A 71,409-nucleotide genomic window follows, 5' to 3' on the forward strand; every position below is an offset into this window, starting at 1 on the left:
TGATAATAGCTTTATTATATCAGCCCAGCTAATATTTTAGCCGTTGACCGGGGAAGTCCAAAGGTTGAGTGCTGGGAGATCTGCTTCGGTGATTCTGCTCTGCTGTGGAAATTCCCATACTTGTGCGACTAACTTTGAATGATAGAATTCAAAGATATAGCCGTGTTAGTCTGCAGAATCCATGCATAGAGACTCAGTGAAAGAAAGAAATGGGCAGCTTGAGCTTTTGTAGACTTCCATCTACTTCCTTGGATGCATTGCAAAGTTTGCTTCGTCTCATCTGGACCACTCTGCAAAGACCTTCCTGGAGTTATATTGCAAACTATAAATGCTTAATCTGCATACATTTACAGAATCAGTTTTTCCCTCTGCATCATATAGTGGTTTCAGCACTGGACTACAACTCTGGAAATCAGGGTTCAAATCCTGGTTTGGAAATCTAAACCCTCCGGGTGACATTGAGCAAGTTGCACTCTCTCAGCCGCAGGGAATGGCAACTGCAAACCGCCTCTGAACAAATTTGCTGAGAAAGGGCCATCTAATCCACTCTTCTGCCATGCAAGGACTCATAGAATCCTAGAGTTGGAAGAGACCCCAAGAAGGGCCATCCAGTCCAACCACATTCTGCCATGCAGGAACTCTCAATCAAAGCATCCCCATTGACAGATGGCCATCCAGCCTCCATTTAAAGACCTCCAAGGAGGGAGACTCTACCACTCTCCAAAGGAGTGTCTTCCACTATTGAACAGCTCTTACTGTCAGGAAATTCATTTGGGATTTATAGTCTGGTAAGGCAGCAAGAATTCCTAGTGGGAAGACTCTGATGCGCCAATGAGTGCGCTAGAGAACTTGAAGCACCGTGCCAAACTACAAATCCCAGGATCCCATGCTAGTTAATGTGGAAGGATAGCACTATACTTGGAGAGGACACAGTATCAATCCTCCTAGGAGAGGAAAAATGTTCAGGAAATGTGCAAACCACACAACCCACCACAGGTTTCGCCGTCCCTCCATCCTTGCCAGCACTTATGTTTTCTAGAGACCTCATCGTTTCCTGGCAGAGAAGAAAACCAAAGCCGTGTGGTAAGCACATCATCATCATCTTGATCAAGCGCACCACTGCATGTGGGGGGAAATATAATATGCATGGCCAGGAAAGTAAGATTCACATCAGCCGGATGTCAAAAGGAGTCGCAAGGTCCAATGAAATGTCACTAAGGTTTTAAAGTTGGCTGTTGTTCTCACCGCCTGCGACGTGGGAAGGAGATCGGAGACCATGTTCTTTCAGAAGACGGGTGAGAAAGGAGTGCCATTTTGGAAAGCTAACACTCCCCATGGCATTTAAAATGTCAATATACCAAGACCTTGGTATCTGCTCGGGTTTGGTCCCAGCGGACCCACCATAGATACCATAGGTCCACTTGACATGGATGCTCAAGTCCCATTAGATACAATGGTGCGGTAAAATGGTGTCCCTGATATAAAACTGCAAAACCAAGGTTTGCTTTGAGAATAAACTCTTCTAGAACATGGCCACATAGCCCCAAAAACCCACACCAAACTATGGACGTCGGCCATGAAAGCCTTCGACTTCAAATTAGCAAAACGCTGTAAATGGAACAATGGGGCAAACTTGGGAACTAAATAAAGAAAAGCGTATGCCTTTCAATGTAAGGACCTGGGATTGGAAAGCAATGAGGAGCATTTGCTGAAACGAACGCTAAGGGCAGGTCATGCAACCAGTTCTAGCCTCCGGATGGAAAGACGAACAAAAATTGGAGGTAGATATATGGCAATATTGTATTTCAGAATATACAATGTTGGATTTGATATTAGAAAGGAGAATGGGGTGCATGGCTCCAGAGAAAGGGGGATAGATGGAATAAACGGATAGAAATAGCGAAAGAACAGGAACGGTACGAAAGTCTAAAAGACACAATTAATATGATTCTCTGCTTCAAAGGAAAGGGATTTTGAACAAATGATCATCTTGTTCCCTAAGGGAGTGGGAAGGAGATAGGAGAAGGAGGATTAATATATGGGTTATTGGGATAATTAACTCAATACACGTTAGTACTAATGGTTTTCTATTAAATCTTGGGTGTATCAATTTTGTATGTGTGTAGTTTTATACACATAGAGAGATATATCCTTATATCTGTATGTGTGTGTATAAAATCATACATACACACACATACAAAACTGATGCACCCAAGATTTAATAGAGAACCATTAGTACTAACATATAATTATCAAGTTAATTATCCCAATAACCCACATATATTAATGCACCGTCTATGCTCTCCTTCCCACTCCGACTCCTCGAGGGAACAAGATTATCATATACAAATAATGGCTGCCAACTATCCCAAAAAGGGAAATTGAATTTAATCTTTCTTTCCGCATCCATGACCCGGATTACTTGTTGTCGGTTTCGATGTACCCAGGTGCACCAGCGGCATCCTTTTTCTGCCAATCATTATACCCTTTTGTTAATGCCAGGGCAGTATAAAGGCATGCTGACCAAGGCCTGATTCCCACTACCTTTTAAACCGGGTCACAAATCGGTTCAAATGACCCTGGTTCCCACTTGAACAGGAATCGCTCAAGCGACACGGAGAGGGGGGACATGCGCTAGACCCATTTAACCCACATCTTTTTGATGCCGATTTCCCCCCCCACGTCTTTTTGGATAAACCGATTCTGCGCAAGTGTGAACCAGATGCAGATTGGAATCAATTTAAATTTGCCCTTCGACCAGGTCCATTTAGAATCAATTCATTCATGGAAGTGAACCACAAGTGGGTTATTTTACAGGGGGAAAGTGCCATCGCAGCAAATGTAGCAGGGACCACGCTCCGCTGTCAAACTGATCCATCAATTTGGATCACAAACCGATTTATTTGTAAGTGGGAATGAGGCCCAGAGTTCAAATCTGATTCAGCAATGGAAAACCATTGGTGACACTCTCTCAGCCCTGGAGGAAGGCAATGGCCCTCTGGACAAATCTTGCACATCTTGCAAAGAAAACCCCATGATAGGTTTGCATAACTCAGAAATGACTTGAGGATACACCACAACAAACAACTTGGTGTGAGCTCCAATTCAATGCACACATCTTGGGGCTGCCTGTGAAATTCTGGAGAGTAAGTCTCAACTGTAAGACGACAATCTGCATAGAGCCATATTTCAGCGCATTAAATCTGCTAACAAGGAGGAGTGTTTCCTCGGTCGCACATGCCTTGGTAGCTGCAAAATAAACTGTATGCACCTAGTTCTGACCCACAAAGGGAATTCCTTGGAGAGCTCTCTGTGTGTGTGTGTGTGTGTGTGTGTGTGTGTGTGTGTGTGTGTGTATACTGTGTGACATGGAATTTCCTCTTTACCCAGGATCTCACAGTATATATACATCCAGCTCTCTTCCATGCCAACATTCTCTGAAGATGCCAGCCACAGATGCTGGCGAAACGTCAGGAATAAACTCTTCTAGAACATGGCCACGTAGCCTGAAAACCCCACAAAAAACTATGGATGCCTGCCATGAAAGCCTTCGACTTCGCAATCTCTTTTCACTTTCATACCATGCTAGTCATTGTTTCATAGAGGTCTATTGGTGGCACCAACCAGGGTGGCACCATAGGTTGGCAGACTACATGAAGGTGGATTTCCAAGTTTCTGTGAATCCTAGTCCAGCACTCAAACCACTATGCAATACTGTCTTTAAGAGTGACTGATGACAAACCTCTCCTAAGGTTTTCGTGGCAAGCTTTCTTCCAGGGATGTTTGCCACTGGGCTTCTTCTGAAGCTGGTTCAGATGTTGGACTAGGGCTCTGGAGACCAGGGTTTGGCTATGGAAACCCACTGAGTGACCTTTGGTGAATCACATTCTCTCAACCTTAGAGGAAGGCAAAGGCAACCCCACCAAACAAATCTTGCTGAGAAGATCCCATGATAGGGTTGCCCCCTTTGCAAAGTCCCTTTTGCAAAACATATATGCATGAGCATGTTGCAAATGAGCCATGGGTGGATGAGATACCCTGGAGAACAAGGTTTTGAAAACAGGAACATGGGCATCAAAGATGGTTGAATGTGCTTTGCCATGTTGGGCCACAATGGCAGAGCAAAGAAGAAATTGGGTTAATGCCTCCCTGCCAGGTCTGCTGCCCTTTCTAAGCCTCTCTGGTTCAAGATGAATCTGACTTTTTGTATTGAAGGGCAGTTCACCGTAACCAGAACTGAGACATTTGTTAAGGTCATGCTTGATACATTTTAAAGCATTGCTGACATCCGGTCCGATAACAGTGATAAAGGCTGCGTCTGCCAAGATGTACCATCACTGTCTGGTGATCTTTGTCTCAACTGTCTCCAAGTTGTGGTCCAACACTCAAACCACAAGGCTGTGCCGGATCTTGGAAGTCCCATAGTTTAACAGTATCCTGCGGAAAGTACAGTTGGCCCTTCTTATACATGGATTTTTTTATACACGGATTCAAGCATCCATGGTTTGAAAATGTTCCAAAAAAGTATACGTTTCCAATATCAAACCTTGATTTTCCATTTTTATAAGGGACACCATTTTACCATGTCATTATATTTAATGGGTCTTGAGCATCCACGGATTTTGTTATCCATGGGGGATCTTGGAACCAAACCCCAGCGGATAACAAGGGTCCACTGTACTTCCGTGCTATTCATCCTTTTACAGACTTCTATTTATGGGGTCACCATAAAGCGACAGATTACTTGAAGGTGGGTTTCCAGGTCCGACTCCTGAATCTTAGTCCAACGCTCAAAGCACTAGACTAGTGGTTCCCAAACTCTGGCTTTCCAGGGGTTTAGGGCTTCAGTTCCCAGAATCCCAGACTGGCTGAGACTGATGGGATCTGGAGTCCAAAACACTTAGAGAACCAGAGTTTGGGAATAACTGCACCATGCCATGCTCTCTCTCTAAGGGTGACTGGTGGCAAACGTCTCCAAAGGTTTTTGTGGCAAGTTTTATTCAAAGGGCGTTTGCCATTGGCTTTCTTCTGAAGCTTCAGAGTCACCCAGCGGGGAATTTGAACTCTGGTCTCCCCAGTATTCAAACTACTACACAACACAAACGTTGTCCCCATCTTCAAACAGGGATAAAAAGAGGATCCCAACCATTATCGCCCAGCTGGTCTGACATCAATACCAGGAAAGATTTTGGAGCAGACCATTAAACAGAGAGTCTGTGGCCATCTAGATGGCAATGCCATAATCCCAAAAAGTCAACATGCCCAACAAACCTTATCTCTTTCTTTAATAAAATCACCAGGATCTGGGTTTAAAACATGTGGGTGAAGCATCACCAAGTAGCAGACGAAGATTTGGCCAAGGCAGTGGCTTTTGCCATCTAAGGAAGTTACAGTAATGTTACCTTAAAGGTCATGGTATCTATATCAGTGACATTGGGACTTTAACTGGGAATCATGGTTCCCTCTTCTGTTGACTCTAAACATTGCAGCCGATTTAGAATCAGAATCGTCGAATCCAGTTCCTCAAATGCATGGAGTGCAATAGGAGAAAGCGCCAGTGTGGTGCAGTAGTTTGCGCATTGACTCCGAAGTTGGGAGACTAGTGTTCAAGTCAGCCACGGAAACCCACTGAGTGATCTTGGGCAAGATTTTCATCTGTGAAATGTTGGAGGGTATGAGATACAGCTTTAAAATTCATGTCCATAGTGGTTATGTGTCTTCAAGTCATTTCTGATAGGTGAACCTATCAAGGGTTTTTCTTGGCAAGTTTCATCGGAGTGGGTTTGCCATCGCCATCCTCTGAGGCTGAGAGAGTGTGACTTGCCCTGGTGGCGCAGCAGTTAAATGCCAGTGCTGCAGCCACAAGGTTGTGAGTTCAATCCCAGGCAGGGCTCCAAGGTCCACTCAGCCTTCCATCCTTTCGTAGGTTGGTAAAATTAGTGCCCGCTTGTTGGGGGCAATTGGCTTACAGTTTGTAAACCGCATAGAGAGTGCACTGATAAGTGGTATAGAAACATATATGCTATTGCTATAAGGTCACGCAGTGGGTTTAACATGGCTGAGCCTAGTCTCTGGAGTCATAGTCCAAAGCTAGATGAGCAGTCAGCTGTCAGACTCCGGCTGAAATGAAAAGGTCTCCATTGGCTTTTGCAAAGCTAAGGATGCTCCAATCTAACCTCTCTAGGAAGCTTGCCAAATCTCAGGGCCTGGTTCCAAGTCTCCAGATTTCATGGTTCATCTCCAGGTAGGTGCGCGCAACTCAATGTGGAAAGGGCTATGTGCAAGTTTCCAGCTCAGCCAGCTTGTTATAATGTGCAAAGCTTAATTCATTCTGAAGCCGAAGGCTTTCATGGCCGGCGTCCATCATTTTTTGTGGGTTTTTGGGGCTCTGTGGACATGTTCTAGAAGAGTTAATTCCTGACGTTTCGACAGCATCTGTGGCTGGCATCTTCAGCCACATTTCTTAATTCATTAGTTACTGAAGCATACAAAGACTCTCCAGAAGGGTTGTGCATTTGCTAGAGACTGTACTTGGATCTTGGTTTTAGGTCTGGAAACCTCAGGGCCTGGGATGAACCTGAATTAGTAGCCCTTTTAGGAGCTTGGGACATGGGCAAGATCGTATAGGGAGAACTTGGTCCTTCAGATAACTCTATTGGGACCATTTCTCCCAAATCTGGACTGTGGGAGAATATAGAAGAATCCCTAGAAGTCATGCTTTGGGACATGCAAAATTTCATACCAAATTCAATTCTGCATTTTACAAAATTGGGCATGAAGCCGAATGCCAGGTTAAACCATCAATGGACCTTACCACACGGGGGCTTTTTGAGCGTCAGTTCGCATTGGCCAATGTGTATTCGCGTTATATAGCATTGGAGTTCCACACCTGTGAGCTCTGAATACGCATTGACCAATGCGATATAACGTGAATACGCTTTGGCCAATGCGTATTCACGGCTGGGTTCCGAACTGAAGGCAGCCGGCTCCTCCGTTTTCCGAGTCCGCAAAAATAGTGGATTCACGGGATCCGTATTGATGGCCAGTGCAAAACCTCTGCTGCTTTGGCTGGTGTGTACATCCAATCCGCTGGTTCTCTTGAAGACCACCGGTTACAAATCTCCCATGATGCTGCGCTGGAATTTCCCCCTTCTCCTTCCGGTGGCCCTTTCCCCTTTTAGCACAACCGCTGGGGCTGGGAGCATTATTTCCACTGAATGAGATAAAGCAGAAACCTTTTGTGTCCGGGGAGGGGGGAATGTATGTGTGTGTGTGTGTGTGTGTGCGCACACACACACACACAAAGATGTGTGCGCAAGCATATACATTCAGCATTACACTTTCGGCTGCCCCACAGTTTGTGTGTGTGTGTGTGTGTATGCGTGAGTGTGCATATGTATATGTATGTGTATACACAGACAGCTGTGTATGTACACATATAAATACAGCTTTACACTTTTGGCAGTAACACTATAAGTGTGTGTGTGTGTATACATACACACACACACACACACACACACACACACATATATATATAAACACTCAAGCAGACAGATGTGTGTGTACACATATAAATAAGGCATCACACTTTTGGCTGTGGCAAGTGTGTTTTTGTATATATGTGTGTGTGTTTGTGTGTGTGTGTGTGTGTGTATATATATATATATATATTATTATTAACCTTTATTTGTAAAGCGCTGTAAATTTACACAGCACTGTACATACAATCTTTTTAATTGGACGGTTCCCTGCCCTCAGGCTTCCAATCTAAAAAGACACATACATACATACATACATACATACATACTCTCATACAGACAAATGTGTGTGTACACATAGAAAAGGCATCACACTTTTGGCTGTACCACTATGTGTATATATATTTATAAGTACGTATGTATGTATTTATGTGTGTGCATACACACACACACACACACACACACACACACACACACACACATACAGATGGTGCATACCCCTTTCGTAAGTGGCTAAAGGCAGGAAATCTCGTGATATACCGCGCTAAACAGTGACCTTATTCTTCACCCCCGGAAGTTAAAAATGTTGCGCCCCGTTCAGAGCCCCATAGAGCATGCGCAAAGCTGCTGATGCACATCGGCGAACACACATTGTATTGGGCTGGTGTGGTGATCCAATCTGCACTGGCCTCGCTTTGCGTGAATACGCATTGGACGATGCACAAGACCTCGATCCGGAAGGTGTGGATGAATGATGCGATATGATGTGAATACGAATCAGCCAATGCGAACTGACGCTCAAAAAGCCCCCGTGTGGTAAGGTCCAATGTGACCTATTGCCATGGTTCTTAAGCAAAGGGAAAGTGTAGCTGGTCAGACTGGATAGAAAACCACCCAAGACAGCATTCATCATGACTATGTATGGTGGCTAGGGCTACTGGGAGTTGTAGTCCAAAAACACAGTGGTTCCAATTGCAAACACAATGGTTCTGCTTTCCAACCACCAGAATTGCAAACACAATGGTTTTGTGAAGTTGATGCAAACAAAATGGTTCTGCTTTCTTATCACCAAAGACTTTTATTAGCCAAAACGTGGCTGTCAATGGTGACTGAAGAGACAGCAACATTACGTTCTTAAGCAAAGGGAGAGTGCAATTGGTCAGACTGGATAGGAAACCACCCAAGACCTCAGCACTGTAGTCCACCAACATATGGAAGGCCACCTGGTTCCAACCCTTGCCTTATGAGTGATGGTTTTGGCCTGGAGATGAGACCACCGAAAGGTTGAATCTGCCGAAACCATGAACTCGAATCAACCGGCAGAAAGTCCCTTCTGGGTTTTAGAGACTGCTGAGTCCTGCAATAGGAACGGCTTCGCTTCTTCAAGACGGGAAGAGAAATTCTGTAGCTCAGCACCTTGCAGGTAAAGTCCCTCCACGTCACCGCGGCAGATAGAATCAAAGGCGGCACATCGGAGGAACCACATTGGCACCTATTTTAAGAGCACCGAAGCAGACACATCTTTTGCGTAGGCAGGTTTTCCACCCACTGAACTTTTCCCCACAAATAGGTGAGGAAGGAAGGCTTCAAAGGCTGGCTGTCACCTCACCAAACCAAGTGGCATCAGCTTCCTTTCTCACATAGAGAAGCACTTCTTGGTATGAATCACATTTGGTAAGCGGAACTCATGCCCACAATTTGGTCATGGGTACTTAGCTGACTTTGATTTGTTTTGATTCCGCCTTATCTCTTCTTTTTTCATCCGAAAGCTCTTTCTTTTTTGGGTATTTTTGTGAAATACATTCACAAAAATATCCCAAAAAAGAAAGAGCTTGTTCCAGTAAGGCGCAACGCTGCTTTCGTTTAAGTCAATGGTTTAATTTTGTATCCTGCTTCATGCCCAGTTTTGCAAAATGCTTCAGAGCAGGGAGAGCTGAATGTTGTATTAAATGTTGCATGCCCTGGAGCATGGCATTTGGAGTGGCGTCACTAAGAGGTGCGAGGGATGCGGACCACACCGGGTGACACCTTAAGAGCAATAGCAATGGCAAGTATACTTCTATACTGCTTATCAATGCATTTAAGTGGATTGCAATGTGTAACCCAAGTGCCCCCAACAAGCTGGATACTCATATTAGTGACCTCAGAGGGATGCCAGTCTGAGTCGACTCTGAATCCCTGGCTGGGATTGAACTCACAACCTTGTGGTTTGTTCATTTTGGCCCCTACTTACTGCCAGGTTGTGCAGGTGTGCTCTATTCCTTTCTGACCTCCACCCATCCAGTTCTCTCCAGGGTTTTCAAACAGAGATGGCTAAACGTCTCCCCAAATCACAGTCCCCAGAATCCCATAGCACTGGGTTGTGGCAGTTAAAGGGGTGTCAAATTGGATTGTTCCTGCAGTGCGGACGCAGCCAGAGAAGCCAGACAGGGCTGAGCGGAGGTCTGGCGGCTGTTGTTCTGCAGTTTATCTGTCCAGCCAGCCTCAGCAGCTCATCGTCTTGTATTTGAAGGGGAGCAGATTGTTGCCTGAGGTTTTGCTCTTGACGCTTTAATTCATAGCACTCAAGAAGTGAGATGCCATTGCTGTCTTCTCCTCTGGATCTGCAAATCCAGGGGAGAAGACAGCAATGGCATCTCACCTTCTTGAGTGAGATGGGCCAGGCCCTGCCTCTGCATACGCCATGGCACTATGCTAATACTACTACTATGCTAATACTAGTACTAGCTGGGACCCATTATCCTGGCTTTCGTCTTCTGCTTCTTCAAAGAGTTCTTATCATATCTTACCTGGGGAGGCCTTCTCTGGGTAAGATATGATTAGAGCTCCTTGTGTGCTTTGGGTTTAAAGTAGGTATGGGCCTCTAGCTATTGCTGGGCAGCAAATCCCATCATCTCCAGCCACTATGAGCTATACTGTCTGGGAATGATAGGAGCCACAGTCCAACGACACCTGAGCATGCTTTAGTTGGAGTTGGATTTCATGGTCTTTGCAGTGCCTTCCATGTTATGATTCTATGACCTGGCGCATAGGGCAATGGCCAGAATATGTCACTCACAGGATTCTGCACAATAGTTTTACTCCAAGTATGGCTGAGTTTGGATCTATCCCGTGATGCTTTTGAGGTTATAATGTCATAAATCCTTGCTTGGGGCTGTTATTTGGGACAGTTGGTCCTTGGTATCCGCTGGGGTTTGGTTCCAGAATCCCCCATGGATACCAGAATCCGTGGATGCTCAAATCCCATTAGATAGAATACATGGATTTGGAAATACAATAATCCATCCATGTTTTGGCTTTATTGAGTAATGCGAACACCTCTCAAATACACACAGTGCATCTTCCTGTGTTCTGTATTTAGTACTTGAAAAGCACCTAAAAAAATAAGGTGCTGTGCAATGAAAACCCCAAAAGGGACCGCTCCAAAAAATGAAATCAAGACACACAAAGAAGAAGAGGGAAGAGGGAAGCATAAGAGGAAACTGGGTTGAGGAGGAAGACACAAGCAAGCGGAGGACCAAACCAAAGGTCCATTCTTTCGGCGTCAAAGTAAAGGGTGATCTGATTTCATTTTTCTTCCTGGAGAAGGTCAGTTTTGCACAAGGCTGGATTTGCTGTCAGTTTGCTCTTCCTGAATAGGGATTCGAAAGCTACTCCTTTCATCTGAAAGAAAATAAGGGGAGGGAAGAATAAGGATAGTGCATCCCTGGAGATGAAATTAGATGCCATGGGGGTTATGTCCAGGACCGGATGTTACTTGACATCTTTAGATGATGGAATAGAATACATGTTTGGAAAGTTTGCAGGTGACACCAAATTAGCAATGGTAAGTAATGCCCTAAGGGACAGGATCAAAATTCAAAGTGACACTGACAGATCGGGGAGTGGAGCCAAACACACACAACTGAACTCAACAGAGATAAATGCCAATGCAATTCTGGGCCACATTGACAGGAGTATAGGGTCCAGATCGAGGGAAGTAGGAGTGCCGCTCTAGTCTGCTTTGGTCAGATCTCATCTGGAATACTGTGCCCAGTTCTGTTGACAATCACAGAATCGTAGAGTTGGAAGAGACCATAAGAGCCATCCAGTCCAACCCCATTCTGCCATGCAGGAACTCTCAATCAAAGCATCCCCATTGACAGATGGCCATCCAGCCTCTGCTTAAAGACCTCCAAAGGGGGCCGGTCCACCACTCTCCAAGGAAGTGTGTTCCACTATCGAATAGCCCATACTATCAGGATGCTCCTCCTAATGTTCAGGTGGAATCTCTTTCCCTGGAGCTTGAATCCATTGCTCTGGGTCCTATCTCTGGAGCAGCAGAAAACAAGCTTGCTCCATCCTCAATATGACATCAGATATTTAAACAGGGCTATCATATCACCTCTTAACCATCTCCTTTCCAGGCTAAACATCCCCATCTCCCCAAGTCATAGGGCATGCTTCCCAGACCCCTCGCCATTTTAAGTCCTGAACAAGTTGACACAAATATTGAAACATTTTGGTTTGGTGGATTCATTCCCGCTATAGACTTACCCTCGTGCGGAAGACCTGACGGCCCCTCGGGTCTCTCCAGCTGTTGATGCTTCTTCTTGGACTTCCATAAGAATAGCAAAAGGGCAGATGCTCCTCCTGCAACAAGCAGCAGTGCACCGATGACAAAAACTGCTACAAACCCTAAAGAAAGAGGAAAGTCCCCATTTATAGTTGCCTCCACAATGGCTCTTCCCTTAAAAGTTCCAGATCTCACACCGAAGCACATCTTCCAACATTTCACCTTAGGATGCATCCTAAAGGATGTGGCCAGGCAACCACAAGCAAAGGTTATCAGTGAGGAAATACATAAAGACACTACTTTAAGGCAAACAACCCTGGAATTTATGCACCGAAGCTGCATCCGCACCATGGAAACAATCCAGTTTGATGCCACTTTAAATGCTTTGGAATTGTCCTTTGGTGGGACATTTGGCCTTCTCTGTCAGAGAGGCTTTGGTGCCACAACAAACTACAATCCCCCAAGGATTCCAGCACTCAGCCACGACATTAAAAGTGGCGTCAAACTGGGTTATTTCTGTAGCGAGGAATTGTAGTGCACCACTTTAATTGCTCAGGAATTCTGGGAACAGTAGTTTGTTGCGCTCTCTAACAGAGAATGCCTAAAGTATCACGAAACTACAGCTCCTAACATTCCAGAGCATAGAGTCATGGCAGTTAAAGTGGTGTCAAACTGGATTATATCCCCAATGCGAATGCAGCCTATGACAAAGGGACTGAATACTATGGCCAATGGCAGTCCAGCGTATCCAAGAACTCTCCTCCAGCACCATATTTCAAATGGGTTGCGTCTCTTCCTATCTGCTCTCTTTCCATCTTTCACAACTATACAAAGAAATCAGAATTACGAATGTATGAACCATCCTGAAGGCCTGTTTCATCCAGCATCCTATTTGTTTTTTTTTTTTTTTTTTTTTTTGGGGGGGGGGGAGATTTTGAGACATGTCCTGAGATGAGCTTTCTCTTACTTGGATCAGATGTACCTGGCTTGTGTTCCTTCGAGTGAGTGGTCAAGTTCGCTTCCATTGGCCTGGGTTTTGTCGTCGGCGCAACCTTCTCCTGAACTGGGCTGGAGGGCAGTGAGATGGTTGTTGACCCTTTAGGTACGGAGGACTGGTCATCGCAGATTGCATCCTCATCCCGTTTCCCAGGGCGAAGAGTCCTTTTCCCTTCAGCCGTGCAACTGCCACCATAGATAAAGTGGAAGAAAGAAGAGTGAAAAGTCATTTTTCATGTTGTTGTTGTGGTGGTTTTTATGGGTGGAAATGTCATTGATTATAACTGCAAGCTGTTCCAAAAATGTGATTCTTCCCAGCTTTGGAACCCAAAGCCAAGCTCTGGAACGTAATAGAGGCAGGTCTCAGTTAAAGCCTCTGAGAAAGAAGCCTCTCTTTACAAAGGCCTCGTTCCTACTACCTTTTAAACCAGGTCATGTTTCGGTTTGAACCGATCCAAACAACCCTGGTTCCCACTTAATCCGAATCGCTGAAGCTCTAGACCCGTTTAACCCGCCATGCACAAGACCCATTTAACCCGTGTCTTTTTGACAATGATTTTTTCACGTCTTTTTGGATAAACTGATTCAGCGCAAGTGTGAACCAGATGCGGATCGGAATCGATTTAAATCTGCCCTTCGACCGGCTGGAGAGGGTCCATTTCAAACCGATTCATGAGTGAATGTGAACCACAAGTGGGTTATTTTACAGGGGGGGAAATGCGATTGGAGCAAATATCATGGAAACCACGCTTCGTTGTGGAGCATTTTAATGAACACATTGACTCAACAGCTCAAATCTGCAAGTGACATCAACTACTGTACATACTTTCTCCAACGCCGACATTTGTCCGTCCCTCCTTTGGAAAAATAACCATCGGGACACGGGTCACATCCTGAAAAGACAAGACGCAACACGACGTTCAGGATTTGAACAAGAGCAAGGGAAACATGGCAGTTATGCACATCAATTATGCACATTGATCATGCTCAGTTCAGTGGAATGCCTTCTTTTTTCATGTCTCAATCTGTTCCCTTTGGGCCCAAAGGGCCAAAATAAAGCTGCTTCGGGTCACTTTGGAAGTATGCTGTTTAAATAACAGTATGCATGTGTCCTAAGAGGCCAGAAGCCACGCCAAAGCCATGCTCCAGTCCTAAGGACTAGAGTGCAGCTTTGGCACAGCTTCTGGCCTCTTAAGATGCGTGTGACCCGAAGCAGCTCTATTTTGGCCAGCAGTAGAATTCAAAGACATAGCCATGTTAGTCTGTAGAATCAGTATGTAGAGAGATCTTGTAGCACCTTTGAGACTAAAGAAAGAAGTTGTGCTGAGTTCACTATGAAGTGGTATAGAAATGTAAATGCTATTGCAATTGCTAGAGAGGTGTTTGCTTGGGTTTTTAATTCCTAGCTTCCCTACTTTCACAAGGCTCCTGCACCTTTAACCCCAACAAATGTAAAGGGCCCAGTATAGCACATTGTGCAAGTGGCCATCGCCAGACTTGCCGTCCACCAAATACCGTACTCACTCTTTTCATCGCTTCTGGCTATCTCCGAATAGCCTGGTAGGCAGGTGCAATGTGCATCCGAATGCGCTTCGCAAGGTTTTACTTCTTGGAGACCTCTATCTAGGGATACATGAAAAGTCATAGACCATTTTATTTCAGTTTGGTTTAGGTAGTAAGGTAAAAATTTGGTTTAGGTAATAACTCACAATACTGCAAATCCCAGGATTCTATAAGATGGAGGCATGGCAGTTAAAGCGGTGCAAAACTGCATTATGTCTACAGTGTAGATGTATGCTAGGCAAGCCCAGCTTAGTACTTCATGTGAAGAGAAAGCCAAATGGACTGCTAGGACCTGCTCCTAAGGTCAGAAACCTCACCTTTCTCACAGATGGTGCAACTCCTGCACCGTGAGTAAGTGTAGCTGTCATTGTAGTAGTCCTCCTCACAGGGCTCACAGGCCGTCTCCCGGGAATGATCGCAACGTTGCTTCAATTCCGACCCTACAAGGATGAAAGAGATAAGTTTTGGAGCTGGGAGGAAGGTTCAGTTGGCGAAAGAACTCCTCCAGGTTGGAATGCAGCACTTCTGGAGCTGCAGCATCTATGTACTGTGCAATATTAGATCTTGCTTGTGGGTTTTTCGGACTATGTGGCCATGTTCTAGAAGAGCTTATTCCTGACGTTTCGCCAGCATCTGTGGCTGGCATCTTCAGAGAATGCTGGCGCATGGAAGAGAGTTGGGGATATATATATATGTGTGTGTGTGTGTGTGTGTGTGTGTGTGTGTGCCCCTGGGTAGGGAGAAGTATATATACCCCACTCTCTTCCATGCCAGCGTTCTCTGAAGATGCCAGCCATAGATGCCGGCGACACATCAGGAATAAACTCTTCTAGAACATGGCCATGTAGCCCAAAAAACCCACCAAAAACTATGGATGCCGGCCATGAAAGCCTCCGACTACACAATATTTGATCCATTACCCATCTTCCCTCTGCGAAGCCCATTCTTCCGTTTTATCCTCCTTGCAACCATCCCAGTTTGGTCAGGACAGTTCCAGTTAATCTTCTGCCATGCTATTTTTCCCCAGCTGCTTTCAAACTGTCCCAGTTTCTCTCTCCTCCTCCCACTCTCTCCTCCTCCCACTTTCTCCCTTCGTCCGCAACTTATTTCAATGGCTGCAGACCCGATTCCAAGTAGCTTGCACTCCATCTTGCCCTTCCTAGTAGGCTCAAGCAAAAGCAAACAGCTGCATCCTCTCCTGGCTCATCTGATCTTCATGCATGACTTTTGCCACCTTGGCATTGCTTGGCAGCATGCACCCCCATTTTCCTCTGTGAAATGTTGACTCTAGCAAATGTAGAGGAACCACTGTCCAGTTCCCAGAATCCCATCGCATCCAAGGCAGCAAAAGTAGTGTTAAAACAGATTATTTCTGCAGTGTGGATGCAGCCCTAGTCTGATGTTGAGGTGGAAAACCTGTGCCTAGTGCCTCCAAGTCAGTGGGGCAGTGAATCCACTCCATGTTTAAGTCTTAGGTTTGGACTAAAACCTGAAATGGATTCACTGTCCCACTGACATGGAAGCAACAATCTAACATCTTACTGATTCAGCCCAATGTAGAATTGGACAATGACTCTGGAAACCAGGGTTCAATTCCCAGCTTGGCCACGAAATCCAATCACACTCTCTCAGCCTCAGAGGAAGGCAAATGGCAAACCTCCTCTGAACACACACACACACACACTCCAGGATAGATTTGCCTTATGGTCACTGCAACACAAAACAACAAGGCACACAACAACAAACAGAGGTGCAGTGAGGACAGTATCCACAGGGAAGAGGCAGACTATTTGGACACCGGTCACTATAAATGCTTACTGTGTCTGGGGCTAGGAGTCTTCATACATTGTGCACTTCCAAACAAGCAAATGAAATCAATATACTATATTTTCTATAGGCAAAATAGTTGTGCAATCGAAGCAACAGTGACCAGGGAAGGTATATTGCACAAGTCATCCTGCCATAATGTAGTGCCGTTGGAACCGTTCACAGTCCAATGCCATAAGGCTGAGAAAGTGTGACTTGCCCAACGTCACCCAGTGGGTTTATATGGCCGAGCCAGGATTCGAACCCCGGTCTCCAGAGTTGTAGTCCAACGCTGGTCCTTAGGGTGGCGTAATAGATCCGTCACATTGATTCAAGCTTCTATGTTGCATCCACAAAATGTTCTCTTTCAATAAGCTCTAAACATTCCCCATAAATAAGGGTTCAAAAGATCTATGGGACTGTGGATTATAGGCTGCCTCTGCAGAAATAATCCAGCAATGCTCTAGTGCCACCGCCAACTACACTTCCCAGATTTCCATAGCATGGAGCCATGGTATGAAATTAAGCCATAAAGTAAGCCATAAAGCAAGGCCAACCTGGATTATTTCTACAGTGCGGATGCAGCCTTCCCATCTGGGAGAAGAGGTGCAGTTCTTTGCCCACCCTCAACAACTCAAAACACTTATCAATAGCAACACTTGCATTGTGAGCATGAAATACCAGGCTACATAATGTGTGGTGCCTTAGCATGCTCACTGCCATGCATCCATGTTAGAATTAAAATGCCATGTTCCCCAAAGTTTAATTACTAGCAAAGGATGGTGGGTACCTGAATCCCAGAAATGCATGCCACCAAGGTCTGGAGCTCTAGGTTTTGGCGTCTGACTTTCTTGTGCAGCCTGAGGCCCCATTACAGAAGCACTGGATCCTGCAGCACCGTTCAAACTATGCTCCCGACTCGACCCACCTTGCCTTCCTGAACTTTTGGCAGTTGCCCCATGAACTTTGATCCTGAAGCATCACTCACCTGGAGGGCACATCTTGCAGCACTTTGTCCCCAAGGGGTACTCAGAGTCCGAACACCGCGTCCCCCAAACAATTGGCACCAGACAGGTAAAGCCCACAAACCCCAAGATGGGCTTCATGCTCCGCCACATGCAACTGCACACCTTGGTGGAGCCAGAAAGGTGTTTGCTCTTGGTGAGGATGGATGGAAAGACAAAGAGGCCTATTGTTGCACTGAGGAAATTCCCCCAGGCCCCCGTTTTCTGCTTCTTAGTCAGCTCCATGTGGGCAGGGCACAAGATCAGCATTTTGTGTAAAGGCAGTACCACGAGTCGAGGATCTGCCAGCAGGTAGATGGGGCTCGGGACAAGCTTTGAAAGAGCTGTACAGTGAGATTCAAAAAGAGTGGTGCAAGAGGAAAGCTGTTTGTGGGTTTTTGGGGCTATGTGGCCATGTTCTAGCACAGTGATGGCGAACTTTTTAGAGACCGAGTGCCAAAACTGCAACCCCAAACGCACTTACTTATTGCAAAGTGCCGCATCCCTCCGACTTTCCAGTAGCACTCTGGTAAACTCTATGCTTGGTGATGGCACACGTGCCCATAGATAGAGCTCTGAGTGCCACCTCTGGCATGTGTGCCATAGGTTCGCCACCACTGTTCTAGCAGTTTATTCCTGACGTTTCACCTTCCAATATTTAAACAAGGCTATCATATCACCTCTTAACCTTCTCATCTCCAGACTAAACATACCTAGCTCCCTAAGTCTCTCCTCATAGGGCATGTTTTCCAGACCATCACCCAGAGTGCTCCTTTAAAGTTCAGGCTAAAACCCAAAGCGGATTTGCCAATTCACGGCACAGAAACCACCAACTGCCTCTGATACTGGCTATTCTGACTGGCAGCGGATCCCCAGAAGCTCCGGTCTACCACACAACTAGAGATTACCAGGGATGGCAAACCTTTTAGAGACCGAGTGCCCAAACTGCAACCCAAAACCCACTTATTTATCACAAAGTGCCACGTCCCTCTGGCTTCCTAGTGACAAAATCTAGTGAACTCTGTGTTGGGACGATGGCACGTGTGTCCACAGAGAGGGCTCTGCATGCCACCTCTGGCACGTGTGCCATAGGTTCGCCACCAATGGACTAGACTCTAATTTGGATAATACCAGGGTATAAAGACGGCTCCTGAACTTTAATGTCTTTGCCATTCCTCCCCATTCTCCCAGTCAAAAAGAAATGCCTTCTCAAACCACTTTATATCTGAAGCCAACTCTACCTGAACTAAAATGGAGGGATATTTTAAACCAAAACAAAACATACGCACATCATTTCATGTATGTACATTATATTGAGGAGGATAAAACTGAACCAGAAACCTTTAGCTAAAAGTTTGAAAGAACAAGCCTTGGTCCTTCGCTCCAGAAATAACATTCAAGCCTGGCTATGCATCTTTCAAGCTTCACTCCTCTGAGCATGGAAAAAGTACATGCTGGCTAGGCATTCGGGGAGTTGCGCTCCCGTAAGAGAACTTCCCCAAGCACTGGCGTCATTAAGAGAGTGGGAAGTAGCCAAAGCTACAGAACCTGGTTAATGCTCATTCCTTGCAAAAGTGTTCAATGTTTTCAAAAGCACCATTGGAAAGCAGTTCTACAAAGATGCAGCATAGATGCACAGTCATTGGGCATGTTCTTCCTTTAAAACAAAAGAGGGAGAGATGGTGAGAATAGACCTAACAGATTGTGAGAATAGACTCAATGGAGCATCCTGGCTTAAGAGTGTAAGCTGTAGGCATGTGTTTGAAGGGCCATTTTATATGAATCAACAAGAGGGTTGAATATGTGAATGCTTCTCTTTGGAAAATGATTCTGTGTTGAGCAGACTTATACCAGACTTATACATTGCCAGACCAAATTCCCCTCCCCGCAATCCTCCTTACGAAACCTGTGCGTTCAGCCATTTTTGTAGAAGAAGGTAAAGTGTAAAATGGAACTGGGGGCGAGACAGAAACATCCATATATATGACTTGCCACTAAACATTCTTGTCTTTGCAAAACCCTCTCCGAGTACCAATGCATCATGACAATATTCTCGGGGGAATTGTGGTATCTCTGTGAAAGTGCCATGGCGGTGGAAGTGAGGGCAAAAGGAATAACCATTTCAAATGCCCAGCATAACAACCAGCCTAAGAGAGACTGATCTGGAGAGGACTTGCGACTTAGCCATAAAACACGCAGGGAGGGGGTTTCCAATCTGCATGGAATATTCAAACATGCAATCTATGCACCTTGCCCTGATGTGGTAAACTCTGGTAAAAGCCCTGAATGCTAACCTAAGAGGAGAGCTTTCAATTCAAAACACAACTCTACAAGTGTGGAAATGCATTCAGAGAAGCCCACTCCCTTCATGCAAGTCTCCATGTGGGTTCAATCTGTCCTTTTTGCCACACATGTTGCATGTTTGTAGCATACGCCAGCATGAGAACTGTCATAGCCTATCATTTTCTATGTGGGCATCAAACCAGAGAGAAGACATGCACGACCAATAATACTGGCGTATTTGTGGCAGTGGCCGACTGACGCTAGAAGGAATTTAATGCTTTCCTTTAGACTCCGTATACGTAAGACACATTTATGATCGCATTAGAAAGGGGAGCGGTGTAAGTGGTAGCTTGTTTTAAAAATGGGAATGGCCACCAGTGTGGAAAGAGGTTGCCAACCCCTGCCCTAAGACAGCAACGGGGAGGTGAATGGAAACAATTTGGTTTCTAAGAACGAAAGGCGCATGGAGAGGGAAACATGGATGAGAACGCATTTCAAGACTGTGCGAAGGTGAGTACAAATCAGAAGTGAAGCAGCCAGATCAATCCAATTCCAGGCAGCCTTGTATTGTAACATGGAACCTCTCCATCACTCCGTTGTTCAGAAAGTGACTCGCCAACCCAGGGTGAAAAGAAGGACAATAGCTGTGGGAAACGCAACCTCTCGGGCAGCAACTCTTCCCTGCAAATGCAAGTCCAAATTAACCCCCTTCCCTTGAGGATGACACTCCGACAACCCTTTCTTCCCACACCTCCTGAAAAGACATGTGGTCCTCAGATAATACAAGTGCCTTTCAGGAGTCAAAGAGAAGAATGAGAGACGTGATGGTAGCCTTCAGAGGGTGCAACTGAAGCTCCCACAGGCAAAGTTGGTATGAGGACAGGACCGGGAACTTAGGGAGTCCTTCCTCTCGAAGGGCGGAGAGCTGTCTCTTTCTTTCCTCTTCTTTAAATATGTGCGGACGGCTTCCTTGTCTAAAACACCACACTGTATACACACAGAACACAGAGATAGCAGCAAAAGGGTAATTTCTTTTCTCTCTTTGTTTCGTTTTTGGAAAGCAAGAAGGTGCATTGAGAGCCCGGGGGCCGCCGCCACCGTCATGCGCTCAGAACTCTTCGTGGACGTTCCGGGCATAGTCCATGAGCTTGCTGCCGGTGAAGTACTCGCTGTATTTCAAGATCTCCTCCTGCTCCAAGTGATGGTTCTGGTTTTCATCGGCCACCGCGATCATCTGCTTGGCTTCGTTCAAGGCGTTGTACTCGTTCATGGGGTCCATATATTCCTGGGGATAGGAAGGAAAGGGTTAGCTAGGTCAGGGCTACATCAAGTGGAGTCCCAGGAAGGAAGGAAGGAAGGAAGGAAGGAAGGAAGGAAGGAAGGAAGGAAGGAAGGAAGGAACTGAAGCCAGTGGGCACAAATATAGGGCCAGTCCCTGACACAATGGAACAGATTGCCTTGTGGGGTTGTAGACTCTCTTCTTTGGAGGTCTTTAAACAGAGCTTGAGTGAACAGCTTAGGAGAGTGCTTTAGTTGTACATTGTGCATAGCAGGGGGTTGGAATAGAGAGCCATTGTGGTCTCTTCCAACTCTAAGATCCTGACATTTTAAGTAAAGACATTATTTGCCATCCTCCCCGCTCTCAACAGATAACCTGCGCAGCGCTTTGCTAGGTGACCTGTTTGAAATATCACTGCTGAGGTTAAGCAATGCCTGAACTGGAGGCCATAGACTGCCCTGAGCTTTCAAATGAGGGCTTTCAGTAGCACTAGAGAGACTAATCTATTCTACACTGTTGTGGGTGTTCATGTGCAGATGTGTTTGTATATCGCTCTCCTTCTTTTCCTTCACTCCGTTTCTGACATAGCATGCTTTCAGCATGAGGAATGGCAATTCTACCACATGAGCATCACTATTACGTTCAGGACTGAAAGTTTCCCCATCACAGGTATTCTTTCAAAGACAGTCTTGTCAGATCTCCTGTTAAAGAGGCCATGGAGGTTGTGTCTTAAAAGAGGGTTTTGTATTTCTAACTGTACACTTCGTTTGGAGCTTTTATAATTCCAAAGTAAGCTTCTCTAAGCTCTGGTTTAGCCTGAGTAAACTCTGTTTGTGTGCCGATTCCACAGCCAAGCTATTAAAAGACTCCAATATGGAAAGACGCACAGGTTCAAGGCATACCCTTCAGAGATTAGAAACACAACAACCCCAACTATTTCAACACTGGGCTGAAATACCAACAACAATATACAGCATTTTTGTGGTTGTTAAATAGAAAGAAGCGAGAGCTAAATCTGAAGCCAAGACCAAATATCTAATGACTCTCTTTTGAGCAACTCTGGAGATGTTCGCGCCACCTGGCCTGATAGAACTCAATGTGGGAATAGGGAACGTTTATCTCTTTGCACCCAATTTGTTTCCAGAAATGTACAGCTGGTGTGTTGTAGTGGTTTTGAATTCTGGACTAGAACAATGGGAGACCAGGGTTTGAATCCCCACTTGGCCAAAGAAATCTACTAGGTGACTTTGGGCAAGTCATACTCTCTCGGCTTCAGTGGAAGTCAAGGGCAAACCCTCTCTGAACAAATTCTGCAAGAAGGTGCATACGCTCATAAGTCAGAGACAACCTGAATGCACAGAACAACAAATAGGTACCAGTATCCCATACTTACCAGCTAATAAGTATGCCACCAGTGACACTGAATGTGCTTCAAAAAAGGCAACCAGCTCCTCACAGCCTTCAAAAGTGAAACAGGGAAGAGCAAGGGAAGGAAGGGATGCAGCTGCGTTCACCTTGGAGGGGATTTCAACCAAGGTTCATGTGAAGATGCACATCACTGGGGTTTGGAAAAGCCAGTGCTTTGGACAATTCCAAGAGCTACTTTGATTGGAGTATTCTAAGTTGTTTTCCCTCCCAGGCTTTGGACAACTTGAGTGGCGCATGAGTGGTATTCATCTGCAATGCCCACAGCCGGCTCTCTCCGAGAGACTCACCTCTAATTCTTCCATGGTGACAATACCGTTGTGGTCTGCATCGATCACTTCCTCGAATTCCTTCTTCCGGTCCTTCACCCAGTCATCGTCGATATCCTGGGCTTGCTGATTCTCCACGGTGCCAACAGGCAAAGAGATAAACTCTGAAAGAGTCAGTTTCTTATCGCCATCTTGATCTGGGGAAAGGAAATTAATGTGCTTTTTTTAAAACCAGACAAAAGAAAAGACAAGCCTCCCCACCCACTGACACAAAGGATGTGCATCCTGTTTTCAGCTTTGTACTTCCAACACATTATCAATTGGGTGTGGAAAGATCTCAATTGACATCCTTGCAGGGCCAAACTTTGGAAAAATCTGAATGTTTAATGCTATTTGGGAAGGGAGGGAGTGTTGCAGGTGAAGATAGAAACCAAAATGGGGGCTTTGTAGTATTTCAATTGAATTGTCCAATCCAGGATTGATGCCTGCATTCCTGTTCCTGAAATCGACAACCACTTTGCTGCTTGACGCCACTTGTTTTCTCCTAAGTGCTCTAGAAGGATGCTATAAAGCAGTGGTTCCCAACCTGTGGGTTGGGAACCCTTTGGGGGTCAAATGATCCTTTCAAGGGGGTCGCCTAAGACCATTGGAAAACACCTATTTAATTACAGTTATGAAGTAGCAATGAAAATAATTTCATGGGTTTGGGTCACCACAACATGAGGAACTGTATTAAAGGGTCACGGCATTAGGAAGGTTGGGAACCACTGCTATAAAGAAACAGGACCCTGAGACCCCAAAAGAAAACCATGGCATGGATTATATCAGCCACTTCCCTTCTTTGCTTGTTACTAGAAAGCACTGTGCTCTGAGAGTCATGCTGGCACACTTTGGGCGCTGGCCTACTAGGTTTCATCATACAATGATGGTTGATTGTTTCAGTTTTATTTTTATACACATCTTATTTATGTACAGTGTGTGATAATCTGAGTACAATGACAGAAGAGCAAGATATACAGACTATGATGGGACTTGAGCTCCATCTCCTGGCAGCTGAAATCCTTGCAATGCACAGTGTCACTATAAAAGCAATGGTGCATCCTTGGGAATTGTAGCACTCCCCTTTTTCTAGTAGCGTTCCAGGTAGCCCACAATTGCAACTACTGACAATGTATTCTCTCACAATGCCAAGTTTGCAATAGTACTAGGTCCTGACACTATTCAGACACATACCCAGATCCCGGACAATTTCCTTGACCATAAACTTCAACATCCCTCTACTGTGCTCCGGATGAAGGAAAGACAGAAATTCTTCTTCATTCAGCAAGAGATCGGCAGGCGGGTTGTCGGCTTGATACCAGCGGTCTTTCAAGTTGTCGAGGACTTCTTGTGCTACAAATCGTGTGGATAAAAGAAAAAAAAGGATGCATTTAAAAGAATAAAAATGTTTAAAAGCAGGAAACATTACAAGTTTCTCTTTAAATTAACTTGCCAAGAATTAAAACGTACATTTATAAGCTCTTACAATGTAGTCAAATGTAGTCTGTTGCTCTAGTGGTTTGGTTTGGAAGCAGTGCCAAATCACAACTTACATGCCCCCCCAATATTTCTCTTTTGAAATAGAGTTTTCTGTTGCATTCAGAATTAGGAAACTCTGGGTTTGTAAAAACAGGCCAGAACCTAATTCATGATACTGGCTTGGTGCCAAACCAAAGTCTAAACTTAAACAAAATTTACTGCTATTCAGAACAGACAATTCCTATAAGCAACAGCAGAAGCGGATGCTTCTAGTCTCTCTCTGGTGATTCTAGGAGGAGAGGGAAATGCAGCTATTGCATTTGCCATACCAGATTTCTTATACAAAAAATCTATACCTGCTGTAAAGGCCAGGATGCTATATAAATAAAGCATAACAATAATAGTAGTAGGAGTAATAGTAGAAGACACTTGTCCAGGTTTCTGTTTGCTGAATACAAAAGCTTATGAAGAAGACACTGGTCCAGGTTGGCAAGTTACTGCCAAGTATGACAGGCAATGTATCTCTAGCACCTGTGAACTGGGGTTGTGGGGCTGAATCTGGGATGGGATACATGCAAGGCAGATGCTTCACAACCAAGATGTAATTCAGCTGGGCCCACCTTAGAGCCCTTTCCCATAAGACATACCCAGCTAGCCAACTGAACACACAAAGTTCTCCGGAATCAATAATGAATAATTTGTTTTATTTATATACCGCTATTCCAAAGATCATAGCGGTGAACAGCAAGTAAGCTAATTAGCAAGTAAGCTAATTTGCCCCCAACAGTCTGGGTACTCATTTTAGCGACCTCAGAAGGATGCAAGCCTGAGTCGAGCTTGGGGCCCTTTGCTGGTCTTGAACTCGCAACCTTGTGGTTTCGAGTGAATGGCTGCAGTACAGGCATTGAACCACTGTGCCACCAGGCTTCTCGGCTTTTAATCTGCCAGATGTTCTTAGGCTGTAGCCCCTAGAACAGTGGTTGCCAACCTGTGGGTCGGGACCCCTTTGGGGGTCAAACGACCCTTTCATGGGGGTCACCTAAGACCATTGGAAAACACCTACTTAATTACAATTATGAAGTAGGAACGAAAATAATTTCATGCGTTTGGGTCACCACAACATGAGGAACTGTATTAAAGGGCCGCGGCACTAAGAAGGTTAGAAACCACTGCCCTAGAACCACTAGCCAGTATCAACCAAATAGAGGGAATGGTAGTTCTTGCAGTCCAACCTCATTTGAAGAGCCATGTTGCTCATTCTTGGTGTAGTCCAATTAGGGACAGATCGATTTCTATCTCCATGATCTATATAGAAAAGCCCCCTTCCGGTCCATTACCCATAACTCTTTCTCACACGAGATCTTGGGAGCTTCTTCAGTATGAAGCAGGAGCTCTGCTGATGAACTACAGTCCCTCCAAGAGATGCTACTAGGGCAACAGTAAGACAATTTTAAAATCAGTTGAAACCATTTAAAATAGTGCAAAGGTGTTGAGTTGGCACCAGAATGGCATTGCATTAGCATCGGCTGGGCCTCTGAAGGGAGGGTATTCCATAACCAGGGTGCCACAGCAGAGAAGGCCCTCTGCTATATCCTCCCATAATGTATCAACCCCTCCCCAACAGGCCTTAGTTCTCAGGCAAGTGTATACAGGGAAATCCTCACACTCCTACCCACATATTTAAAGCAGGGAGTATGGCCATCCAGGTATATGACCACAATGCCCAACAGCCCCAGCCTGCAGAGGCAGTGGTGCATTATAGTCCAGGAAGCTAGGCTCAGTTTGGAAAACAGGGAAAGAACGGATGGATGGGGGGTGTTTGTGAGTATATAATGAGTAGAAACACTGTCTCCGCCAGCATCTATCTTGCATCTAAAGAGGGTTGTCAAATGAGCAACCACAAAGGAGGGTGTGCAATATGGAGGGATGGGAAGCCAACACAGCCTCAGTCCCTCACACCGAAGTGGGAGCAGATTGCCAGATGGGCTGCTCTGTCCCATATGGCACATCATTCCAGACACAGTGATTAAGACGCCGTGCGCGTAGTGCATACGGATGAGATTAAAGGCTTGCGTGGAATACATGTTGACTGCCTCATTTCAGATTGGGTGGCACAATACATTTGCAAAAGCATATGTAAGTGAGTACATTTGCCTGTATGTTCAGCTGTGTCTGTTCCAATTCCAAGGAACATCTTCCCTGTATGAGTTTATTCTGAATATATCCTTACATTTATTATTCATTACAGATCATTACTGGGGCTATGGTACCTTCCAGCAGCTGTATCTTGTTGATTTCAATGCACCGCGCTACTCAAGCTGCATTATAATAACCGGAACTTGTATGTATTGGAGGATGGGAAAGAAGCAAAGAGTAAAGGATTGGGTACAAACCTTTGCTGCATATTGTACACAGAACCCCTATTCAAAAGCAGTGTAGTTTAATAGGGGCCCCGATTCCCTCCTAACCACACAGACCTATCTTTCGGACATCACACCAAACGACGGAAGGGTTAAGTTCACCCTTCTTTAAGACTCAAACCATGGCTTGAGATCCCAAGGCAGGCGAACCATGTTTTAGAACAAGAGGTGGGGAGGCTGTGACCTTCTGGGTATTTGGGGTCAAGGGGTCCTAACTTGTAGGTGGGACACTTAAGGGTCATCCAAATTAAGTGGCCCCTTAAGAGGTATTAATTTGTAAGTTGGCCACTCTGGATCTTACCATCACCATCTGGGTCTTCTTTGCTGAACCCAAACCTGTTGCCGAACCCAGAGGTTAGAACTATAGGTGTCTTCCGATTGTGAGTTTAAGCCAATTCTGTGCCCAAACTGGCACAATGCAATCCAACAGAGGGAAAGGGAAGAGGACTGGTCCCAGCCTCTGACATTGCTGGGGACTCCAGATATATAACAAGGGTAGGGAACACCTTTGAACCCCAATTGTGCTTAAAGCTTTTACTGGTAGTAACTGAACCTTAACAGAAAGATTTTAGCCTTTTATAAAATAACCCAGACAAATATTGGGAAATCACCAAAGGATGGTGCCAAGGAGAAAGGAGTGTAACCATCTAGGAAATTGCAGAAGGTCCAACTGGGACACTTGAGGTGGCCAGATTTATCCCAGGGTCTGAAGTTTCCCACCTGGTTTATCTGGTGATGGTCTACAATCCAACCATTGGCTAACAACAGCCATGGAGGTAACATCTACCTTGAAATTCAAAGTCCAAGGTGATACGTCATGTCATTCCAGGCAACGAAAGCAGACCAACATACTGTTAGCGCAACCCAGGGGCCGCCACCAATGCCACTTACTTTCCTCATCGATTTTCAACTCCTCGTTGTTTTTTATCTTTTCGGCAACCTCCTTCTCATTGAATCCTTTGCTGGCCAGAAACTTGATTTTATACTCATCCCAGGAGACGTGACCTGCAAAAGACAGCAACCATCTCAGGGGACAAATAGTCTAGAGCAGTGATGGTGAACCTTTTAGAGACCGAGTGCCTAACCTGCAACCCAAAACCCACTTATTTATTGCAAAGTGCCATGTCCCTCTGGCCTTCTAGTAATAGACTCTGGCAAACTCTGTGTTGGGGCGATGGCTCATGTGCCCACAGAGAGGGCTCCGAGTGCCACCTCTGGCATGCGTGCCATAGGTTCGCCATCACTGGTCTAGAGCATTAGAAATATGTAACATTACAATCTAGTGGGTCACCTTCTTAGCCATGTTTCACAGGTTCCACCCAAAACCTATTACTCCTAGGCTGCCTCCCTGCCCCTCGCCCCTGGCTCCAGCCACTAAGCCAAGTTGCAGTTACTATTCTGGCCACTTCTGGATCTTACCATCACCGTCTGGGTCTACAGCCCGGAAGTGCATTTTGTTTTCTACCACAGCCTCCTGGAAATGCTCTTCCGTCTTCTCCATGATCCAGCGCTGCATCTCCTTCGCGCTTATCTTTTTGTCCCTGTTGATGTCTACTCTGTAGGGTAAAAATGTAGGAGAGAAATAAGGTTAACACTTCCTAGCCTCTTTGCCTTTGCTCTGCCAGTAAGCATGGAGGAGAAGCAAGGCCTCTGCTCGGCCACAAAGGAACCTGAGTAACCTTGTACCAAGTCCTTCTCAGAGAGCAAAAGCTAGAGAGTGCCTGAGAAAAACCACAACTCAGTGGCTGAACATATGCTCTGTTTGCAAAAAGGTGCCATGTTCAATCCCTGCCACCTTTACAGATGGGTAGAAAAGACTGCTACTGTTCAGAGCTGGTGAACTGGGACACATCGATGGGTTATGGCCTGGCATAAGAGTGCAGCAGCATGGTTACTACCATGCATATAGGTATAAAGTACAAATGCATTTCCAAAGCCACCTTTGGGTCTGAAAAGCACACATGATACAGAGTAAGATGGATCCATGCTCTGATTTGGTATAAGCCACAGGGATCTTGTAGCATTTTTGAGGCTAACTGAACTGAGTCCACTTCCCCAGATACACATTTGGAGTGGAGAATCCACTGACTGACCTGTATATAAGCTGACTGTGTGGCAAAATGTCAATTCAAATTCAAAACCCTTGTGGGCAAGGAGATAAGGTCCCAAGTTCAGTTTTAAGTATGGTCACTGGGGGACAAAGGATGCCAGCACATCGCCATAGATAACCATATGAAGGAATGTAGTGTGGGAACCAGACAAGAGATGTGAGGGCGCCCTGACTCCGCAACAAGTTTGATATTAAAGACATTAAATTGGGAAATGTTATGGTTTATTGTATTATGTATTTTTACCAAAGTACTCGACCTTTGGCCACGACTGTTTGCCAGGTCAGAATAGCACCAGGCAAATTCCTTGCAACCTGCCCTTTTGGTTCTGAAGGGGAAGCTGCAGAGACCGAATGGCGCAAGCCGCTAATCGGCCTTCAAGTGCGCTAATCAGCTTTTCAGTTTCATTAGTGCAGCCTGCTTATCTGCTATGCACTTAATAATAAACCTTTTAATGCGCAGGCAAGACGTCTGCGAAGTGGTTACTGATCCGGCAGCTTTAAGAGCCTTGCAATGAATTAATTCTCCAGTGCAAGTGGGAAAGGTCTCAACAGCCCATCGCTCTGTTCACACATCTGTCACACAGCTGGACTACTTCCCCCTTTCAGGAATGAGCTGTTGCAATATAGATATATATGAAAATCTTTCAACGTGTGACTCAATCCCCCAGTCTTTATTAAAACAGTCCAAGGGACTCGTAACTGGAGGAAGACAGTGATTCATGCCTCTCGCACCCCCTCCAAACAACGAATGTACATTACTAGCCCTGCAATGGAAGACAACTACTGTATATACTCATGTATAAGTCTAGAAATGTTGGTCAAAAATTGACCCAGAAGACATGGATTGACTTATCTATGGGTTAATGTAAGTCCTGTACTTTAACTCAGATAGATAGATAGATAGATAGATAGATAGATAGATAGACAGACAGACAGACAGACAGACAGACACCTCCTTTGTCTGAGTAGAGAGGCAAGCACTGTCCATCCTGGGAGCACCTAAAAGAAGCACCTACCATCTCTACTCTCTCATTCATCCATCCTTTAGGATGAGCACAAACTGTTATGCCTTTGGCATCATTTTCCTTTGCTTCATCTTTTACATGTCCCTAAGTTTTACCCTAGACTTATTCACGGGTCATATAAAAATCCACATTTTTTGACCCAAAACCTGTCCTCGACTGATATATGAGGTCGACTTATAGTCTACTATGGCCTGTTACAGACTGCCAAAATAAAGCTGCTTTGGGTCTCTTTGGAGGCATGCTGTTTAAATGATGCATGCATCCTAAGAATCCGGAAGCTGCACCAAAGCTGCACTCCAGTGCTTAGGAATGGAGTGTGGCTTTAGCGCGACCTCCGGACTCTTAGGACCCATGCATCATTTAAATAGCATACCTCCAAAGAGACCCAAAGCAGCTTTATTTTGGCAGTCTGTAACAGGCCTAGGTATGGTATATAGATGAGGAAAATGGCCAACTCCCAATTTGGAAGGAATTGTTGCTCAGCAGCAAAGGGTGTGTTTAGTGTGCAGACAAACCCCAAAGTCAGTCTCAAAAGAGGGCTAGGATTTTTGCCTGGAGAACTGCTAACAGTCAGTGTATTTGGAGGAATACATGATCAGCAATCCTGGTATGATATATATACAATGGGCCCTTCCCTTACATGGAGGATCTGTTTCGAACCACACCCACACCCACATAAGGGAGATATTGTGTATACTGGAGCCCCATTAGAACTGCTTGTGGCTTGTGCCTGTTTGTGCCTGTGGCGCATGGCCCATTACTTCCTCCAAGGTGCGCAAGAGTTTTTTCCAGCGCATATGCTGAAAGCCGCATAAGGCGCACCTGTGTATGATGCAGGCACACTATCCTCGAACCCCATTCTGCCATGCAGGAACTCTCAATCAAAGCATCCCCATCGACAGATGGCCATCCAGCCTCTGTTTAAAGACCTCCAAGGAAGGAGACTAGACTCTCCTCCATTGAGGGAGTGTGTCCCACTGTTGAACAGCCCTTACTAATGTAATGCTTGATGGGTTACTAATGGTCCAATCTGATATGAAGCCAGCATCCTATGTTCTGCCCTGATCCAGTTCAGGAGAACGAAGAGGAGGGATAAATAGATGGAGCCTAAGCTGCAGAGGAAGGCTGTCTTTGAAACCATCACTCCTCTTCTTCAAGGAGTTGGCGACTTAGGATACCGCTTTCATGTCAAAATGAAAAGTCAAAAGAAAGAACACTCACTTTGAGAATATAACCATGAGTTTCCTTCTGTTTCTCCGTGGCTCCGAATCTTCGTCAAACTCCTCCATCTCTTTCCCCAGAAAGACCTCCTGGTGGAACTCCTTGTTAAGATGGCCGTCCATCTCCATCTTGACGCCGTTCAAGTGGTCCGGGGGCAGGATCTCATTTTCGTCTTTGTTGTTGTTGCTGTCGCTCGCCTTCTCTTTCAAGGCGGAGTTGTTGGCGGGCCGGGCGTAGACGTCCATGAGCAGGAACACAAAGAGGAGGGATAAATAGATGGAGCCCAAGCTGCAGAGGAAGGCTCTCTTTGAAACCATCGCTCTTCTTCTTCAAGGGAGTCAGCGACTTAGGATACTGGGGCAGTGAAAAGGTAAGCTAGAAGGACAGAAAGGAAGGAATGACAATGAACTATGTTTTGAGGAGGCTTTTGTGAGCTCACAGTACTTTCCATCAGGCACATGCTGGTCTTGAACTGGATCATTGCCATAGACTTGGACCCGATCATTGCCATGTTGTTGCATTTATTCTTTTCCTAATCCACTTTGGAGATTAACTGAAGGGCAGGATGAGACTGAATAACACTAACTTACTTTATTACCCCAGTCTGCAGTGTTTGTACTGAGGCAAATGATGTGCCCTGTATGGGTATAGCAACCTCACTAACAGAATGCCAGCCATCATCTTTCTATTCCAATGCCATTGGGCTCTGAAATGTCCACATTGAATGTTTAGCTTAGTAGAGAGCCAGCATAATGTAGTGCTTTGAATGTTGGACTATGACTCTGGAGACCAGGGTTGGCTCCCAGATCGGCCCCAAAACCCACTAGATGACTTTGGGAAAGTCACACTCTCTCAGCCTCAGGGGACAGCAATGGCAAACCCCCTCTGGACAAACCTTGCCAAGAAAACCCCATGGTTAAGGTGGCCATAGGCTGGAATTGACTTGAAGGAACACAAAAACAACCGTGAACTTCAGGGCAGCGCTTTGACTGTTGGACTGGGACTCTGCCAAGACAAACCCTGGCTGGCCTTGGGCAAGTCACATACGCTCAGCCTCACAGGAAAGCAATGGCAAGTGCCATCGGAACAAACCCCAGGATAAGGTCGCTTTAGAATCATAGAGCTGGAAGAGACCCCAAAAAGGGTCACCCAGTCCAGCCCCCTTCTTCTGCCATGCAGGAACTCTCCGTCAAAGCATCCCCATTGACAGATGGCCATCCAGCCTCTGTTTCAAGGCCTCCAAGGAAGGAGACTCCACCACTTTCAAAGGGAATATGTTCCACTGTCCAACAGCCCTAATGTTGAGCTGGAATCTCTTTTCCTGTCCCTTGCCTCCATTGCTCCATTGTGTCCTATTCTCTGGAGCAGCAGAAAACAAGCTTGCTCCCTCCTCAGTATGACCTCCCTTCAAGTATTTAAACAGGGCTCTCATATCCCCTTCTCTGGGCTAAACAGCCCCAGCTCCCCAAGTCCTTCCTTATAAGGCTTAATTCCTGGAGGTGCTTTGACTGGGAGTTCCTGCATGGCAGAATGGGGTTGGACTGGACCATGGCCCTTGGAGCCTCACAGAGCCATAGAGATGGAAGAGACTCCAAGGGCCATCCAGTCCAACGCCTTGCCATGCAGGAACTCCCCATCAAAGCCTCTCCATTGACAGATGGCCCTCCAGCCTCTGCTTAAAGACCTCTAAGGAAGGAGACTAGACCATCCTCCACTGACTAATGTCCATCTACGAAGCTGTATCCGAAGAAGGGCCTTGGCCTCAGGGCCTCAGGACGACGCAGCAGCCGCCCTACCTCCCCTTCTCTCTCGCCGCCGCCTCCTCCGCATCCCTTCTGCCCAGGCTGGCAGACCAACCGGAAACCGGAAGTGCCGCCCTGGCCCCGCCCCTTCCGCCCTACCTTGGCCTCAGGGCCCCTCCCTCTCCGACGTGGCGGCCCCGCCTTTTGCTTCCCTTTGTGAAAGCTGATAATATTGTGGGGATAAACATGTCATATACGTATAAAAGGGTTTTTTAAAGACGTCACAGGAATGTAAAACAGGCACTGCATTAGACAGCTATGTAATCAACGAAGCCCAAAAGGGGCCTCAAAGGGGGAGACATATTTGTTTGGGGCAAAGTGAGGCTTGGGCTCTGAGGTGACGCTAGCGCCGGGCCTCGCTTGCCCTGACCAATCATGGCGGAGTAAAAAAAAGGAACGTCGGCGTGATCACGTGATGCGGCGTAGCTCCGCCCCTTCCTCCGACACATGCGCTCCTATTGATTCGCCTTCTCTGCGCTCGCCGCTCTGGGAGAAGATGGAGCGGCGGAAAGGACGAAGGGGCTCGCGGGGGAGGAGGAGGAGGAAGAGGGAATAGATCCCGCACCTTCCCCCCTTCTGCGCCCGAGGACAGATAAAGAAGCGGCGGCCATTGAAATCGGAGGCCCTTGAGGGAAATCCAGGGCCGCCTTCGCGTTTTGAAGAGGTGTGTCCCAACCTGCCTCCCGTACCCTCTCTTCCCGCCAAAAACGTGAGGGTTCTTGAGGAGAGGGCGTGGCGCTGAAGGAGTGGGAGGGGCATACGTTCGCCCCGCCCCTTTGTAAGGTTGGCAAGAAGGGGAGGGGGGAGAGAGAAAGAGGGACCTATTGGACCACTTTCCCCAAGGGGGAGGGGCTATGATGGCATTGGGACCGCCCTCAGAGGCGGAGCTACACTATGGGCCTGGCCTCTCTGAGGAAAGGGGAGGAGCCAGGAGTCTGAGGGAGGAGTTAGTTCATGAGACATTGAAGGAAGAGCCACAGCACTGAGGGGCAGCCAAGGCATTCAGGGAGGAGTCAGTGCATTATGGGAGGAGCTAACGCATTGAAGGAGGAGCCAAGGCACTGAGGGAGGAGTCACTGAGGAGCCAAGAAATTGGGGGAGGAGCTAAGGTGCAGGGGGAGGAGCCAAGGAATTGAAAGCGGAGCTGACACTGAGGCAGGAGTCAGTGGATTTTGGGAGGAGCTAAGGCATTGAAGGAGGAGCCAAACCGTAGAGGGAGGAGCCAAGACACTGAGGGAGGAGTCAGTGGATTTTGGGAGGAGCTAAGGCATTGAAGGAGGTGCCAAGGCATTCAGGGAGGAGCCACGGTACTGAGGGAGGAGCCAAGGCATTGAAGGAGGAGTCAAAGCATAGAGGGAGGAGCCAAGGTACTGAGGGAGGAGCCAAAGTACTGAGGGATTCAAGAAGGCACTGTTAAAGCACTGAGGGAGGAGCCAATGCAGTGAGGGAGGTGTTAGTGCATTGGCCCTCCCCTTAGTGGGTGTGGCCTCATCATGGCCCCTCCCTCTCTGTGAGGGGGCGCCTTCCCTGAGGTGACCAGCCATGAAGCTCCTCCGCCTGCTTTGCCGCCACAAGAGGGCGCTGGGCCTGGGGGGGCTGGCGTTCTTTGGGGCGGTGCTCCTCTACCTGGCCAAGTGCACCTCGGAGAGCCTGAAGCCCTCGCAGGGCTGGGGTCTGCCCCACCAGCAGCAGCAGCAGGGCCCTCCTGGCCGCCCGGGGAGCCTGCCTGGGCCGCGTCCCCCTCTTGCTGCCGTCGCCCCGGCCCCTGCCCCCGAGGAGACGGCCTTCCTGGCGGTGCTGGTGGCCAGCGGACCCAAGTACACCGAGCGGCGCAGCATCATCCGCAGCACGTGGCTGTCGGGGGCCGGCAGTGGCGGGGCTGTCTGGGGCCGCTTCGTGGTGGGCACCGGAGGGCTGGCGGAGGAGGAGCGCCACACACTGGAGCTGGAGCAGAGCCGGCACCGGGACCTGTTGCTGCTCCCGGACCTGCGGGACTCCTACGAGAACCTGACGGCCAAGGTCTTGGCCATGTACGTCTGGCTGGACCAGCACCTGGACTTCCGCTTCGTCCTCAAGGCCGACGACGACACCTTCGTCCGCTTGGACATCCTGGTGGAGGAGCTGAGGGCCAAGGAGCCGCGCCGCCTCTACTGGGGCTTCTTTTCGGGCCGCGGGCGTGTAAAATCTGGCGGCAAGTGGAAGGAGAACGCCTGGCTGCTCTGCGACTACTACCTGCCTTACGCCCTCGGAGGGGGCTACGTGATTTCCGCCGACCTGGTGCGCTACTTGCGCCTCAGCCAGGAGTATCTCAACGTCTGGCAGAGCGAGGACGTCTCCTTGGGGGCCTGGCTCGCACCGGTCGATGTCAAGCGGGTCCACGACCCCCGTTTCGACACGGAGTACAAATCCCGAGGCTGCAACAACAAGTACATTGTGACGCACAAGCAGAGCATTGAGGACATGTTGGAGAAACATCAGACTCTGGCCAAAGAAGGGAAGCTTTGTAAAGAGGAGGTGAAACTCAGGCTGTCGTATGTGTATGACTGGAGCGTCCCTCCTTCGCAGTGCTGTCAGAGGAAAGACGGCATTCCCTGAAGCCCCAGGATTGAGAAGGAAGGGAGCATGAACTTGGGAGGGAGCGCTAGCGGGGACAGATGTGCGACACATTGCTATATGTGGCTAGAGCTTTTAAATCACTCCGAGATTTCACACAGTACATCAAGCCATATTGCATCGCTCTTCCTTTCCAGAGGTAGCAGGCTTTGTTTCAAGATGCAATGTGCTCCCGAAAAACACGGAGCAAGTTATGGCTCCAGGAAAGGGATGTGGGACGATGGTCAGTTGGGGGTGGAAAAACTGAACCATTTTGTAGGTTCTTTATGTTACTATCCTAAGCCATCCTATAGGTAAATAAACCCAACAACCCAAAGCCGCTGCTATTCGACACGTCTTCGAAAGTACGAGTAAATTTGGGTTGAGGATATCGACAAACGAAAAAGGAAATGTTAACCAGAAGACCAAATTAGTTGTTTGTGTTAGTATGTCCTACCCTTCTCATTGCACAACACATTCCATAAATAGTCTGACAGTTGGTCCAAAAGGAGAAACTAGTGTGGAAAGAACTGTGCCAGAATATGATCGCCTTGAAGGGATGCTACGGCGACTGCGTCTTGGGCATCTCTAAAATGTCACCCGCTTAAGTGGTTGCCAGATTGGTCACCAAGGCTGTGGTTCCATACAGACAGGCCAAAATGAAGCTGCTTCGGGTCACTTTGGAGGTATGCTGTTTAAATGATGCATGGGTCCTAAGAGTCCAGAAGTGGCACCAAAGCTGCACTCCAGGCCTTAGTACTGGATCGTGGCTTTGGCGCGGCGACTCTTAGGACACATGCGTCATTTAAACAGCATACCTCCAAAGTGACCTGAAGCAGCTTCATTTTGGCCTGTCTGTAAGGGGCCTGTGTTTAGAAAGAAGGGTTGTTGGGCCATATTGAAGGTGGCCTGATCTTGACTTAAACATCAAGGACCCATGCGCAGCTGCATTAGTTCTGGTCACTAGTAACTCTGCATTAGTTATATTGCTATCAAGGAATTATGAGCCTCCTTATAGTGGGGCTTTATCTGCAACTCCAGGAGGTGACTGGAAGTGGCACGGATGTGAAAGGATACCTTTCCAAAAGCCATTCCCCATTTCTGATCACTTATGGTTGACCCCAGCGTAAGTTAGTTGAAAATTGTTATGGGATTTCCCGTTTTCCATGCCCTTTGTGTTACGTTTTGCTCAAAGCCACCTTTTTCAGACCTGTCAGCTGAATGCATATGTGTTGAAGAGTGCAGTTCAGTCCTCAGCAAGGAGTTTTTCTTGAGTGCATGGAACGCATTGTGGTCATCCAGATGTTGCTGAACTTCAGCTCCCATCAACAGCGGCTGGTTATGAAGCACGATGGGAACTGCATCCCAGCAACATCTGGAGGGCCTCACGTCCTCCATCTTTGTACCAGAATCACACTTCATGTGCAGCTGGGCATTCAGTAGTAATGCCAAGGCATTAACCAAGTCTGTGCAGGTAATAATAACCTATGTAGCTGGAGAAAACCTTGCAGACTGCTGTAAAGACTATTAATGTGCACAACATGAGATTTATGGATCAGAGGAGGCTATCTGTGGAAGAGCAGGACCCTCACAGTTTGTGAGGAGCTGCATGGAGTTGAAGTAATGCCATTTGGTACACACACACACCCCAATATATATATATATATATATATATATATATATATATATATATGCGCACTTTCCTGAGAGTGATAACCCCTGGTTGACTTTGGAAAGCAACAACGAATTAAGAACCCGAGGTCTCCATTTGGTTCTATGGCCTGTTACAGACTGCCAAAATAAAGCTGCTTCGGGTCTCTTTGGAGGTATGCTCTTTAAATGATGCATGGGTCCTAAGAGTCCAGAGGTCGCGCCAAAGCCACATTCCATTCCTAAGCACTGGAGTGCAGCTTTGGTGCAGCTTCCGGACTCTTAGGACCCATGCATCATTTAAACAGCATGCCTCCAAAGAGACCCAAAGCAGCTTTATTTTGGCAGTCTGTAACAGGCCTGAGTCTCCCTTATAGAATGTAAGGAGTGCTGAGATCTTCAAACTGGAAAATCATGATATAGCTTTAGTTAAAGGCATGATTTCCCAACCAAATGGCCACCTGACTGGGGATGATGGATGCTGTAGTAGGCCAGCACTTCCAGAGGCCACAAGGTTGGAGAAAGCTGCTCTATACATGTTGGGACCCCTGCTAAACGTAGCCCAGCAGTCACATTATATGTCCCAAATTTGACTTTTTGGGTTGCCATTTTAGACTTCGGCGCAGCATTGAATTGGGCAGGAGCTCTCTGAGAAAGCCCCCTTACTTTGAGAAACGTTGTTCCTGTACATAAAAATGATGTGTTTACCATGGTGATAATTTATTTATCAGTGTTGTAAATGTACTGTGCATAGTTGAAAATAGCCGAGCGTCACCATTTTAAATTATTGAAAGGAGTGTGTCAAAGCGTCGTAAATATTGCTTATCGAACTGCCTTTTCCGTTGTACAGTTTCATTATTTAAATCTCTGGGGCTTTACTTTCCATCCCAAACCCTCTGCATGTATCTGAAGCTTGTAAAAAGGATGTAATGATAACACCTATTAGTCCAAATATCAATGCTTCTGAAAATAACTTCTCTTGTTGCTTCTATTTTTAAAGGCCGCTCCATACTTCCATCTTCCATCTATATAACCTCCCTGCCGCAGTGATTGGATTTTAAGCTTCAGAAGAAAGGGAACATTGCCAAATGAAATGTGACAGCGGAAAGAAAGTGCATGCGAACGCGGCTGAAGGCTTTTTATAAAGAGCTGTGTGGTTGCCAACTACCTGAGTAGGAAAGATGAGCTTAGTCTTAGGCCTGTTACAGACTGCCGAAATAAAGCTGCTTCAGGTCTCTTTGGAGGTATGTTATTTAAATGACGCATGGGTCCTAAGAGTCTGGAGGTCTCGCCAAAGCCACAGTCCATTCCTAAGCACTGGAGTGCAGCTTTGGTGCAGCTTCCAGGTTCTTAGGATGCATGCATCATTTAAACAGCATACCTCCAAAGAGGCCCGAAGCAGCTTTATTTTGGCAGTCTGTAAAAGGCCTTAGTTTTCATTGTGCACCCTGTGCTTCTTTTTTCCATAACATTGCGGACAATGTCCGAAACATAGGCAGGAAAGTCAAAGGTCACTTAACGCAGTGCTTCTGATGCGGTGAAGAAGTGGCAGTTGTTATCCCAATGTAAATGGGGACCGGTACCCTATTTGTACCCATTGCCTACAACTCCTTCCTTCCTGGAAACTCCTGGCATCTGATGGTTTGGGGGCAGTGACTTATCCAGGGACCGTCAGCTTTAAGTAGCACAGATTCAATGTATTTTTCCATGTATTTCAAATATTACCCTATTTGTGCCCATTGCCTACAATTCCTTCTTTCCTGGAAGCTCCCAGAAAATGGCTTCTGATGGTTTAGGGACTTATCCAGGGACTTTCAGCTTCAAGTAACCCAGATCCAATGTATTTTTCACAGGTCCTACTCTGTTAATCTCCCCCAGCTTTAACCAAACCATGCCTCTTCTCAGCAGCCTGGCGCATAAAGAATAAAGGATTGGATTGATATGTTCTCTCTAGGAATCTCTAGGTCCTCCAGTGCAACTCTATGGACAGCTTTAACTAACAGTTGCACTTAAAGACCTAGAGATCCCTTGAGAGGATACTCTACTAGGCCTTTGTACGCATTACTTTTCCAACCCCACCTTGAGATGCCAAGGATTGAACCTGAGACCTCCATGCAGAACATATGCTTTGTCACTCAATGGTGAGCACCTCTGAAATGATGCGAAGACTGTTCAGTCTCCAAAGAGAAGCAGATACTTTCTTTATCGGTGTCTTTAACAATACACAAAGGCTGCCCAAATGTTTTTGTTGTCTTCGAAAGCTCTTATGTAACCCACCCCCACACCCAAGACTTAATGCTTGACTCATGTTCCAACCAGAGAGATAGCCCAGGATTAGACAAATCTGTCGGAAGATCTATGGCTTTTCATGTTTAAGCGTGAAGCATCGTTTTATTGGCTCTCTGCTGTCAGCAGAGCGAACCTCAAAGGAAGCCTTCCAAAGAATGTCACCAAATTCCAGGGTGGGGAGAAGTGTCTTGACACATTAAAGATGCGGAGGTTTTTGAAAATGCCAGCTTAGGACGAGTTGTTGGCAGCATGCCACCCACTTTGAACTGCGAAGCTAGGCACACTCTCCGTGGCTTTTACTAAGGAGGATGTCACTTGCTTTTAATGCAGCATTGAGGAGTTTGCAGGATGCCTTGTGCAGAGCAGGCCTCAGAGAGACTGAAAGTGGCTGTTTTGTGTTGTTGTTTTACAAGAAATACCTGCCTTTGGAGTGTTAAATGCCTCTTAGGTTCCTTATTCAGTGCTGTATCTCTCCTCTTTCTTTTCCTTTCACTCTAGATCTGTCCTATAGGTCTTTCTGTCCTTTTACCCTAGTGAACATCAGACTGTCCCTTGCATCTTATATATTGGGAACCATCTCATGGTGAAAGCAAGAGCTTAGTCTGTCCTGGAAGCACCGACCCCTGTCACCCATCTAGGCCAGTGGTCCCCAAACTGTGCCCTTAAAGAGATTTTGGACGTCAGCTCCCAGAAGCATCATGTTGGTCAATAGTCTGGGATTCTGGAAGCTGAAGTCCAAAATGTCTTAAAGGGCACAGTTTGGGGACCACCGGTCAAGTCTTTGGTGTGAGCACAAACATGCCTCCTGGTATTATGTAAGGGTTTTTTTTTTGGGGGGGGGGGGCATTGTTTTCCTTTGCATCATCCAGTCCTTACCCTGGGACCCACATGATCAGCTGCAAGAGGGTCTGGGGCAGTGATGGCGAACCTATGGCATGTGTACCAGAGGTGGCACTCAGAGCGCTCTCTGTGGGCACACACGCTGTCGCCCTGGCACAGAGGTTGCCAGAGTTTCTTACTAGAAAGCCAGAGGGACGTGGCACTTTGCAATAAATAAGTGGGGTCTGGGTTGCAATTTGGGCACTCGGTCTGTAAAAGGTTCACCATCACTGGTCTGGGGCAATGGTTTCTATGCCATCACCTTGCCATCCTCAACTTGCCACGTAAGTAAAGCAGTGAGCTTTATGCTCTACCAGCATTAAACATAATCTTGCCCAGAAAACGGGGCATCTTCCCCATGCGCCGGCCTTGTCTTACCGCTGTTTCATATCATTGGCTGACATCAGCTGGGGGCAAAGGAAGGCGTTGCATCTCACACTATCTGTGTAATGCTTAATAGGACTTAGCAGTGTTCTGACAACTTTCAATTTCCAAGTCACTGGTTGCTGTGAGCAAGGAAATGTACTGAGTGTTAGTGGGGAAATACAGACATTTGTGAATACCAGCTACATAAATATTGCCACATATACTATGTGGTATACAGTGCCAACAGTCCTAAAGGTTACCCAGCCTCTTGCAAAACTAATTTCCCCAATGTTGAAAGCAATGCTGGCATACTAGGCGAGGACCCCTCCCCAGACCTCCCCACCTTTCTTTGGGCATTTGGTGCTTTGGTTTATTCTGTGCTCCCCTCATTGCCCAAACTGAGAAAGGAAAGGAGGGAGGGATAGAAAACAAAGGGAGAGAATATGTAAAATACAGGCGCATGGGAGAAGAAAGAAAGGGGGGAAGCCATGCTAGCTTGAACATGGTCATCAATCATCATCATCATCATCAGTCTTGCTTGTTTAGCACCATCACTGTGCATGATACTTTACCAGTAGAAGAACAACACAACAGTTGCGTGCCCTCAGGCTTGCAATGTAATTCAGGCATGACACAAATAGAAAAGGGGACAGTAGTGTGGGAGGGGATTATGTCCAGCGGATAGTGCCTCTTCTTCTTCTCTTTCCTCGAGTTCAAGACAATGGCACTTGGGACGGAGGGAGGCCTTTCATCTGTCTCTGGAGCTAGGCATGGTTTGGCTGTGCCTGACCCTTCTCTCCCTCCTTCCCTGTATTGATCATTTACTTATTTCACTGTTATGCTGCCTTTCTCCAAGAAGTCAAAGATATAGCCGTGTTAGTCTGTAGAATCAGTATGCGGAGAGCTCTTGTGGCACCTTTGGGACTAACTGAAAGTAAGAAGTTGGCAGCAGGAGCTTCTGAAGACCTCAGATGCATTTGGTGGAGTGTAAGCCAGACATATATATGCCATTGGTATGTGAAGATGTCACATATATGCCAAAGGCATAAATATGTCTCTACCTGGCTTCCACTCTACCAAAGGCATCTGAGTAAGTAGACTGACGTCTCCCAAAGCTCCTGCTCCCATTTCTTTCAGTTCGTTTCAAAGAGCTCTCTACATACCTTCTCCAAGAAAGGGACCCAAGGCGGCTCACCCAGAAAAGCATCTTAAAAGGCTTTACAAGGAAAGTATTACAAACAAGAAAGATGAAACCGAGCAGGAAAGCAGTGGCTTCCTCCATGCCTCTCGGCATGACGTAGTAGCGCTTGAGGGAGATGATCATGCAGAGCGGCACAGACAAAGCCAGTACTCTTTTGCTCTGTTGTGTCTTCCTTTCCTAATGTGATAAAGGTTCTCAGTAAAAAGACTCTCCTTTACTACCGTCTCCATGGTTCAATCCCACAATGGCAACAGCATGGTGCGGAAAGAGGGAACTGAATGCACCGAATCTCCTTCCTTAGAGATCTTTAAACAGAGGCTGGATGGCCATCTGTCGGGGATGCTTTGGTTGTGAGTTCCTGCATGGCAAAATGGGGTTGGGCTGGATGGCCCTTGGAGTCTCTTCCAACTCTCCATCACATTATCCTGCTGTGTGTGTGTATGTGCCTTAACCGATATATGGCTCTAGTAGGAAAATATCCAAAGCTGTAGTTCCAGCAACGAACCACATGAGACTGCTGTATGCGCATGCATGGAACCGAAGGACCCTGCCACTTCAGCTCATGCTTTTAGCCATTAAATTCAACCAGCAGCTATGGGACATTGTTATTGCAACCTTTACTATTGGTGGTCTTACCCAGCTACATATTGCCTAGTTGTAATCCACAAGGCCAATGTTTCCAAGTCATTCCACCCAAGAGCCTTTTAAATGGAGATCCTGCAACCTTGTGCACCTAAAGCCAGTGTTCAGACCCTACTCTGGACCCTCCCTCGTGAGAAAGTCTTTCTGGGAATGCAGCATGTTGATATGTGTAATGCGCTTTGTGCCAAAGGAAACAGGTTTGGCATTGGCTCAGCGTTGTTTACGCAGGAATGAAAACTGAATTTCAAAATGACCTTTTCCTGTGCACTTAAGGAGCAGATTGTTAGCGGGAAGGGATGCATTACAGCACAGGACACACACAGGGAGATGCAAATACACCAGAACATTACACACCAGATAGTATCTCCAAATGGACTACCTCCTTGCAAGCCATCTTTGTTACCGTAGGGCAGAGAAGAGAGCTCAGCCGACAAATGGGCGGATGAACAACACAATAAATACCTTTGGTTTCCACTCAGCATTGGACATGGATGAAAGCATCAGTGGAGGAATGCACTCTCTTCCCCTTCTTCTTCAGGGATCAAGGTTAAAGGAAGGATAAAGGACTCGGTTTTCCAAATCTTCCCATTACATCTCCTTTTTTGGGTCCGGAACATCATTCCGTTTACGTTTTTAGAAGGCACCATGAATTATGCATGGGTTACCTTTCACCAAAACCCTCTCTAGCTATTGTGAACTAAATCTCAGCATTGGTTTTTACTTAGTTGTATTTTGCGGGGAAGGATATGTGTCCTACTTTGCGGAGGACAGCCCTTTGGAGCTGTCAGAGGACCATCCCATTCCTGGAGTTACGTTCCATAGAAAGGGCTAGACCAGTGATGCCCAAACTCTGGCCTTCCAAATGTTTTGGACTTCAACTCCCAGCATCCCAAACCATTGGCCAAGGTGGCTGAGGCTTCTGGGAACTGTAGTCCAAAACCCCTGGGGCCATAGATTAAAAGAACAGAATCATAGAATCACAGGCCTGTTACAGACTGCCAAAATAAAGCTGCTTGGGGTCTCTTTGGAGGTATGCTGTTTAAATGATGCATGCATCCTAAGAATCCGGAAGTGCACCAAAGCTGCACTCCAGTGCTTAGGAATGGAGTGTGGCTTTGGTGCGACCTCCGGACTCTTAGGACCCATGCATCATTTAAATAGCATACCTCCAAAGAGACCCGAAGCAGCTTTATTTTGGAAGTCTGTAACAGGCCATAGAGTCGGAAGAGACCCCAAGGGCCATCTAGACCAACCCCATTCTGCCATGCAGGAACTCCCCATCAAAGCATCCCCATTGACAGGTGGCCTTTAACCACGTGAAACCATGTACAGGTAAATACATTTAGGTTGTATGTATGATTTTGCAGTGCAGAGGTATCATTTTAATTTTGCTAGTGGTTTATGCCACAACTATTTCCGTGACGTTCAGTGATATATATATGGGCATCAAGACTTATGAGGAACGTTAGGTCAAACACATGACTAAGGCTTCTGCATGGTGTGATATGGGAGGAAGTCTCTTCCTACTCTACGATTCTGTCTCTAACACAGAAGGCACCGCATGGGTTGCCGCACCAGGTGATGCCAACCCTAGTGATGCCACTGAACCTCAGCCATTAGGATTTCTGCTTAAGGAGGCATCGCATAAAATCATAGAGATGGAAGGGCCATCCAGTCCAACCCCATTCTGCCATGCAGGAACTCTCTCAATCAAAGCATCCCCATTGACCATCCAGATGACATTGTGGTGCCCAAACCTGGACACAGTATTCCAGGTGAGGCCTGGCCAAAGCAGAATAGAGGGGCACTATGACTTCCCTTGATCTAGACACTATACTTTTATTGATGCAGCCTAAAACCGCATTGGCATTGTTAGCTTCTGCATCCCACTGTTGGCTCATGCATGACTCCTAACAACAGATGGCTTCCTCTGCAGCCCTTAAACTAAACTCAATGGGCCTGCATACAAGCAAACCTCTTCGAAGGGAAGGCTGGAATGAGCTGTGCTTAAGAGAACCGCATTAGGAAAGACCGCAGCCAAGAACAACCTCTCCTTGCATCAGCTTGGTGGGCATCGCAGCTCAGTGGGGACTCCCAGTTTATACCAGCTACAAGATCAGCACTCCATTTGGTTCAATAATTCAGCAGCGGATTAAATTTTAATTCCATCCCCGGCAGCGACCGGGGAGAGCTGGGACTTCCATTTATTCATGAATCTGACAATTATTATTGCTTTTAATTAAATACACAACCATCTCTTTATTGGGGAGGGAGCTGGGGGCCCTTTGTTTGAGCCGTCATCGCATGTCGATGAATGACGCAGTTGTAGCTTAAGCAAGAACACCATTAATGCATGGCATTAAAGGAGGAGTGCAGAGATGAGAAAGGCAAGGGGCTGGTGGGTACAGACACAAAATCTGGTTGCTGTGTGTATGTAAATGTACTTTTAAGTCTTCGGTTGACTTATGGCAACCCCATTGGCAAGAAAAATCCCAAAGTGTGCATTATGAAGGATTAGGGAGTTTTGCTTTGGTGCAAACGGGCAAAATGAGGCACGTTGGGATCCAAATAGGAGCTGGATTAATGTCTCTACAAGGAAGATACATTGCAGGGAGGGCTTGCTGTGGCTAAAGAGTGCTTTATGTGTATTATTTTTCAATCCATATGGTAACACAGTAAGGAATCCCACGATGACGAAGCCTCCTTTCGGCATCCATTGGCTGCATTTTGGCAACGTTTTGGGAGCAGAAGATTCCTTGGCAGTCAATGGCTGAGCTTCGCTGATTCAGAGAAGGATGAAAATGGAGATGCCAGCCACAGATGCTGGTGAAGCGTCAGGAATAAACTCTTCCAGAACATGGCCACATCGCCTGAAAAACCCACAACAGGACACAATGTCTTGCAACCTGTCGGAAAGATGCATTGCCATTCTTGAAGGCTTCCAGGAGAGAAAATGCACCCTTTTTTGCTCCAGGAAAAGAGCAATCTAAAGGAGCCAGTGGCTGCAAATACAGCTTTGGAGCCACATATAGACCCAGGACATACCTTTACCCTCAGAATCATAACTCAGTGTTTAAAACATTGGCGCATGGTTTTTATGGCTTTTTGATTCCAGAGCGGTCGAGGGAACCTTATCCCAAATTTAGCATGGAAATAAGAAGTGTGAGAAGTATAGGCCGGTTATTATTATTACCTTATTAGAATAAAAACCCAGGCCGGCTCCTGCGAAACCTCACCGGATCAGGGTTTGAAGACGAAGTTTATGAGATGTGAAGAAGGGAGAGGGCGAAAGGAAGCCTTCACAACAAAGATCTGGTTTCTCAGAAACAACAGATCTTCGGAGAGGGTTAGGAGGAAGAATGTCCATCTCTATAATAATGGCTGCAGATAAGATCGACTCGTGGCTGGTGTTTCCAGACAGCCGAGGCCAAAGGCAACAAAAAGACATTCTTAAAAGCTGAGACAAATTAAGTGCGGCGGATAAAATACAATGTTTTAAAAAACCCTAAAGGGTTCTCCCACCCAACACTGTCCTTAGCGGATCTGAAGTCAATAGGAGGACTGCTGCCCAGTCCCAAATTTAGGGGTCATTGGAGAAGAGAAAGAGATATTTGCCCTTTGGTGCAAAGACAGAGATCAAGAGAGAGAGGTGAGCTTTAATGGGATGAGGAGATAAGAGCGCATGAACATAGAATGTAGACCAAAGGCCTACATGAATGAAAGATCTTTCCTTAAATTGTGGTTGGACAGATGCATGATGGATAGACTGGATAGATTCATATTTGTTTGATAGATTCATCATGCCCACGCTAATACTCCAGAGGACAGGTTCAAAATTCAAAATGAACTGAATAGATTAGAAAGCTGGGCCAAAGCTAACAAAATGAAATTCAACACAGATAAATGTAAGGTACTGCACTTAGGGCGTAAAAATGAAATGCATAGATATAGGATGGGAGGCACTTGGCTGAATGAAACTACATGTGAAAGGGATCTGGGAGTCCAAGTAGACCACAAGTTGAAAGTGAGTCAACAGTGTGATGCGGCAGCTAAAAAGGCCAATGTGATTCTAGGCTGCATCAATAGAAGTATAGTGTCTAGATCAAGGGAAGCAATAGTCCCACTCTATTCTGCTCTGCTCGGGCCCCACCTAGAATAATATTGCGTCCAGTTCTGGGCACCACAATTCAAAAAGGACATTGAGAAACTGGAGCCATGTGTCCAAAGGAGGGTGACTAAAATGGTGAAGGGTCTGGAAACCATGAAGCCCTATGAGGAACACCTTAGGGATCTGGGAATGTTTAGCCTGGAGAAGAGAAGGTTAAGGGGTGATATGATAGCCCTGTTTAAATACTTGAAGGGATGTCATGTTGAGGAGGGAACAAGCTTGTTTTCTGCTGCTCCATAGAATAGGACCCAGAGCAATGAATGCAAGCTGCAGGAAAAGAGATTCCAGCTCAACATTCGAAGGAACTTCCTGAGAGTAAGGGCTGTCCGACAGTGGAACAAACTCCCTCGGAGTCTGGTGGAGTCTCCTTCCTTGGAGGTCTTAAAACAGAGGCTGGATGGCCATCTGTCAATGGGGATGCTTTGATTGAGAGGTCCTGCATGGCAGAATGGGGTTGGACTGGATGGTCTTTGCGGTCTCTTCCAACTCTATGATTCTATGAACCAATTGCAGTTTCTGGACTAGGTACAAGGGTAGCCCCATGTAGAGCGCATTACAGAAGCGAACCACCCAAATGAACCTGTTTTGAGGACTGGGGTCACCATTTTGGAGAAGTGAAGGTTGAGACTAAAACCTGGATTCATCACCCCTTAGATATGACAGCCGCCGGACCCAAGCTGTGGGTGTCAGGCTACAAAACTCCCAGTTTGGGAAAGCCGAGCCCAGAGCCATATTCCCTCTTTATCCTAAACAAACCAACAAGATGATAAATGAGTTGTGACTTCATTGGGGTGCGGACTGGCCATCGGAAAGACATCTTAGCACCATTTTATTTCCAGCCAGTCCTTGCCGTGTTAGTCCCAGCCAACATGCATTCTTTTATATTTTACTTTCAACCTTTCCGTCTTGACAACGTGTTTATTATCGTCACCATTTGGCTCATGAATGCTTCCCAAGGGATGTAACCATCCAGCTTGTCTATTGTTCCTCTTCACTTGGCTAAATTCCCCAGCAAGAGTCCATAATGTCAAACCCTTCAACATTTCACAGATGAAAAGCAGTCAAACCATAGCCAAGTGACCAAAGAGTTTGGTCCAAGTTCTGGGTTAGACTGCATCGCCTCTGGCTATCCTGGTCCAGGTCTTCCATGACATTCTTTGGCTTTGAGGAGCTCCTTATTGCACCATTCGGTTCTGTGCAGACGGCCAGAGGTCTCCCTGCATGGACTTCTTCTTCCGGATATATTCATTCTCCGCTGATTGAAGCCAATTTATAATTCACTAAGCAAATATACGTCCCTTTGGCCCACTCCAACCCACATCCTTTGCAATCAGAGATTGTTTATGCCGTCTCTTTCATCTGGGGCCCATGGCTTTGGACTTTCTTTGGGCCATCAAAGGCTGAATTTCCCCTTGTCTTTTGTCAGTTAAATGGGCCGTAACAGAGAGCCACAAACAAAAGGAAATCGGTGATGTCTGGGTTGATTTGTGGGGCAGCCCCGATTATGCGCCTCCTCTTCTCCCCTCCGCTGGCTGTCAACACCATTTATCATTCCAGAAAATCCGGGATGGCTTTAAGATGTGAGGTTTGTCCCGTCTCTGCCTTTTCAAGGATGGATATACGCGACTATGGGCCCAAACAGACAGGCCAAAATAAAGCTGCTTCGGGTCACTGTGGAGGTATGCTGTTTAAATGCTGCATGATCTTAAGAGGCCAGGAGCTGTGCCAAAGCTGTGCTCCAGTTCTTAGATCTTTGGAACGGCTTCCGGACTCTTAGGACGCATGCATCATTTAAATAGCGTACCTCCAAAGCGACCCGAAGCAGCTTTATTTTGGCCTGTTGGTTTGGGCCCTGAGTAATGTCTTGCTTAGTAATGTGCTTGGAACTGTAACTGCTTTTTAAATTACTTTTTAATTCCTTTCTAAGCTGAGCTCAGGTTTCCACGGCCGAACTGTTGTGCCTCTCCCTTTCCTCCATTTGGAAATTGCAGAGGTGCATTAATGGAGAAACCGCCGCAAGGGGATTAGGGAAGCTGGCGCTGGGCAGACAGATGTGCCTGATGCACTTTGCGGCGCTCACCCAGCTCCATGGCTAAGTCAGAACATGCTATTAGAAAGTCAGCGGAAGTGCTCTGACTACTGGAGAAAGGCTCTTTCAAACCCACAGGCTTTAAAAAGATGGGAATATACATACGTCTAGGGCAGTGGTGGCGAACTATGGCACGCGTACCAGAGGTGGCACTCAGAGCCCTCTCTGTGGGCACACATGCTGTTGCCCTAGCACAGAGTTTGCCAGAGTTTCTTACTAGAAAGCCAGGGGGACATGGCACTTTGCTATAAATAAGTAGGGTCTGGGTTGCAGTTTGGGCACTCGGCCTGTAAAAGGTTCACCATCACTCGTCTAGGGCCAAAATTGCATTCAGGTATTAAGATGGCCTGGCTCCAGCTAACTTAAAGCATCTAGTATCCTTCCTTTACCAACAGCGCAATAGGATCCCTGCTTTCAAGGCACATCAAGATGGAGGCATAGCTTCACACAGATGATGTGGAGAATCAACATAGGATCCCTAGATCTCAGGGCCTGGCTTCTCTTCTTCAGTCCTCCAAATATTTGAATATTTAAGGGAACAAAAAGGAAAATGGTCAAATAAATGAAATGGTCTGGTGGGAGAAATCTTTGAATTCTACCTCTATGATTCCATGATATTGAATGGTCAGAGGTGATGGGAGTTGTAGTCGAACATCATCTATAGGGCTACAGGGATAGAGGTACTTCAAACCAGCATGGCACAGTGGTTTGAGCGTGGAATATGACTCGAGACCAGGGTTCGAATCCTGGCTCGGCCATGTAAACCCACTGGGTGCCTTTGTCACACTCTTTCAGCCTCAAAGGATGGCAATGGTAAGTCCCCTTTGAAGAAACTTGCCAGTGATATGTCCAAACTCACCATATGTCAAAAACAACTTGACGGCTCACAACAACAACAACAACAACAGGTTGCTCATTCCTGGCGCAATGTAAAAAAAATTGCACACATGACCTTTATGATTTCGACAGCTGACATCATGTGTTAATTTCATTTTTCCCCCAAGTAATTTTTATTATTTTGTTCCATTTTTAAAAAAGCAAACGTTTTATTGTAATCAAATTGATCCAAATATTGAATTTTGTATAGAATGAAAGCTGGGGCTGGTGCGGAGGGCTGAGATGGAAAAATCACTGTGAGCAGCAGAGGGCACTTGTGCGCATCTTTTTAGGGAAGGAGCATCAGAATCCTCAAAGAAGGCAATGAGTCGCTATTGGAGAAGACACTTGCAATCTTAATGGGGACCAGAGCACAGTGGAAGATGCCCGGTTTGCAATGCAGAAAGTCCTAAGCTTGAACCCTGACGTCTGCAAGAAGAGCTGGGAAAGGACCTTTTCTGAAACCCTAGAGCAGTGATGGTGAACCTTTTCGAGGCTGAGTGCCCAAACTGCAACCCAAAACCCACTTATTTATTGCAAAGTGCCATGTCCCTCTGGCTTTCTAATGCTGGGGCAATGGCACATGTGCCCACAGAGAGGGTTCTGAGTGCCACTTCTGGCATGCGTGCCTTAGGTTCACCATCACTGCCCTAGAGGCTGCCATCCTGTGTGCACAGTATTGAATTAATATATAGAGAGATCTTGCAGCACCTTTGAGACTAACGGAAAGGAAGAAGTTGGCAGCATGAGCTTTCGGAGACTTGAGTCTACTTCCTCAGATGCTTTTGGTGGAGTGGAAACCAGGGACAGACATAATGTATATCCTCATGTATATGTCTAGGAATTTAGGTCCAAAAATGACCCCAAAAACAGGATTCGACTTATCCATGGGTCAATGTAAGTACTATAGCTTAACTCTTAGTTAAAAGAAGGGATCATCCCTTGGTGAAAGGCAAGAATATACTCTATCATGGAAGCACCAACTCTCTCTATTCTCTTATACATCCAGCAATAAGAGTGAGCACAAACATTGTGGCTGGAATTTTATAGGTTCTTTGACATTGTTTTGCTTTGCTTCATCCTTTAGATCCTTTGCTATATGCCCCTAAGTTTTACCCTCGACTTATCCACGGATCATATCAAAATCCATAATGTTTGCCCCCAGACATGCGCTCGACTTATACATGAGGTCGACTTATAGTCGAGTATATACAGTATATATGCCATAGGTATGTGAGAATGTCAATGCACATTCAAAATTGTTTGTGTATGGAAATGAAGTAGCAAGTCCAGTTTTAACTGTGGTGGATTGTGGACAAAGACGTAGCCATTGGGCATGGAAATTCATCCATAACTGCAGTCCCTCGGTAATGGATTTTAACAGGGACAATGGCTTCCTGATTCACTACACACATTTCAACACCATTTGACCCTATTCTCATGGGGTTATCCGACACTCATCTATTCTCTTCACCTACAGGCTAGTTTCCATTGACAAACTGGTCTTGCCATCTGATATCCATCTCCAATGGCTACGTTTTTGTCCACAACTTGCTACTTCATTTCCATACCCAAAGGATTTTGAATTTGAATTGACATTCTCACATACCCATGGCACATATAGGTCTGTCCCTGGCTTCTGCTCCACTAAAAGCATCTGAGGAAGTAGACTGAAGCCTATGACACCTCATGCTGCCAACTTCTTTCTTTCAGTGAGTCTCAAAGGTGCTACAAGATCTCTCTGCATCTTGATCCTACAGACTAAGGGCTTGTACAGACTGGCACTTTGTGCCAGCCTCGGCCCGAACTAGGCTTGTGCGAGGGCTGAGTGTTTACAGCCTCCGAAACCCTACCATGGCACCATCTTGGTGCACGCCTGTACAGACAGTGCACACCATGATGACGTCCGTCATGCGCGGCGTCTAAATGGCACTGCGCATGAGGGGCGTCATAAGGCCACGCCGCAGCCCTTATGGCACCCCTGTAGCGCAGGAAATAGGAGCCGTGTTTCACGTTTCCAGCAGGTTGGGAGCATGGCGTCCAGCCCCAACATGAGGCTGGATGCATCAATACAGTGCTCTGACACAAGGCAGATTGTGATATTCCTGTTGCAAAACAATGCAATGTTCTCTTTACAGTATGAAATAATTACACCTAATGTTCAGAGTATTTCAAGTCAAGAGGTCAAACGCTGGCTCTCTTGGATGCTTAGTGAGGCCAGCAAGGCAGGTGGACTGACATGTTCTCATTGGTACCATGAAGCATAATGAAACCACCACCTTTCCTTACCTGTGGCCCCTCCACTTCAACCCCCATCGTCCCCCACTATGTGAACTAGGGCCGATGGGAGTTGCAATCCAGGAGCATTTGGAGGGCCGCACGTGGCCCACCCTGGTCTATAGAGCAAGTAGCCCAGACCTGCAATAAAGGTAGACCCTTTATTCATTTTGGAAGATCCTTGCACAAGAGGCTGCGCTGGGGCTTTGGCAGACGGAGTGACGCCTTTCTCCAAGCGTGTGAGAACCCAATCGGACTTGCTTTTGTTTATTTGATTCTCACATGGAGCTGAGCCCTGGACGGCTTTTCCTTGCTGGCTGGACTTGACAAGCAAAAGCTCTCTGGGCTGTTGCTTTTAAATCACTCTAAATATTTACTCCATGCACAGGCTGGGAAGTGGCAAGGCCATGGAAGAGGGTTACTGGAACCACAGCCCTTTGGGCAAGTGAGATGAAGGGAGAGGAGATCTGCGGCTGCATTCAAATGCTCACCATGATTTGTTCACAGAGGGGTCTTCTAGGATTGGCATCACCCAATGCGGTAACTCATGGTGTCACCCACCACATTGACCTTGTCCTCCCTTATACAGTGCGCCCTTCCCTTATACGGAGGATCCGTTTCAGACCCCCACACACACATAAGGAAAATACCATATGTCTTCAATGCAGGATCTCTGCTGTGGTTTTAAAAATGTACCTTTTCCAAACTCAGGTCCCATACAGACAGGTCAAAATAAAGCTGCTTCGGATCACTTTGGAGATATGCTGTTTAAATGATGCATGCGTCCTAAGAGTCCAGAAGCCACTCCAAAGCCACGATCCAGTCCTAAGGACTGGAGCACAGTTTTGGCACAGCTTCTTGACTCTTAGGACGCATGCATCATTTAAACAGCATAACTCCAAAGTGATGCAAAACAGCTTTATTTTGGCCTGTCTGTATGGGGCCTCAGTTTTAAAATGCAACCCAAATTCCTATCTCCTGCACTCCAAATGGATAGATAAATAGAAAAGAGGGACTCTCTTTGACCTGTAAATGGGGACCTTTTTAAAAATCAGTCTTTAGTTAAAACATATTTATTTGACCATAAATACAATGTCAAGGAAAGGTCGGGCAAGGTAGCCGTCGCTGCGTGGGGTCCTCTTTCAACACCGCTCTTCATGCCAGGCCCTGCATTAGGTAACGCCTTGGTGTTGCCCACTCTTGGGTGAAGTCAATGGTTTACTGTTGGGTTCTCCTACCGTCCAAAACATAATAAAGATGAATTAGCTGCATTGGCCCTGGATCAGTTTTTTTTATTCTGTGCATAAGAGCATACAAGTTACTAAGCAAACAAGTGTAAATTCAGCAGCTCTACTTTACTCCTTGGACTGAGATCATCTCTTACTTTGCTGACTTTTGGCAGGGCTTGGTTTTTGTGCCAGTCTTGAGCCATGGGCTGTTTGTCAGCTGCCTACTTCTCTTTCACGCTTATGGCTGGGGTCTGTGTGATGTGTATCTGTAGACTTACCTAGTAAAGGAATTATCTTTGCCAATAGTTTATTATTTTTGAACTCACTCCCATAGGCTGCATCTACAGTGCGGAATTAATACCCTTTGACACCGCTTTAACTGCCACAGTTCAATGCCACGGGGTCCTGGTATTTGTAGTTCGGTGACATATTTAACCTTCTCTGTCAGAGCGCTCTGGCATCAGAACAAACTACAAACCCCAGGATACCATGGAATAGAGCCAGGGTAGTTGAAGCAGTGTCAAACTGCATTAATTCTGCAGTGTGGCACCAGCCTTAGGCCGAGACAGATGGACCAAAAGCACCATCTTGCCACCAAAACTAAGGTTCTGGAGTGCGCAGCAACCGCATGCTCCAAAACCCAAGACAACCTAATGGTGGCCTCCCGCCCACATGGGGGTCGCCATCTTTAGTGGCGCACTCACAGCGTGACCCAAGCACCACCAAAAGAGTCCAGAAGAACCATGTTCTTTTTACTTCGGAGGGATGTCTCACAGTTTGGTGGCTGCAGCATCCCTCCGGAGTTAAAACGTGTGCCTGCAGGCCACCATTTTCGCCACTCTCGGCCCATAGAGTGCTTTTCCAGCTCCAATACGTTCTTATGAATTTGCAGGTGAAAATGGAGCACTGTATGCATAAGGGGGAAAAGGTCATAAGCAAAGCACAGAAGTACAGTTGGACCTCTCTATCCATGGAGTCTTTATCCACAGATTCAACCATCCATGGCTTGGATATACTACTTGGGGTGAACTTTTCTTCTGAGTCCCTGCGATACATGGCCTGGCAGTGACTCTAAGAAGATGCCATGGGAGATGTTGTCGCCTTTTCTATTTGTCCTGAGGTCGAAGCAGCAAGAAAACACTTGGGACAGAAGTCGCCAGCAACGAGAGATGCTCAAAGCATCTCGGTTTTGTGCAAACCCCAAACCAGCCGAGGATCCTTCCAGGACATTTGTTTTCATTCACCAGAGAACTTCATTAGCCACGGAAGAAGCTCTAATGACTCTTTGAAAAGCCCTCGCCAGAACGTGACCCACGGCCAAATCCTTGTTCTGTTGTTTCTAAAGCAAACAGTAAAAGCTGGGGTGATTTTTTTTCCCCCCTTAGGCAAAGAAAACCAAAGATCAAATGGCCTGCGAAGAAGGAGAGTGACAAAGATGCATTAAGCCGATCACAATATTGCCGCTCTTCCTTCCCGGTTTGAACGAAACGTTTCCCAAGAGGGAACACTCCCAGCTTAGGACAAGCAAGCACACGCCGGATGGATTCGACTCAAGGGAATGAGACAAAAGCCCCCTTCGGAGGCTTCCAGAGCAGAGTGGGATGTTATAGGGCCTATACAGATTGGGAGAAAGATTTCTCCCCGGATTGTGGTTGCGCCAACCAAACAGTGCGACAATGATGTGCTGGGGGAAAGGAGCTGCAAAACGCGGCTTCTTTCTCGGCCACTGTCAAGATGCCATAAGCCTATGAGAAGCAACTTAGGAACTGGGGATGTTTAGCCTGGAGAAGAGAAGGTTAAGAGGTGATATGATAGCCCTGTTTAAATGTTTGAAGGGGTGTCATATTGAGGATGGAGCAAGCTTGTTTTCTGCTGCTCCAGGGACTAGGACCCGGAGCAATGGATGCAAGCTTCAGGAAAAGAGATTCCACCTGAACATTAGGAGGAACTTCCTGACAGTAAGGGCTGTTCGACAGTGGAATGCACTCCCTCGGAGGGTGATAGAGTCTCCTTCCTTGGAGGTCTTTAAACAGAGGCTGGATGGCCATCTGTCAGGGATGCTTTGAATTGGTTTTCCTGCATGGCAGGGGGTCGTTCCTCATAGGGCATGGTTTCCAGACCCTTCACCATTTTTGTCGCCCTCCTTTGGACACGCTCCAGTTTCTCAATGTCCTTTCTGAATTGTGGTGCCCAGAACTGGACACAATATTCTAGGTGGGGCCTGACCAGAGCAGAATACAGTGGCACTATTACTTCTCTTGATCAGACACTATACTTCTATTGATGCAGCCTAAAATAGCATTGGCCTTTTTAGCTGCCGCATCACACTGTTCACTCATGTTCAACTTGTGGTCTACTTGGACTCCTAGATCCCTTTCACACGTAGTTTCATTCAGCCAGGTGTCACCCATCCTATATCTGTGCATTTTATTTTTCTGCCCTAAGTGCAATACCTTACATTTCTCTGTGTTGAATTTCATTTTGTTAGCTTTGGCCCAGCTTTCTAGTCTATTCAGGTCATTTTGAATCTTGATCCTGTCCTCTGGGGTATTAGCTATTCCTCCTAATTTGGTGTCATCTGCAATGGGGCTTAGGCGCAGCGGCACAGCAGCACACACCATTCATTTTTCTAATGGAAAGGGGGGTCCGGACCCCAAGAACCCCCCCCCCTTGGCTACGTCCCTGTCTCTTCCAACGCTATGATTCTATGATCTAGCAGTATTGTCACCCAGGCAGAGGACTTTATACGACTGGAGGAATTAACTGGCAACCTGAGTGGGCAATGCCCCAGAACACTTTACTATCCAGGGAACCATGTCTCCTTGAACGTTGACTTTAATGTTGACTAACCCCAGGAGAACATCAGCTTTGCATGCAGGAGGTGCAGGGTTCAGTCTCTAGTATCACCAGTTATAAAGGGATCTTGGGTGGCAAGTGCTTCACTGTGGCCAGCAGCATGGACTTCACATGGTCCTCAACTCCCAGCTGCCACGGCTTATGGTAAGGGACTGTGGGAGTTGTAGTTCAAAGCACTGGGAGTTTGCTGGTCTCCACTGGTATAGATGGACAGACAGTCCGACTTGGAATAGAGCAGGTTCCTATGCTCCAGGAGTCTATTGTCTGGAGATCAAGTTGTAGACAAAAACAGAAACTGAACTCCTGGACTTAAGCTTTCAGCTGAAGGTAAGCTCAATCCTTCATGGCCCTTTTCTTTCTCAACTCCAAAAATGGCCCAGCGTGTGTTGATCTTTCTTAGCCGTCTTAGAGGGCTAATGAGGAGAAACACAAGAGCTGCCAAGAATAATCGAAGAACAGGAAGGCATGACTCTATGCACAGAGGGGTAGATATGCCACACGGATGGGTCCAGGGGAGTGGAGAGGATACAAAGAGGCTTTGCCACTGGGAGAAAAGGCTCAAAGCCTCCTTGTTTGGGACGGTCAACAAGGGAGCGCTCAGTTACCTGTTCTCAGTCTCCGTATGATGTCTCTAGAGGGTTCCTCATCCCTCCCACATGCAACCCTCCCGCATCACTCACTGACTTCGCTGTGGCCACCAGCTCCGCTAGACCAAGACGTCACCATCTCCAGGTGCAGCTGGTGATCCCCGCCATACAGCTGGTTGGAAAGAGCTCTCCAGAACGTACGTGAGGACCTTCACACATATCCAGGCCCCAGGGGAGCATGCGCTGTTCTTGAGTGAGCAAACATGCTGTCATGCTCTCCTCGGGGAGAGCGACCACAAGGCCAGGACCATCAGTCTTCCCTTTGCCGCAACAGGAAATTTGGTCAATGGTGGGAAATTTTGGCCCAAACACATGCCACCTATTCATGCCCAACAACATCTGTGCATAAAAGGAAGAGCAGTGAGAGCTTTCTATGAATCAAGGCTAAACGCAGACTTGTTCTTGGCATTTCCAATGTCCCCATTATTAATTTGTTGGGCACCTCTTTGCAAGTGTCCAAGAGCACTCAGTGCTCATTGCAGGGAGATTTAATAGCCATGTGAAGTAGATAGACAGGAAAGGAAACAACAGATGAGAAAGTAGATTGTGGATGAGAAGATTCCCAAGGGATGAGAAAGCAGGCAATGAAGTCTCAAACAACAGATTGGTCTCATTTATCTAACTCCATCTAGCAAACAACTAATGCAAGCAACAATGCATAAATATAGGATGGGGGGACACCTGGCTTAAGAAGACTACATGTGAAAGGGATCTAGGATTCCAAGTAGACCACAAGTTGAACATGAGTCAACAGTGTGATGCAGCAGCTAACAAAGCCAATGCAATTTTAGGCTGCATCAATAGAAGTATAGTGTCTAGATCATGGGAAGTAATAGTGCTACTCTATTCTGCTCTGGTCAGGCCTCACCTGATTGTAGGTTGTCTTTGTCGAACCCCAAAGACAGGTTTGGGCCAGGGCTCAAGGACCAAAACTCCAAATCTGGGGGATTCTGGGATTTGGAGTTTTGCTCCTCGAGCCCTGGTCCAAACCTGTCTTTGGGGTTCAAAATAGGCCTGAGATGCAATAAGCAGCAGAAGGGGAACACCTTGTTGGGAGCAAGGCTAAGATAGCTTTAGATAGGTTTTCCATCTACATTCCTGCACTGGGACTGAGACAGTGAGAGAGAAAGAGAGAAGGCCCTTCACTTTTCTCATCCTGTTTTTGCAAACCTCGAGACCCCGCTATTAATCGCTCAATCTCGCATTCCTGTCATCCCCGATGACATTTCCAGAGGAGCAGGGATTAAATGAATTTGTGTAAACATTACTCATCCCGGAGCAGACAGAGAGACGGGACACCTTGCCGACTGGAGCTGGTTGAAAGAGCAAGGCACCGAGATGCCTACCAGGTCTCACGACAAAGAAGGGTAAGTGGTGCCATGGCACCAAAGGTCTCTTCCAGAGCTGTCATCTCCAGCTCAGTCCCATGCTTTCCCTCCCTCCCCAGCCTTGTCTCTCTTGGATTACAAAGAACAGACTCTGGAAAGAGAAGGGAAGAAAGAGTGGCACAGCCCTTGGTATCTGCTGGGGTTTGGTTCCAGGACCCCCACGGATACCAAAATCTGTGGATGTTCAATTCCCATTAAATGCAATGGATGGCAAAATGGTGACCCCTTATATCAAACGGGAAAACAAGCTTTGCTTTTTGGAGCACACACACACACACACACACACACACACACACAGTGGGCCCTTGGTATCCGCTGGGGTTTGGATCCTGGACCCCCCATACATACCAAAATCTGTGGAGGCTCAAGTCCCATTAAATACAATGGATAGCAAAATGGCGACCCCTGATACAAAATGGCAACATCAAGCTTTGCTTTTTTGGAAGATGATTAGATGGATGGATAGACAGACAGACAGACAGACAGACAGACAGACAGACAGACAGACAGACATGCATATATATATACACACACACATATACATACAGTGGCTCTTGATATCTGCTGGGGCTTGGTTCCTGGACTCCCCATGGATACCAAAATCCGTGGATGCTCAAGTCCTATTAAATATAACTGATAGTAAAATGGTGACCCTTACATAAAATGGCAAAATCAAGTTGGTTTGGGAATAGTGTGAGGGAGAGGAGGAGACACTGATGGCACATGGCTGGCAACATTGCAGCTGCCCTGGCAGAGATGTTTCACACCTGGGAACTAGTGCAATTGTGATCCTAGTGATGGGTTTCCCCCATCAATGAAAAGGGACACCTTAACTGCCCAGCTATAGATCGGAGGCGACGTGTTACGATAAGTATCCCCAAAGCTGCTTTTCCCCCCAGCTCTAATCATGGTTTAAAAGCCCCATGTAGTAATCTCCCATGTATTCTTCATCTCCCTCAAAGGAGGATACTATGAGTGTAGCAGACAGATGCTGTGCCCGCTGCCCAGACATCTCCTGCGGCTGCTTTTAGTTTGCAGATCTTGGCAGACGGAGCAATTAAACCCCGGCTAAGTAGCTGCCAGTTTGGCCATCCCCAACTCTGCCACCCCAAGCTGTGATGTACAAATAAACACAACATTAGCAGCCCGACCACAGGTTTCTGTACCCAAAAGCAACACAGATGAGGCACTTGTTCCAGGATTAATGAGTTACAGAAGGAGAAACAGGACTCATTCGCGGCTACTTAATCTCACCTCCCTTGGGGTTGCCCCCCTCGGCTGTGACGATGACTGCCACCACACAACCACACAACAGACAGCTGAACCCACAGCGGGAGACGGAGGGGAGGGAGAGACGTTGCAAACCCACAAACTGCAATTGGCCTCATATGACTTGGTCAGGACTCATCTAGAGGTCTGGGAGCCGAAGGGTATAGAGAAGTCGGAGTGGGTTCAGAGAAGGATAACAAGGATGATAAGAGATATGGAGAACAATACATACAACAAAGGGATGAAAGAGTTGGACAAGTCCAGCCTAGTGGAAAGACGACTGAGGAAAGAAGACTGAGACCCATCCCTATCCATCCCGCCATGAACGTGGCCATATAGCCCCCAAAACCCACAAAACACAACTCAATTTTGACAGTTCGGGAGTGAAGACATCATCTCAGCAGCAGCAAAATCTCTTGTGTAGCTCAATGCAGTGGCACAGAAGAGCCTTGGCATTGAAGCTATGGAAACGAGATGATGATGGGGGTATGGTTTTCCTTACCCCTGCCAATACATTTGGGCTTGTTTTAAAACAGTGCACCATCTGAGACTTCGTGCGCCGGCAAAACAAGGCACTGGGCCTGTCAGACGCTGCAAAACAAGGCACTGGGCCTGTCAGACGCTGCGGCTGCTCTTGGCACCAGAATCGCAAATGCCTCGACAAGAGGTCTCCAGCCTGTTATCTCCTTGTCCGCTTCTCTCCCGCTGTGCTCCATTGGCTCTGCCAACTTTCTGTCTAGCTAGCTACTGTTCAGGGCAGTGGGAAGGGAGGGGGATCTTCAGTTGGACACATACAGTGATGAAGTTTCCATACTGTGGTTCATGGAATCATAGAATCATAGGGTTGCAAGAGACCCCAAGGGCCATCCAGTCCAACCCCATTCTGCCATGCAGGAACTCTCAATCAAAGCATCCCTGACAGATGGCCATCCAGGCTCTGTTTAAAGGCCTCCAAGGAAGGAGACTCCACTGTTCTCCAAGGGAATGTCTTCCACTGTTGAACTGCTCTTACTATCAGAAAGTTCCTCCCAATGTTGAGCTGGAATCTCCTTTCCTGGAGATTGCATCCATTGCTCCAGGTCCTATTCTCTGGAGCAGCAGAAAACAAGCTTGCTCCCTCCTCAATATGACATCCCTTCAAGTATTTAAACAGGGCTATCATATCACCGCTTAACTGTCTCTTTGCCAGGCTAAACATCCCCAGCTCCCTAAGTCCTTCCTCATAGGGCATGGTTTCCAGACCCTTCACCATTTTGGTGGCTCTCCTTTGGACACGCTCCAGTTTCTCCACATCCTTTTTGAAATGTGGTACCCAACCCAGAACCGGACTTATGGTGACCTATGAATTTTGTAGGATTTCCTTAGGCAAGGAATACACAGAGGTAGGTTTTGCTAATTCCCATTTCTGACCTAGAGCCTACAGCACCCGACTCCTAATGCAAATTTCAGAAAACGTCATGTTGCACTGCATTTCTTCTTCTAAAAAAACCCCAACGCTGTGATGTTTCCCTGCTGCCACAAAAACTGTCTCCCCAGACCCCTTGACATGATCTTTGGCGATGAAAAGAAAGTCTCTCTCTCTCTCTCTCTCTCTCTCTCTATATATATATATATATATATATATATATATATATATATTCCAAGCTCTCATTTTAACTGGCAGCTTTTGATTTTGACACTTTCGGAGCCAAGGCTGTTGGTAAGGAGCCAAGCATGACACTGCCCCCAACCCATGCTCTTAATCCTTGCTTAATGTGGATTTTTCTTGATGCCCCAGTAGAGTAGGGCTCTTTGGAAAGGCTTTGTTCCCTTTCCGCCATTGATTTGAGACAGATGCTAGGGAGAGCCCAAAAGGGGCCTGCCGAAATCCTATTAGCATTGGTTTATTTATTTAATTTATGTCCTGACTTTCGACCGCTATGAGATGCAAGGCGGTGGTGCCCACTGGTAGTGCCATCTAGAAACAAACCCATTGAATCCATTAATAATAGTGGTCCAATTCAATATATAGCCACGTTAGTCTATAGAATCAGTAGAGAGACTTTGTAGCACCTTTGAGACTAAAGCTCAGTACAGACTGGTGTTTTGCGCCAGCCTGAGGCTGAAATTAGGGCTCCATAGGGCTGGGCGCATATGGATGCCCAGCCCTATAGAGCCCTAATTTCAGCCCCAGGCCGGCGCAAAGCACCAGTCTGTACTGGGCCTTAGTTTCAAAGATGCTACTTTCGGTGTGTGTGTGCCATCTTGCCATGCCCCTGTCCACACAGGGCATGTGACAATGACGTGCGGGCATCCAAGTGCCCAAATGGTGCTCATTGGAAGCAGTGCCATCATGGTGCATGATGTGGAGAGGCTACAAGGCCTCTCCACATACCCATTATCAATAGGTGTGTAAATCCCATTGAGTCAATGGTTCTACTCTGCTTGACACTACCCCAAAGATTCAATGCTGGAGTTTGTAGTCCCCAAAAGGAAACATTTCCAAGCTCCGGATGGATCAACAAAGCTCACGGGCGACCCTTGAAAGGTGACGATGACAACTCTTTCCTCTTCTGGCACAAACATCGCTGTGCCTTCAGGTGCAAAGAAAGGGGGAAGCCAGCAGCGGCAGAGAGGGCCTCTCTGCAGACCACACACTCAGCCTATTCATGCGCTGCAACAACAACAGAAAGCGAAGCTGTCTCCATGTATATACATTATGTCTATATGCAACATTATACAAACCAGGCTAGCAGTGCTGTGTGGTCTGGTTGTGTCTTTCCCTTCCTATTTATAACTCAGCCGGGGAACAAAGGATAACTCTTCCATTTTATGGTGACTTCGCTTTCCTTTTTCGTCTGATCTCGCTGGGAAAATCTAAATATTGCCAAGGCCAGTGATGGTGAACCTTTTAGGGACCGAGTGCCCAAACTGCAACCCAAAACCCACTTATTCATTGCAAAGTGCCATGTCCCTCTGGCTTTCTAGTGCTGGGGCAATGGCACATGTGCCCACAGAGAGGGTTCTGAGTGCCACCTCTGGCACGCGTGCCATAGGTTCGCCATCACTGGCAGTTCAGACGAAAGGCCTACCTAGATCCCAGTTTAGGACGCTTAGTTTTCGAAACCCAGTTGCCCTGGTAGTTGGGAGATATTGGGACTTGTATTCCAATAGGAATAGTATTTGCAAGATGGGGGCTAGACTGGTTGGTCCAGTTTAACCAGTAGTCCAAGGGGACCACCCAGTGACCCATTGGTTGCTGCTTCTCTTCTTATAGGTTCCTTGTAGTCCTACTTTACAGTCCCATTATTTAAAGGCATCATCTTTCCTTTCTATTACTAGCAGAAAACAGCCAAGTTTTGCAAATGACGGAGGCTATATTTCAGAGCAAAGCCACCTTCCTTGCCTTCAAAAACCTGATGCAATTCAATGGGTGAATATTAGATAACAGATAATATACTATTGGACTCCGATGATGATGATGATGATGATGATAAAAGCTTATGCTGCAACTATCTCTCTGGCTGCATCCGCACTGCAGAAATAATCCCATTCAACGCCACTTTAACTGCCATGGCTCCATGCTATGGAATTCTGGGAATTGTAATATATTGTGGCACTAGAGCAGAGCTGACTCTGGGCTGACTTTGGTTACTTCCAAGATCAGACAGCTTCTGATGTCTTTATGGTATTTAGGGCCTCGGGTTCACTTACGGTCTATATAAACCATAGGCCCAAAATACACTGCAGAAATAACCTAGTTTGAGACCGCTTTAACTGCCCTGGCTCGATGCTGGGGAATTCTGGGAACTGTCACTTCGTGAGACATTTAGCCTTCTCTGTCAGAGAGCAATGGTGCCACAATAAACTACAATTCCCCAAATTCCCTAGCACTGAAAAGCAGTCTCAAATTGGATTATTTCTGCAGTGGGTTTTGGACCATAGTTGACTTAAAGACCCAAAGCATTTGCCCAATTCTGCTTTGATGGAGAGTTCCTGCATGGCAGAATGGGGTTGGACTGGATGGCCCTTTTTGGAGTCTCTTCCAACTCTATGACTCTAAGCGTTTCTAAGCTTCTGTGGGAAACCATTGGTCTTATCACATAGTAGCCTTGAGTACAAAGTCAGCGCATGGCTTTGATGAGACATCTGCAGGATCCTGAAGGCCAAAGGATGAGTTAAGACTGGGAGTTGTCCCCCCCCCCAACTATGCAAGACCCAGCTTGCCCCTTTGAGGTTTTCCAAGGTTATCTGCTCCCTTATGGTTGTTGCACATTCGCCTTGGCTGGCACCTGTTGTTGCTACTGGTTTATCTAGGCTTCCTCCTGGGAAGATATGCCTTGCGCTGCCAGTCTGGAAAGGCAGCAATTAAATCAATGCAGAGACTGGAGGCACTACAATGAAGCTAAATGCAGCTTCAGAGCAGGCTCCCATATTCGTAGCTTGCGCAACGGATTCTGGGTTTAAATCCTAATTTTAAAAGAGATATCCAAGGTTCTGAATCCTAACACACACACACACACACACACACACACACGAAAAAATAGGTTCAGGACCATGGATTGCTGCTTTATGGGTCTGACTAAAGCCTGAAGGGGATTCACCCCCCCCTCTGACACATGAGCCACTAGATGCCAACCTTTGGTCCTCCAGATGCTTTGGACATCCGCCTCCAGAAGCGGTCATCATTGGACATGTTGGCAAAGGCTTCTGAGAGCTGAAGTATAAGACAACTGGACCTGAGTTTGCAAGGGTTGCACTGGGACTTTGCGACAAGCAGAGACAATAGCATCATAGAGTCGGAAGAGTTGCATTTCCGATATCACTTTATTTTGAGCAATTGCGTGCGATGACCATTCGTGCATTCACCATTTTTGCTTTGTTTGCAGGACGCTTCCAATGCACTTTAATCTCTCTTTAATGCCGGAATGAGCCCCAGCGTGATAAGACTAGACTAGAATGTAATCTGTCCTGGAAGCACTGGCCCTCCTCTATTATCTCACCTATCATGCCTTTAATATGCGCACAAACAGTTACGGCTGCTGGGATTTTGTTACTTTGGCCTTGTTTTCCTTGCTTCATCCTTTGGATCCTTTGTGACATGCCCTTAAGTTTTACCCTCGACTTATCCATGGGTCATATCAAAATCCATCATTTTGGCCCCAAAGCGCACCCTCGACTTATACATGAGGCCAACTTATAGTCGGGTATATATGGTATATAAATTCCTCGGTGGTTACTATGAGCCAAAATAGTCATTAACAGAATCTCTAGGAAGGTTGGCTCGCTTGTAGGGCCTGCAAACCTATACGTGATCATGCTGTTTGGGGGATTCTGGGATCTATGGTCTAAACACTAACGTTTCCAAGATCTGTCTTAATCCAGGGGGTCGTCTTTTTGACACATATTGGCAGAAAGCTGCTCTAAAACGTTTGCAAGCTCTCTGATGGTGGAAGGTTTTGCTCCAATTCCCCCTAAAGCCATCCAACGGTGGTCCAAACCAACAACAGACATCCCTGAACTCAAAGTTGGCTTGCCACAAATCTTTGTAGTAATGTCGGTGTATGTGTGCGGAGGGGGTTGCTTATGCTCTGACCACAGAAACCACTTGGGAATGAGACAAGCCGCCCTGGCTCACTCCAAAATGCTTTGTGGCTTTGGTTTGGTCTCGAATTCTATCAAGCGCAGACAATGTTATGAGATCTCCAGTTGTTTGGTCCCACATTAACTGCGCTTAGCCTGGCCAGAAGCCACACCGGTTGGGGGTGTCTGGGATTGACAGACCCCAAAATTACAGGCTACTTAGCTCGACACCCTCCAGCATTACCATGGATTAACACATTGAACAACCTTTTGTTGTTGTTCACTGTCCTCCAGTCAATGTTGACCCATGGTGACACTGCAGATGAGACATCTCCAAGACTCCTTGTCCTCCGCTGCTCTGCTCATGTCTGCAGACTCATGCGCAGGACCTCCTTAATAGAGTCCATCCATCTAGCATGTGGCCTTCCTCTCTTTCTTCTACCTTCAACCCAACATTATTGTCTTTCTGAAATCAAAGGCTGGCATCCATAGCTTTTTGTGGGTTTTTCGGGCTATGCGGCCATGTTCTAGAAGAGTTTAATCCTAATCTTTAGCCAGCAGCTGTGGCTGGCATCTTCGGAGAACGCTGGCATGGAAGAGAGTGGGGTATATATACTTCTCCCTACCCAGGGTCACACAGTATATATATATACTCCTCTCTCTTCCATGCCAGCATTCTCTGAAGATGCCAGCCAGCCAAAGGGCAAATTTGAATCGATTCCAATCTGCACCTGGTTTGAACTTGCAAAGACAAAAAGACATGGAAAAAACAGCGTCAAAAAGATGTGGGTTAAATGGGTCTAGTGCAGTGATGGCGAACCTATGGCACGCGTGCCAGGGGTGGCACTCAGAGCCCTTTCTGTGGGCACATGTGCCATCGTCCCAGCACAGAGTTTGCCAGAGTTTGTTACTAGAAAGCCAGAGGGACATGGCACTTTGCAACAAATAAGTAGGTTTTGGGTTGCAGTTTGGGCACTCGGCCTCTAAAAGGTTCACCATCACTGGTCTAGTGCAAGTGCAGACCAGGGTCATTTAAACCGCTACAAACTGATTTGCGAACCGGTTTAAAACATAGTGGGAATGAGGCCTCTGTTATAAATGGGAACTGCAACAAAATGTTGCCAAGCAGGATGCTCCTGCTCCGGATTCTAGCTAGACCTCCAGATTTGGCTCCTGGAAGCTGCTGGGTTCTATAGCAGAGAGACGTGCATCTATTCTTAATTTGGGTCCCAACTTTGATGGCTCTATTCACTGCCCCTATTCCTATGTAACAGCCACCTCTGCGACGCAGCCATCTAGGTTTGCCTCTGGACCACAGCCAGTGATGTCTAGGCCTCTTTTCCAAAGCTTGCTCCCCGCAAACACACACACAACGCCCCACTTTTTGGTCCTGTAGACCTGCAGCCGTGCAACAGCCACGCGCGCGATCGTGTCCCACTTCTGAACGTTTCCCAGTTCAGGACCTGGAATGCGACGGGGGTGGGCAGGCGCACATCTCGTCGTCATCGCCAAGTACGGACCAACTTTGGCTCCGGCGAGAAATTTCCAGCCACTGTGGAGCCAGACACATTTACATTCTTCTATTTGAAGTTTAAACCCTAATCCTTTGAAAGATTTGCAGTCTGAGCTACAGAGTTGCTCACCACCGCCACCGCCACCATGGGAAGGTTTCCCTCGCTAGGTCTCGAAACCAGAGGCTGCCATGGGCTTTGAGAAAGACTGAGAAAGAGAGAAAAGAAGGGGGGAAACACCTTGGAGAAGGGACGTTTCTTTAGAGAACCTTATGCCTTCTGGAAGTTCTGCATAACAATGAACATTTTTTGGTCCCAGCCAATGATGGCGAACGTTTTAGAGACCGAGTACCCAAACTGCAACCCAAAACCCACTTATTTATTGCAATGTGTCACGTCCCTCTGGCTTTCTAGTCACAACCTGTGGCGGACTCTGTGCTGGGGCTATGGCATGTGTGCCCACAGAGAGGGCTCTGAGTGCCACCTCTGGCACTCGTGCCATAGGTTCGCCACCATTGGTCCCAGCTATGCTTCTCTGTTCTCAGGTAATGCCCCAACACCAACTAGGCAGCACTACAGATGCCTACTCTGCACCTCACTTCATTTTTCTTTCTGGATTAACAGTTAGGCAGCATCTCTGTTCCAAAAATAATCCAGTTTGACACAACTGTTGGGGGTGTTTGTATTGTGAGTTCCTGCATGGCAGAATGTTGGACTGGAGTGTTGGTCTCTTACAACTTTATGATTCTATGCTTCTATGATTTGCACAACTTTGTGGTCTCTTCCAACTCCGTGAGTCTATGATTCTATGATTTCCACAACTTTATGATTCTAACTTGAACTGCCATGGCTCAGTGCTATGGAATTCTGGGAATTATATATTACAGACAGTGTGGCGTAGTGGTTTGAGTGTTTCCTCAAGCAGAGGAATGTCCTTTAAACCTCTGCCAAACTTCCTTTTGACGTGGTGATGGAGCTTGAGATGCAAATCAAATTAGCACCAGCGCATGCAATGAGCGTAAATGTTCGACTTGTCTTTTATTGTCACTCGAAACATTGTTGGAAAGTAGTATTTCTGCAGAGGAATAGGGAGGGGGAAAAGAGTTTTAGGAAAACAAAAAAGGCTGTTGCTAGCTAATGTGTGTACTCTTAAATTTGGAGAGTGATGGGGTAAAACAACTCATTGTTGCTATATGTGTATCGGGCAGAAAACAACCCAGAGCGAGCAAATCCAAGACTTGGACTAGACATCCAGAAGCAAGCAAGAGAGATTTATGGGCTAGCAGGCCGATGTTTATGAGGCTCCAGCCGCGCAGCTTGCGAGCTTGTTCTCTGGGCATTTGGCTTTGGTGCTTGCAACATGAAGGAGCCAAAGGACTTGGGTTTCATTGCACTCCCCGGGAACATCTTGGCATCGCCAAGGAAGGCTAAATCTGGCTGAGGCTCCTGTGCGAGAAATGGACCTTCTGGGTGAAATAATAAAACAAAATAACCCCATTTCCTCAACAGAGTGCCATCTGGAATCTGCTCTCGCCAACAGCTCCAAGAACAGAGGCTGGTGTGTGATGCAGATGAGGTATGCCCAGGGAGATGCCAAAACACCTGAAACGTAGGGTCACATAAGTCAGAAACAACTTGAAGGCACACAGCAACAACAACAACAGCTTCTCCTGTCTTCCTTCTCTACAGCTTTCTCTAGTTGAGTTGGACCAGATGTATCTCCAAAATGGCACCAACCAGCTGCAACAAGACACAGGACCAGAAAAAGGATAAAGAACCAGCTTCTTTCCCAGAACTCATTCCATTCAGATGTTTTTGTTTTCCTGATCCTTCACCAAATCCATCTCTAGCTGCCAAGATAGGTGTGAAAGAAAGCGCCAGATGCATACATTGTTCTTATGCGCTAAAAATACACGGTCCATTTATGGGGGAACGTTGTCCCCATCCAATTTCTATCAAGCCTGAGGCAAGTTCCTTCTCTCTTTTTTGCACCCGCACGTTTCCTGCCACGAAACCTCTGCCGAGTTCTTCCGGTAAGAAAGGCTCATTGGGAGAACGTCGCATCTAACCATCTGTGTTTTATGAAGGATTTCGTGCCAGGACAGCAGGCCGATGGCTTCCTCGGGCATCGTTCTGAGGTTTATATGATGTTTCTTCCTGAATGCATTAAGTGAAGTTCAAAACAAATTGGAAGAAGGGTGTTCTCAAGTATTCCTATGCAGAGAGGTCTTGTTGCACCTTTGAGACTCATTGAAAGAAAGAAGTTGGCAGCAGGAGCTTTCGTAGACTAAAGTCTACTTCCTTGGATGCATTTGGAAGTAAGTCTAGGAAAGCTCCTGCTGCCAACTTCTTTCTTTCAATGAGTCTCAAAGGTGCTACAAGATCTCTCTATGTCCTGATTCTACAGACTAACACAGCTATGTCTTTGAATTCTACCTCAAGTGTTCCTGTTACCCAGAAGTCAAAGGAAATTAAGAGATGAAGGGCTCTGGTCCAGTGTACAGCGGCCATGTTTGTATGTTTTAGGGTGGCCTTATGAGAAAAGAGGCCTCAGACCTATTGCTAGTACCAACCAGAGTAGACCTATTAAACTAATAGGATTTAGAAACTTGGGCATGTTCAGCCTGGTGCAAAGAAGATGCAAAGAGGAGTGGCATGACTGTCCTCTTAAAATAACTGAAGGGTTGCCATCCTCTAAGGTTGAGAGAGTGTGATGTGCCCAAAGTCACCCAGTGGGTTTCGGTGGCTGAACCGGGATTCGGAGCCAGGTCTCCAGAGTCATAGTCCAGCACTCAGGCTGGCTCTGCTTATATGCGCATGATATTTAGGCTCTCTACAGAAGTGTATCTTTCATCCACAACAATGTGCTGCCACTTTAAGAGTCGTGGCTTTGGTCTATAGGATTTGTAGTCTGGTGAGGTACCTAGACTTCTGCACTAAAGCTGTCTAGCAGAAAACTAGATGGCCTTAACTACCTTGCAGTTCAGGGAGGGATCCATAAACTAGACTGTTATACTGTATCATGCTACTCAAACTGAAAATATAATGGCTGCAATTCAGCATTTGCCCAGAGTAGCGTAATTATTTCCATGCAGCGAAATGCTCCATGAGCGCTACGCAGTCCCCATGAAGGACAGCAACATTGTGCCACACATGCCAATGCCAAGGTGCCACTGCACAATGCATGAGGCATGAGGCACAACCGCATTGCAAAGTGTAGGATGCACAACTGCAAGATAGAATGCACAATATAGAATGATGTACAACAAACAGCGCATCATGCACAATGCTCACCTTGCAAAGACAAGGCAGCGATGAGAATCCAGCTCTGCTTCTGGCACTTTCAGCAGACTATGTCAATTGCACAATGGTGACTTTTTGGCCCCATGTGTAGAGCATGACTTGCACATACATGTGTCCCTAACAGAGTTCCAGCCATTCTCTGTATATAATCAGAATGAAGATCTTGCACATCACAGATTGTTTTACCTCTTCTATGCAAGGCCAAAAAGGAGAACACTTCCAGCGCCGATTCTCTTGCATTCCTAAGAAAGAATTCCACAGGATATAATGGTGCAATTATTGGAAGATAATCAACCTTATGTCAACTTTGTGATAGCAATATTCACCGCTGCTGCCAAGAAATGACATACTGATTTGACTAGCAAATGTTCAATCTTAATTGTTAATACTAAGGATTGCCAATGTATCTGCTGAAGGGATAGTTTGGTGCAGATCCGATGGGGTTCAAAAGGACACTTGCTGCATTTTATTTCACCTGATTGCAGACGGCGGTTTGTTCCATTGCTTTAAATTGTAGTGGCCTTTGGCTAAACCCAATGAACAGGGAAATCATTCCTTCCCAAAAGGAACTGTACTCACCCCCAAAAAAGAGAGCAAATGTGGACACATTTGCCTACATAGATTTATATAGAGACATGGGTCTTATGCATGTGCAACTACCCCTATACAAGGTTATGGAAGTGGAGTCATGTGTGTGGTGCCATGTAGATGAGCACTGGGCATAGATGTGCATTGCATATGGCACATGGGTGTGCATGCACATTTGGTTGTACATCCAGTGCCCGTATGATGTCTTGGTTTAGCTGAGCACTGTTGCCATTTTACACAAGGGCTGTATAGTACTTTACTACCTATGTTTAGGCAGTAAAAATCATGCAGGATGGGAATATATGGCTTGACAACAGTACATGTGAAAATGATCTGGGAGTCATTGTGGACCACAAGCTGAACATGAGTCAGCAGTGTGATGCTTAAAAAGCCAATATGATTCCAAGCTGAATCAATAGGAGTATAGTATAATAGCACACTCTAGTCTACTTTGGTCAAACCTCACCTGGAATAAGATTGTGGCTAAAGATGACTAAACTGAGGCTGTCATACTTTGGCCATATCATGCGAGGACACGACTCACAATAATACTTCGGGAGGTGGAGGGCAGTAGGAAAAGAGGGAGAGTGTATTCCAGATGGATACACTTAGTCAAGGAAGCCATGGCTATGAGTCTGCAAGAGCTGAACAGGGCAGTTGAGGATATAGTGACTTGGAGGTCCTTCAATCATAGGGTTGTCATAAGTCAAAGTTGATTTGAAGGCAGCTGGCTCAACATCCTTTTTGAATTGCTATGCCCAGAACTGGACACAGTATTCCAGGTGATGCCTGACCAAAGCAGAATAGAGTGGCACTATTACTTCCCTTGATCTAGACACTATGCTTCTATTGATGCAGCCTAAGATCGCATTGGCCTTGTTAGCTGCCGCATTGCACTGTTGACTCATGTTCAACTTGTGGTCTACTAGGACTCCTAGATCTCTTTCACATGGAGTCTTCTTAAGCCAGGTGTCCCCATCCTATATCAGTGCATTTCATTTTTTCCTCCCTTACATTTCTCTGTGTTGAAATTCATTTTGTTAGCTTTGGCCCAGCTTTCTAAACTATTAAGGTCATCTTGAATTTTCATGCTTTCCTTTGGGGTATTAGCTACTCCTCCGAATTTGGTGTCATCTCTCCTCCCCTCTCTCTTACCAGAGCATCTTTTTTTGCATCTGATCATGATGGTGGTGATGGGGAGCCTTTTTAAAAATGTACATGTTCTCCTTCCCCGCAAGAAAATCCATTCCTTCCCCCGCACTCCAGAGCCTAT

General features: G+C 46.5%; 3 protein-coding genes across 3 annotated transcripts; 1 reads left to right on the forward strand and 2 right to left on the reverse strand.

The window, feature by feature from the left end:
- Positions 1-10,770: 10,770 nt before the first annotated feature.
- TNFRSF4 (TNF receptor superfamily member 4) lies at positions 10,771-20,131 on the reverse strand. Its single transcript, XM_089534284.1, has 7 exons — positions 17,387-20,131; positions 14,910-15,032; positions 14,554-14,652; positions 13,856-13,922; positions 13,016-13,215; positions 12,015-12,155; positions 10,771-11,141 (listed from the first exon to the last, which is right to left on the reverse strand). The coding sequence occupies exons 1-7, from the start codon at positions 17,670-17,672 to the stop codon at positions 11,068-11,070; spliced, it is 990 nt and encodes a 329-aa protein (XP_089390410.1). The 5' UTR covers positions 17,673-20,131; the 3' UTR covers positions 10,771-11,067.
- Positions 20,132-20,226: 95 nt separating this feature from the next.
- On the reverse strand, positions 20,227-32,837 carry SDF4 (stromal cell derived factor 4). Its single transcript, XM_089534282.1, has 7 exons — positions 32,749-32,837; positions 30,953-31,327; positions 28,016-28,152; positions 27,488-27,601; positions 23,892-24,050; positions 22,680-22,855; positions 20,227-20,970 (listed from the first exon to the last, which is right to left on the reverse strand). Exons 2-7 carry the CDS (start codon positions 31,267-31,269, stop codon positions 20,794-20,796), a joined length of 1,080 nt encoding a protein of 359 aa, XP_089390408.1. The 5' UTR covers positions 31,270-31,327; positions 32,749-32,837; the 3' UTR covers positions 20,227-20,793.
- Positions 32,838-33,200: 363 nt separating this feature from the next.
- Positions 33,201-37,210, forward strand: B3GALT6 (beta-1,3-galactosyltransferase 6). The gene has a single exon (XM_089534285.1). It carries the CDS (start codon positions 34,297-34,299, stop codon positions 35,347-35,349), a length of 1,053 nt encoding a protein of 350 aa, XP_089390411.1. The 5' UTR covers positions 33,201-34,296; the 3' UTR covers positions 35,350-37,210.
- Positions 37,211-71,409: the final 34,199 nt, after the last annotated feature.

Source organism: Sceloporus occidentalis, unplaced genomic scaffold (assembly GCF_023333645.1).
Source record: "Sceloporus occidentalis isolate IW3139 unplaced genomic scaffold, rSceOcc1.0.p SCAF_8, whole genome shotgun sequence".
NCBI lineage: Eukaryota > Metazoa > Chordata > Lepidosauria > Squamata > Phrynosomatidae > Sceloporus > Sceloporus occidentalis.

Excerpts from the sequence above, each read along its gene's own strand:
- TNFRSF4 (XM_089534284.1), bottom strand. The coding sequence starts at position 17,672 with ATGCTGATCTTGTGCCCTGCCCACATGGAGCTGACTAAGAAGCAGAAA. Across the intron at positions 14,653-14,909 it reads TTGCACCATCTGTGAGAAAG|ATAGAGGTCTCCAAGAAGTA; the intron begins GTGAGGTTTCTG and ends ATGTATCCCTAG. Across the intron at positions 13,216-13,855 it reads AAATGTCGGCGTTGGAGAAA|TTGCACGGCTGAAGGGAAAA; the intron begins GTATGTACAGTA and ends CTATGGTGGCAG.
- SDF4 (XM_089534282.1), bottom strand. The coding sequence starts at position 31,269 with ATGGTTTCAAAGAGAGCCTTCCTCTGCAGCTTGGGCTCCATCTATTTA. Across the intron at positions 28,153-30,952 it reads CTCATGGTTATATTCTCAAA|AGTAGACATCAACAGGGACA; the intron begins GTGAGTGTTCTT and ends TTTACCCTACAG. Across the intron at positions 22,856-23,891 it reads GGAAATTGTCCGGGATCTGG|ATCAAGATGGCGATAAGAAA; the intron begins GTATGTGTCTGA and ends TCCTTTCCCCAG.
- B3GALT6 (XM_089534285.1), top strand. The coding sequence starts at position 34,297 with ATGAAGCTCCTCCGCCTGCTTTGCCGCCACAAGAGGGCGCTGGGCCTG.